This window comes from Myotis yumanensis, unplaced genomic scaffold, assembly GCF_028538775.1.
Source record: "Myotis yumanensis isolate MYYU_CA2020_CCGP unplaced genomic scaffold, mMyoYum1.0.hap1 SCAF_8, whole genome shotgun sequence".
In the NCBI taxonomy this organism is placed as follows: Eukaryota; Metazoa; Chordata; class Mammalia; order Chiroptera; family Vespertilionidae; genus Myotis; species Myotis yumanensis.
Window position 1 is genome coordinate 84047094 of NW_027223759.1, and position 71317 is coordinate 84118410.

The 71317-nt window shown below is 48.3% G+C and overlaps 1 protein-coding gene across 5 annotated transcripts; it reads left to right on the forward strand.

Moving 5' to 3' along the window:
• The first annotated feature begins 7624 nt into the window (after positions 1-7624).
• On the forward strand, positions 7625-58881 carry MARCO (macrophage receptor with collagenous structure). Of its 5 annotated transcripts, none has more exons than XM_070423479.1 (17): positions 7625-7760; positions 16812-16902; positions 35538-35639; positions 36620-36838; positions 38849-38884; positions 43372-43416; positions 44561-44605; positions 44897-44995; positions 48151-48249; positions 48359-48394; positions 48802-48900; positions 48991-49053; positions 54489-54533; positions 55375-55473; positions 55991-56035; positions 56577-56753; positions 58508-58881. In XM_070423479.1, the coding sequence occupies exons 2-17, from the start codon at positions 16863-16865 to the stop codon at positions 58636-58638; spliced, it is 1380 nt and encodes a 459-aa protein (XP_070279580.1). In that variant the 5' UTR covers positions 7625-7760; positions 16812-16862; the 3' UTR covers positions 58639-58881. The 5 variants fall into 5 exon arrangements, with proteins under 5 accessions (XP_070279580.1, XP_070279581.1, XP_070279579.1 ...); XM_070423480.1 differs by having other exon boundaries at positions 16817-16902; XM_070423478.1 differs by lacking the exon at positions 7625-7760 and adding an exon at positions 8043-8073.
• Positions 58882-71317: the final 12436 nt, after the last annotated feature.

Consider the following 71317-nt stretch of genomic DNA (forward strand, 5'->3'; position numbering starts at 1 on the left):
TTATGGTTTTGAGACTAACATTTAAGTCTTTAATCATTTTAAGTTTATCTTGTATGTAATCTAAGAAGGTGGTCTATTTTCATTTTTATACATGTCTGTCCAGTTTTCCCAACACCATTTATTGAATAGACCACCTTCATCCCATTGTATGTTCTTGCCTCCTTTGTCAAATATTAATTGACCATAAAAGTGCAGGTTTATTTCTGGGCTCTCTATTCTGTTCCCTTGACCTATATGCCTGTTTATATACCATGCTGTTTTTATTGCTATGGCCTTGCAGTATAGTTTGATATCAGGCAGCATGATTCTTCCAACTTCGTTTTTTCTTTCTCAAGATTGCTGTGGTTATTTGGGTTCTTTGTGGTTGCATATAAATTTTTGAAATATTTATTCTAGTTCTGTGAAATACACAATTGATATCTTGATAGAAATTACATTGAATCTATAGATTGTTTTGGGTAGAATGAACATTTTAATGATGCTATTTCTTTCTATCCATGAACACAATGTATGTTTCATTTATTTGTATATTCTTCCATTTCTTTCTTTAGTATCTTATAATTTTCTGAGTACAGGTCTTTTTCATCCTTGGTTAAATTTATTCCTAGTTATTTTATTTGTTTTAATGCAAGTATTGATGGAATTGTTTTCATAATTTCCACTTTTGATAGTTCATTATTGATATATAAAAATGCAACTGATTTCTGGATATTTATTTTGTATCCTGCTTCTTTACTGAATTCATTTATCAGTTCTAGTAATTTTTGGTAGAATCTTTAGGGTTTCTATATACAGTATCATGTCATCTGCAAATAATGACAGTTTTACTTCTTCCTTCCCAATTTGGATGCTTTTTATTTCTTCTTGTCTCATTGCTGTGGCTAGAACTTCAAGTACTATGTTAATAAGAGTGATGAAAGTGAACATCCCTGTCTTGTTCCTGATTTTAAGGGAAACACTTGTAGTTTTGACCATTGAGTATGATGTTAACTATGGGTTTGTCATTAAGGCCTTTATTATGTTGAGGTATGTTCCCTCTATTCTCACTTTGCTGAAAGTTTTTTGTTTTTTTTACCATAAATGGGTGCTGAATTTTATCAAATGGTTTTTCTATAGCTATTGATATGATCATGTGGTTTTTAAGTATTCATTTTTTATGTGGTGTATCACATTTATTGAATTGTAACTCTTGTGCTAACTTTGCATCCCAGAATAAAGCCCATTTCATCGTGGTATCTGACCTTTTTAATATTTTGCTGGATTTGGTTGCTAATATTTTTTTAGGATTTTAGTATCTATGTTCATCAGGAATATTGGCCTATAATTTTCTTTCTTGGTAGTGTCTTTATCTGGTTTTGGAATTAGGATAATGCTGCCCTTGTAAAACGACTCGGGAGACTCCTTTCCTCTTGAATTTTTTGGCATAGTTTGAGAAGGTTAGGTGTTAGTTCTTCTTTGAGTGTTCAGTAACATTTACCTGTGAAGTCATCCAGTTCAGGACTTTCGTTTGTTGTAAGTTTTTTTTATTACTGCTTCGATTTCACTAGTTGTAATCTATCTATTTGGATTCTTTTATTTGTCCTGATTCAGTTTTGGAAGATTATATGTTTCTAGGAATTTATCTGCTTCACCCAGACTGTCCAATTTGCTGGCATATAGTTGTTCATAATATTTTCTTATAATCCTTTGCATTTATGTTATGTCAGTTGTTATTTTTCCTTTTTTATTTCTGATTTCATTTATTTGGGTCTTCTCTCTGTTTTTTCTTAATGAGTCTGGTTAAAGATTTGTCAATCATGTTTATTTTTTCAAAGAACCAGCTCTTGGTATCATTGATCTTCTCTCTCTATATATATTTTAGACTCTATTTTGTCTATTTCTGCTGTGATCTTTGTTATTTCCTTCCTTCTACTCACCTTGGGCTTTGTATGTTATTTTTCAAGCTCCTTTAAGAGCACAGTTAGATTGTTTGTTTGAAATGTTTCTTGTTTCTTGAGATAGGTCTGTAATGCTACAAGTTTCTCCCGTAGAACTGCTTTCACTGTGTCCAATAGATTTTGGGTTGTTGTGTTCTAATTTTCATCTGTTTCAAGGGTTTTTTATTTATTTCTATCTTGATTTCATTATTAACTCATTCATTGTTTAGTAACACATAATTTAGCTTCCATGTCTTTTTGTATTTTTCAGTTTTTTTCTTGTGATTGATTTCTACTTTCATACCATTATGGTGAGAGAAGATACTTGATATAATTTCAATATTCTTAAATTTATTGAGAGTTGTTTTGTGTCCTTGTTTTGTTTCTAGGGTCTACCTTAGGAAATCGTCCATGTGCACTTGAAAAGAATGTATATTCTTCTATTTTGGAAGGAAATGCTCTCAAGATATCAATTAAATTAATCTGATCTGGTGTGTCATTAAGGTTGCTGCTTCCTTGTTAATTTTCTGTCTGAAAGATCTAACCACTGATGTCATGCCAAAGTCCCCTACTATGATTGTAATTCTGTCAATCACTCCCTTTATGTCCATCACGATTTGCTTTAAATATTTAGGTGCTCCCAAGTTGGGTGCATAAATGTTTTCAAAGGTTGTATCCTTTTGGTGGATTGCTGCTTTTATCATTATATCATGTTTTTTATTTATCTCTTGTTATGGCCTTTGTTTGGAGTTTATTTTGTCTGATATAAGTATTGCTACCAAAGCTTTTTTTTTTTCATTTGCATGACATATCTTTTTCCATCTCTTTACATTCAGTCTGTGTTTATCTTTCATTCTGAGGTGGTCTCTTGTACTTAGCATATATTTGGGTTGTGTTTTTGTTGTTGTTGTTGTTGTTGTTGTTTTTATCCATTCAGTTATCCTATGTCTTTTGATGGGAGCATTTAAGCCATTTACATTTAAAATAATTATGAATAGGTATGTATTTATTGCTATTTTATTTTTTTAATTATGTTTCTCTGTTTTGCTTTCTTCCTTCTTCGTGAAGAAGGCCCTGTAACCTTTCTTGAAATACTGGTTTGGTGGTAACAACCTGCTTTAGCTTTTTCTTGTCTGAGAAGCACTTTATTTCTCCTTCAATCTACACTAATAAAAGAGAAACATGGTAATTAGCGTACGACCGCTAACCTTCCAATTGGCTAATCAGCATATCCTTATGCAAATTAACTGCCAGCCAAGATGGTGGCCAGCAGCCATGCACTGAAGCGAACAGGGAGACTTGCTTGCTCCAGTGATGGCGGACTCCAACGTTCCCCGCCTGACTTGCCGGCCTCTCAGCTGCAACTCTAAGCAATTATGTTGCAAATATAGAAGGTAAACAAAACCCCAGAAACCTGCGTTAGTCAGCCAGGCTTCAGCCAGCCGGACCGCAACATTGTATCAAATACAGAAGGTAAACAAAGGCCAGCCATGGCCTCAGAGCTAAAGCTGGCCCAGAATAAAAAAAAAGAAAAAAAGAAGCGGTTGGGAGCTTCAGTCACCCGCCAGCCTGAAAACGGCCCTCAGCCCCTCAGCCAGACTGGCCAGGCACCCTCACCCTGATCCAGGACACCCTTCAGGGCAAACCAGCTGGCCCCCACCCATGCACCAGGCCTCTATTCTATATAGTAAAAGGGTAATATGCCTCCCGGCACCAGGATCAGCATGACAGGGGGTAGTGCCCAAACCCCCTGATCACCCTGTGGCTCTGTGTGTGACAGGGGGCGGGGCCACAACCTCCCTATCTGCCCTGCTCTGTTCGTGACAGGGGAAGGCGCCCCAACCCCCTTGATCAGCCCTGCTCTGTGCCTGATAGGGGGGAGCTCCCCAACTCCCTGATCGCCCTGCAGTTCTGTGTGTGACAGGGTGCAGCGCCCCAACCCCCTGATCGGCCCTGCTCTGTGGGTGATAGAGAGCGGCTCCCCAACCCCCCCCCCCATGGGCCCTGTTCTGTGTGTGACAGGGTAGAGCCATAACCTCCCCATTGGCCCTGCTTTGAGTGTGACAGTGGTGGCACCCCAACCCCTTGATCAGCCCTGCTCTGTGTGTGACAGGGTGCAGTGCCCCAACTCCCCCCCCGCCACATGGGCCCTGCTCTGTGTGTGATGGGGTAGAGCCATAACCTCCCCATCGGCCCTGCCCTGAGTGTGACAGTGGCGACACCCCAACCCCCTGATCGGCCCTGCTCTGTGGGTGATAGAGGGCGGCGCCCCAACCCCCTGATCCGCCCTGCTGTGTGTGACAGGGGGCGGTGCCCCAACTCCCCTATCAGCACTACTCTGTGAGTGACAGGGGAGAGCTCCTCAATCCCCTGATCGGCCCTGCTCTGTGTGTGACAGGGGGCGGTGCCCCAACTCCCCTATTGGCCCTACTCTGTGAGTGACGGGGGGAGCTCCTCAACCCCCTGATGGGCCTTGATCTGTGCATGACAGGGGGGAGCTCCCCAACCCCCTGATCCGCCCTGCTCTGTGCATGACAGGGGACAGCGCCCCAACTCCCCAATTGGCCCTGCTCTGAGCTGGACCAAGGGCTGCACCTAGGGATTGGGCCTGCCCTCTGCCACCTGGGAGCAGGCCTAAGCCAGCAGGTCATTATCTCCTGAGGGGTCCCAGACTGTGAGAGGGCACAGTATGGGCTGAGGGACCCCTCCGCCCGAGTGCACAAATTTTTGTGCACCGGGCCTCTAGTTTTAAATGATAGTCTTGGTGGGTAAAGCAATTTTGGTTGTAGGTTCTTGCTTTGCATCACTTTCAAGATCTCATGCCAGTCCTTTCTGGCCTAAAATGTTTCTGTTGAGAAATCAGCTGTCCATCTTATGGGAACTCCCTTATAGGTAACCAATTGTCTTTATTTTGCTGCTTTTTTTTTTTTTTTTTCGCTTAAAGTATTACAAAGGGTATTACATAAGTATCCTTTTCCCCGCCCCCCGCCCTTGACAAACCCCTACCCTCCCTTACCCCCCAGTGTCTTATGTCCATTAGTTATGCTTATATGCATGCATACAAGTCCTTCAGTTGATCTCTTACTCCCCTCCCTCCTGCCCCCCAACTCTCTCTGGCCTTCCCACTGCAGTTTGACAATCAGTTTGAGGCAGCTCTGCCTCTGTATCTATTATTGTTCAAAAGTTTGTAATGGTCTTTATTATCCATGAATGAGTGAGATCATGTGGTATTTTTCCTTCATTGACTGGCTTGTTTCACTTAGCATAATGCTCTCCAGTTCCATCCATGATGTTGCAAATGGTAGGAGTTCCTTCTTTTTAACAGCAGCATAGTATTCCATCGTGTAGATGTACCACAGTTTTCTAATCCATTCATCTACTGATGGGCACTTAGGCTGTTTTATTTTGCTGCTTTTAAGATTCTCTGTTTGTCTTTAAATTTTATCATTTTAATTATGATGTATCTTGGTGTGGGCCTCTCTGAGTTCATCTTGTTTGGAACTCTCTGTGCTTTCCTAGACTTATGTGTGTTTTTCCTTCACTAGGTTAGAAAAGTTTTCAGTCGTTATTTTTGCAAATAGGTTCTCCGTTCCTTGTTCTCTCTTCTCCTCTGGCACTTACATGATTGGATGTACTTACACTTCATGTTGTCCCAAAGCTTTCTTAAAATATTCTTAGTGTTTTAATTTTTTTCTTTTTGATTGGGTGTTTTTTTCTACTTTGTCTTCCAAATCACTGATTTGATCTTCTTCATCCTACCTACTGTTTATTCCTTCCAGCGTATTCTTCATCTCAGATGTTGTATTCCTCATTTCCAACTGGTTCTTTTTTATGGTTTCTATGTCCTTTTTCATGCTGTTGTTGTTGTCACTAAATTCCTTGAGTATCCTTATAACCTGTTTTCTGAACTCTATATTTAATAAGTTGTCCATCTCCATTTCATTTATGATTTTTGGGGGAGATTTTTCCTGCCTGTTTGTTTGTGTGTGTGTGTGTGTGTGTGTGTGTGTGTGTGTGTGTGTTTAAATTTGGGGCATGCTTCTTTGTATTTGTTTCTATGAATTAGGTAGATCTGCTGTAGTTGTCAGGGTGAGGCCAGCAGAGTTTATCAGACCAAAACAGACTAAGAGTTGGCCATATGAAGGGCTCTGCACTGGTTGGGTGTGAGAGGAGAAAAGGCCACCATCCTAAATGCACACAACTCAGTCTGTTTCAGATTCTTCCTCAGAGCCCAATGTTAGTAGTGTGGGGCCACCAGGAGTGGAGAGTGTGGGGCTAGTGAATCTCTTGTGAGGAGGAGGTGTGGATTAGGTTTGGAGAAAGGTGGGGGGAATGGTGCTGCCCCAGAACTACATAATTTAGTCCGTCTCAGATTCTGCCCAGCCATTGTCAGGGTAGAGCCACCATGAGACATGAGCGTGGGGCCATTGGGAGCCTGAAGGGTGGTGTTAGATGATTTCCCATTAGAAGAAAGCACCAGTCATGTTCACAGGAAGGTGGGAAAATAGCCCCTGCCCCAAAGCCATAGAACTCAGTAACTGACACCCCCTGCATCTGCCCTGATCTCTATATCTTGGCCCAGGAAGCTGACTTCTCGGCAGGGCACAAGCTCCACAGAGGGTAAGGCTATTGCATTCCCCCAGGCTGATGCCACAAAAAGGGAGTGCTCCACCCAAGTAAGATGCCATCTGTGGTGTGGGAGTGGACCTCAGCTTAGGGATCCTGGCAGCTGACTTTCCAGCTCTCTTGCCAGAGCCACAAACTTCAGTTTCTCCTCATGTGATTCTAGCCCACTCTGCCTCTCCTTTGAAAGAGCTCAGAGTGAGTGGATGCAAACAAGATTTTGTGCATTGGCCTTTTTTTAAAAAATATATTTTATTGATTTTTTTACAGAGAGGAAGGGAGAGAGATAGAGAGTTAGAAACATCGATGAGAGAGAAACATCGATCAGCTGCCTCCTGCACATCCCCCACTGGGGATGTGCCTGCAACCCAGGTACATGCCCTTGACCAGAATCAAACCTGGGACCTTTCAGTCTGCAGGCCGACGCTCTATCCACTGAGCCAAACCGGTTTGGGGAGAATTGGCCTTTTAAGAGGGCAAATGTCTTGAGCAGATTCCCACATCTCGCTGGCAGACAGAATTCCCCTCTGATTTTCAAAGCCAGATCTTATGTGGGCACTGTAAGGACTCTGGTGCTCTGGGCTGGGGAACCTGGTTTGGGGTTGAGACTCCACACTTCTCAGAGGTAACCCCTGCAGTTGAGATATCCATCTAGAATCTCAGTTATACCCATGGGACTGGGTCCAGTCCTTTTTGAGTCTCTACCCTTCCCACCAATCTCAATGTGGTGTCTTCTGTAAATTTTTTATTATAAGACATCTCTTCAGATAGTCTTCACTTGATTATTAAGGGTAATTCAAATTTGACATTTTAAAACTCAGAAATGTAGGGACTAACCCAAATGTTATTCAAGTTCATGTGATCTAGGATTCATCTTTAATAAATAACAGTACTCACTTCTTTGAAAGACTGCTGCCTCTTAAACTGTAAGTTTCTCTTTGGCTTCTGACCTCTCTTCCTTTGACTGAGGTCAAATGCCTTTATTTGAGACTAGAGGCCTGTTGCACAAAAAGATTCATGCAATAAGCCTGGGTCTCGGGTGCCGGAGGAAAACCGGTGCCTCTCCAGCCGGAGCCTCCTTCACAGCCCTCGCTGCTTCGGCCAGAGCCGCCTTCAGTCTTTGCTCCGCCACTTCGCACCTACGTATGCAAATTAACCGCCATCTTTGTTGGTGGTTAATTTGCATATCTCGCTGATTAGCCAATGGGAGGTGTAGCAAAGGTACGGTCAATTTCAATCTCTGTCTATTATTAGCTAGGATTGGGAGGGGATTGCAGGGGTGAAGTGGAGTGATTGCCCCAGGGATGCTTGTTCCAGTGCCCATGTGCAGCTACTGCCTCAAGAATTTGCCACCACATAAGGGATTTTTTTTTTCCTCAGGAGGGTGTTTCTTTATAGCTCTTAAGCTTGTAAGAGATTCATGGGGGAAAGTGGGGGAGAACAACCTGGATTTGCTACCACATGAAGACTATTCTTTTTTTTCTCATAAGGGGCTTCTTTCATGGCTCTAACACTTGTAAGAAGTGTCCTAGGGGTGAGTAGTTAACTGGGATTTTTTTTCTTGGTGGGTAAGTATTCATTTTTGTTGCATACTGTTTTGTGTTTTTTTTGTCTTCTGTGTCATTCGTCATAAGAAAGAAAATTACTGGCAGTTAAATCAAATGAAGTTTTTCCTTTAGTTTTGAGAGTTTGGATTTTGAGCAATGGGAATACTCTCTTTGGTCCTTGCCTTCTGGATGGTGTCTATATTGTTACCAATTTAGATCATCCAGGCCCTTACTGCAGGGACCCAATCTCCTGGAAGGACCATCTGTCCCCCCAAGGGTTCCTTCTCCTTCAGTGTCACCTAGGCAAAAACAAAGAGTTCAGCAGCACAAGCTATATTCAATGGCCAGAGAACGGAGAAGTAGGAGTTGAACTCACAAGTCAACTTTTCTTTTTAAAGAAGTATGGGGAGCCCTGACTTGTGTGCTCAATGGTTAGAGCACCGGGCCATGCACCAAAGGGTCATGAATTCAATTCCCAGTCAAGGGCACATACTTGGGTTGCAGATTCGATCCTTGGTCTTAGTCAGGACATGTGCGGGAGGCAACCAATCAATGTGTTTCTCTTATATTGATGTTTCTCTCTTTTTCTATCTCCCCTCCCCTTCCCTTCCATTCTCTCTAAAAATCAATGGAAAAAATATCCTTGGGTGAGGATTAAGAAAAAGAAGTCTAGGGAGATTGTTATGGAGATAACATACAAGGGGGAGACATATGCATTAGTTTTTGTGTAATAGGCAGTCTCTTTCTGGAATTGAGGCACTGCTCATTTTCTTTCCTTATATGGTTTGAGTTGGATCTGACATAGCGCCAGAGGGTGTGACAGTCAGCATGCTAATGTATTATAATTACAGTATAATGAGGTTTAGGGTCTCTTCTGGTGGTCAGATTCAGTGCCGTCTTGGTTCAGGGCAGTTTTGGTCAGTTTTTGTTATACTAGCCTCCTTCCTTCTTTTGTGTTTTTCCTATGATTGACATGGAAAGATAAGTACATAAGGTTTCAACAGCTGAAGGCCTACTGCCATGGCGACACAATCAACATGAACTTGGCAGCTAGTTTAACAGATTGGGGATTCCCAGCAACTGGTCAGATGCACAAGAATTTACCTGGGGCTTATACTTGGCATTTCTTTGTCTTTTTATCCCACTATGCCAGCTCTCAGGGCAATTTTTCTTTAACATGAGACCTTCACCTGAAGTCTTTTCCTTGGGAACTCCACCTGGTTACATGTGCAGACACCCTCGTTCCTCCTCTTTTGCCTTTTTAACAACATGGACCAGCTTTCCCCAAACAATTTAAAACCCTAATGGCCATTCTGAGGAGCCTTTGCTTTAGTTAAGTCCACCTTAAGAGTCCCAGTCCCGTCCCATAGAGGATTCTAAGCCTCTCGGAGACAGCAGATTCTTTGATTGGTATGCAGAAGCTTCTAAAACACAAAATGACTTCAAAAACACGGTTAAAAGGATCTTTAAAAATCATTTTGCCATCTGAGCAGGGCTTCAGAATTTCTTACTGTTTGTCCTGCCTATTGACCAGCTACTTAAAAAAATTAATAACTCTATGACCAGAAATTTGGTAGAATTAAAAGCTAAAATTCAAAGTCTGATAGAAATTTTTAGGTCTTTAAAGAAACTCCCAAAGCCCTCCTGCAAATACTAAAAAATGTAAACACAGTCTCCTAAGCCTGAAATCAAAGTAAAATGATGATAAAGAAGAGCGTGTTAGATGGGTACAGAGCTGAGTAGGCTCCCTTGTGTAAATCCAGCTGTTAGCATCGGTAGCTAGTTATCAATAAAAGGAAGGGAGCAGGAGAATCAGACATTAAGAAGCCTAATCAGCTACAGAGCTGAATCAGACAATAAGCCTGATTAAGTATGGAAGTTACAGCTTCAGACACCCCAAGGCATCGCAGCATTTCTCTGCCAAGGAGATTAACACCCCTCCCTCTCCCATGTAGGGAGGAAGGACTGGCTTTTCCAATACCTCCAGGGTACAACTGGTCTACTCCCCAGACTAAGAGGGGGGAGAAGTAAACAATAAAGGAGAAATCACTGTGCTGGGATTTCTGCTCAGTAGAAGCCAAGATTTCTCAGGGGGAGGTCCTACTATCATACACGCACAGTAGGAACTAAGGGTCAGAGCCTAGCTTTGGGAAAGGATTGGATTGGATAAGGGACACAGAACCCCAGAAGGTTAGAGAGAGAACCCAACACCAGCCTGCAAAGGATTGGGAAGTTGATTTGTTAGTTTAAAAGGGTACCTGGTCCTTTCCAAGCCCAAGATAATATAAGTTATAATCTCTCTCTCTCTCTCTCTCTCTCTCTCTCTCTCTCTCTCCCTTTCCCTCTCTTGGACATTTATTCATGAATTCTCCCAGACAGGGACTGAACTAATGGCCCTATTTCTGGGCCTGATGAAGACAAAGCTGGACTTTTTCCACAGTAGGATGGCCAGAGATGAGACACCTGGAACCCAGGAGCAGCCTTCTATTTCTATTCCAATAAATCTTACCACAATACCTCAACCTCCCATGTGTGTGTCTCCCAAAATGCGTTTCTTGCAACTCTGTGAAAAGACTCCATTTCCACTGGCAGCATAGCTATCCCACTCCAAGTGTCTTAAAAATGTATGTCAAGGACAAATACATATTTTAAAAATCTTTTTCACAAGTAGTAAAAGCCTTAGTCATCTGAACAAATAATCTATTTCATTATTTATAAACTAGTGAGTTTTGCATTGTTCTGCCTGTCTCATGGCTAAAATTTTAAAACAAAACTATCTGATCTTTGGTTGCACCTGTTTATATATATGTATGTATTGTGGAACTTGACAAGCTCAGAGGAGGCCTGCATGGCAGCATTGCAAATTTAGAGACCTAAAATAACCACATAGGATGGTCTGAAATTAAAATTTTCTAGTTAAAAGCAAGTCATGGTGGACAGTCATGTCCTAGGCTGGTATCTTTCTTGACAAAGAGCAATCTTTACCTTTACTGAGCCTGTTTATTGTCTTTTGCATCTAGGCTAACATAACCTTTGGAAAGTCAAGGTAATTTTTTTCCTGACTCCTAAAGGCACAATGTTTTACCAGAGCAGAAGCCACAGAACCCTCATTGTTATTGTTAACCGTGTTAATTGTTAACTATCCTATATCCACCTATGAAAAAGAAGTATATGTCTATTTGTTTTACTTTTTATCCAATCCCAGAGATTTCCTTGCTTTGCTTTCTCCCACCTCTCTAATCTATCACCAATTAATTTCATGTAACCCCCTTACACCTTCCCTTGGATTATGATGTATAAAATAAGTGGTAATACCTCCATTTTGGGGAGAATTTTCTTAATCTATTAAGATTTTGCTTCCTGTTGCTGTTAGTTTGGCTCAAATAAGCTCATAAAAATTCTTTCATGTTTGGATGCGTCTTATGTTGACATTTAGTCTACCTCCAGAGTATATTATAAACTTGATTTGCAAAGACCTCTGTGAAACTCAAAATTAAACTGGAATGAGTGGTCCTCTGGGCAAGATGCAAAGGTGGCTTCCTGGGTTCCTGTCCAGGTGGATTTGAAGAATGAACCACGGAGAAAAGATGGAAATGTATTGGGAAACAAGTACAGGCTCCCACGTGGGGAGGGGGAGAGACCCACCAAGTCCTTCTATTCTGAGGTTTATAAAGGCTGCAGTTCTTTGTGTCCTGATATCCCCTCTGATTGGTCACTATAGCAGCTTCAGAGCCCAAACTCCATATGGGGTTCCCCTCTGTATCTCCCCGCTATTCTTCTATTCCACGTGACCTTCCTCTTTATTCTGCGAATGGGTGGCTTCCTCTCCTTTTATTCTGTGAATGTGTACCTTTTGGCAGCTCCCAGCTTTGCAGCCCCGTGGTTCTCCCCCATGGGCCCCCTAATTCCTAAATCTCCCTAAACCTGTCTATTTTTACCCCTAAAAACTCCTTTCATCTGTTTAATTGGCTGAAAGAAATTAAGCACTTATGTAAATTAAGAAAAATCATAAAAATTCACTCAAATGTTTTTCAGGTTATGGGTAAATATTTAGTAATGAAGCTAACTTAAGTTGTTGGTTTAATTAATTTAAAAAGACCTGTCTTTAGATTTATACACATTTTTATGATACTTTTATTTTACCTGAGTTTACTGAACTCAGTTAATGTTTCCTCTCTAGCAAAATTTGTCAACAGAAAAAACAGTTTGGGATAATAATTCTGTCTGATGTCTCATGAAGTTTTCATGGGTAATCTAAACATAATTGTTGAGAACTAATAAATTAAGTAGATGCAAATGGAATAAAATGTGTTTAAGTAAACTTTTTAGCAATAATTATATTTTATATGTACTTAGAAATTGCTTCTTCAATCTCTGGTAAGTTGAAACTTAAAAATTTGCTAGCTACCTTAAATGGTGGTTAGTCACTGAATAGCTAGTTCGTTTCCAAATAAAACACAAAAATATTAATTTCTGAAAATAGATTACTTACCTTTGGCTTCTTACTACAAAGGAGCTAAAAGACAAATTTGGATTTGTTATGTTTTGCACTTTGTTGAGGAAGCATAAGAATTATAAAATATATTTGTCAATAAAAGAGGCTGTGTTTTTAGAGATCATTAAACAACTTAATGGTTTTGCCAATCTGTAGAAGCCTGCTATAACAACTCGTAGTTGCTTACTTTTAGCTTTTTAAATGAGAAGTTAACATTTTTAATGGTTAAGAATTCTAATTCAGGTGGAAGAAATTAATATAACATTGGTTATAATACCAGCATAAGGCTGCTTTCACTGGAATGTCATGTTTGAGAGAGACACACATCACCCCAGACAGCATTAGGCATCCTCCTCAGTTTATGCAGCCCCACGCAATGGACTTGTTCTGCTTGCATCCAGTTTTTTCATCAGTTCCCTTGACCTTGCCTGATGCTTGAGGGTGACAGGTACAGTGAAAATGCCAAGAAGTTTCCAAGGTTGTATGATTTGCTCAGTGAAGTAAGTGCCTCAATCACTAGAGATTGTGAAAGTTAGACCCAAATTGAGAAACAAATTTCCTAAAAGTTTCTTTGCCACTGTAAAGGTATCAGCCTTGCAGCAGGGGAGAGATTCAATCCATCTGGAAAACACACGACGACAACAACAAGAACATATTGATAGGCCACACTAAAGGACAGCTGCATGAAGTCCAGCTTAAATGCACTGTGGTAAATGAAGGAATAACAACAGCTGAAAAGTAAGGTTTGTCAGGGAGCCCTGAAGAATGCGTGGCCATCTTGGGTTTCCCATAGCCCAGACAACTTGTTAATTTATAGCCATTGTTTACCCACATTAGTTTCTCTAACTTAGGAGCAGACTGCTGTCATGCTACAAGGGCGTTAGGACGGTGAAAGTCTAGCAATAGGGGGCCGTTTTTGCAGAAGTAAAATGGATGAAGAGGTGCCTCTTATGAATGAACAATAAAAGTGGTTTCTTGAGACAGAATGTACTCTTGGTAAAGATGGTGTGAAGACTGTTGAAATTACAACCAGGGATTTAGAATATTACATAAGCTTAGTTGATAAAGCAGAGGCAGGCCTTGAGAGGATTGACTGCAATTTTGAAAGAAGTTCTACTGTGGGTAATATGCTATCAAACAGCATCCCATGCTGCAGATAAATCATTCATGAAATGAAGAGTCAATCAATGTGGAAAATTTGACTATTGTCTCATTTTAAAAATTGCTTCAGCCATCATCACCCTAATCAGTCAACAGCCATCAGCATCAAGACAAGAGCCTCCACCAGCAAAAATACTACAACTTGCCAGAGGCTTAGATAATGGTTAGCAATTTTTAGCCGTAGAGTATCTTTAACATCTTTGTAGATATTAAATTCTGGTTCCAGTCATTTTCTTTGAAGCTTTGTTATGTAACTATAAACTGGACTGCATCCTGAGTTTTAGTTTTCTACAACTCACCAAACTAAAGTTTCCAATTTTCTCCCACCCTTCCAATTTTTCCCACCAAGCTCCTGGGAAGGGACAGTCCCAGGTCTTCCTCATGACCTAGATGGCAGCCTGACTTCAGGGGCTTGAATCTCGCAACTGAAGAAGACCCCTCCTGACTCCTGTTCTTGCACACACGCTGGAGACCTTCAAATCAAATCGACTAGGAAGAGAAGTACCTGACACTGATGTAGATTGCTCCTCCCCAAAACGCCAGATCAAGACTTTCTACTTCAACTAAACAGAAAACCTTTCTTCTTTTCTTTCTTTCCTTCACTCTGGCATTAACCTGGAAAGATAATGCCATCAGCTGCATCTCTCAGGCCATCGCTAAGGGGAGTCAGCTCTGGAACGTAGAACATGTTTTTATTTCCAGCTGGGAGAGAGCCTAACTGACCCCTGCTTTGAATGGGCAATTGTGCCCCAACAGGATTAATCTTTGTATGTGGTGGTTATTTTTTCCTTGGGCTCATGAATGCCTAGATGGCTGGTTCACAGCTGGACAATCACTTTTAAATTATTTAACTGCAGCCCTTACCTGTTCTAGAAAGGACCTACCAGAAGGCATCCATGTTTAAGGAATCACTTCCTTCGGCAGGGCCATATTTTCCTGGTTAGAAATAGATACAAATGGGAATATAATCAGAAACTCCTTCTTAACTCTTGGAGACATTGCAGATTATGTTGTTAGGCAGGCTTAAAATATGCAGCAAACCATGCTGTAAGTAGATGTGCTGCCATCCAGGCTTTGTTGTTGCATTTACAGAGCACAGGCAGTAGAGCAAGCATGCTTCCTAGGGTCCTAGCATTTTTGGAATGGTGGATGAGCATTGGCGTCACCAGCTGTATTAGCCCCTAAGAAGGGAGTTAGCTTGTCCTTTGAAGCCAGGCATTGACTTCTCTTTAGCTGTAAAAGTCCCAGACGGCATCTTCTTCCAATATAGAGCTGTTTTGTCTACATTAAAAATCAGTTGCTTGGTGTAGCCACGACATTAGTTACCTTCATTCATCTTCTGTGTAGCTCTCAACAGCTTCCACCTCAGCACTTGCTGCTTCACCTGCTCTACCTATTATGGAGACGGCTTCTTTCCGTGAACCTCACGAGCCAACCTCTACTTGCTTCAAGCTTCTCTTCTGCAGCTTCTTTAGCTCTCTCAACCTTAGTAGAATTTAAGAGTCCAGGCCTTGCTCTGAGTTAGGTTTTGGCTTAACGGAATGTTGTGGCTGGTTTGACCTTTTATCTAGCCCACTGAAACTTTCTCTATTTCAGCAATAAGACCATTTCCATTTATCATTCATGTGTTTCCTGCAGTAGCACTTTTAATTTCCTTTAAGAACTTTTCCTTTGCATCCGCAACTTGCCTGTTTGGTGTGAGAGATGTATCTTTCTTGGTTTTTGACATGCTTTTCTCACTGAGCTTAATCATCTCTTGCTTTTGATTTAAAGCTAGAGACATGTGACTTTTTTTTTTTAACTTGAACACTTCGAGGCCATTGTAAAGTTATTAATTGACCTAATTTCAATATTGTTGCATCTCAGGAGATAGGGAGACCTGAGGAGAGGAAAGATGAGGGAACAGCAGTCAGAACACACACAATATTTATTAAGTTCACCATTTTATGTGGGTACAGTTCATGGAAAACAGTTGCAATAGTAATATTAAAGGTCACTGATCACAGATCACCATAACAAATACAATAATAATGACAAAGTTTAGAATATTGTGAGTATGACCAAAATGTGACATTGAAACATGAAATGAGCAAATGCTGTCGGGAAAGTGGCACCAAATGACTTGCTCAAGGCAGGATTGCCACAAACCTTCAGTTTGTGAAAAAAGGCAATATCTGTGCAGCACAATAAAGCAAAGTGAAATAAAATGAGGTACGCCTTTATATGACATATCTGTAGAAATGTGAGTCTGAAGTTCAAGAGAGAGGTCTGATCTAGAAATGTAAATTTGTGAATCATGACAGAGAGGGGGACTTAGGAAGGGAGAGATAAAATCAGGAGACTACACAGCATCACCAAGGAAGTGAGTATAGATGAAAAGGACAGCAAAAAATAGGACCCTGGGACACTCTAACATTGAAAGATGAAGAAAAAGAGAACACAGCAAAACAGATGAGTGACCAGTGAGGTGAGAAAAGTAGCAAGAGGGTGCTGTGTCTTAAAAGAAAACAGAAGAGATTGTTTCACAGAGGAGAGAGTGAGCAACCCTATGAAGTGCTTCTGATACTAAGACTTGCCTATAGAGTGGCACCATGTAGCGTCCATTGGAGATGTATCAAGTGTAGTTTTGGTTGCAGATGGGGATGAAAGCCCCATTGGAGTGGACTTCAAAGAGCAGGGGAGGGGAGAACTTGCAGACAGTGGGTAGAGACAATTTTGAAGCAGTTTGCTAAAGAGAAGGGCAAAAAATTGGGAAGCTGTTTGTAGAAAGTGGGTCAAGGGTTAGCGATTTAGGAAGGGAGAAATAATAGTATGTCTGTTTAGCAGTTGGGAATAACCCCAAAGAGAGTGTACAGTTGATGTGGTAGAGGACAGAGAACTGCTGTTGGCCAAATGCCCTTGAGTAGGTGAGATGCGAGATGATTTAGTGCACAGGTTAAGGCATTGTCTCTTGATAGGGGCTTGGAAATTTCTATCTGTATCTCAAGAAGGAAGGCAAATCTTCAGTGCAGATGCTGCTGGTGGTGGGAGTTTGAGGAATTTCACTTCTAATTGCTTTACTTTTCTTAGTGAAGGAGAGAGCAAAGTCATCAGCTGAGAGTGAAGACAGGAGATGAAGTGATGATGAGTGAAGACAAGTATGAAAGAACTGTTTGGGAGGGTAAGTTGAACAAAGAACTCTATATGACACTTGCCAGACAGGATTATGGTTAATTTGCAGTTCATGTCTTTAGATCAAAACGAGACCATTAGCCTGGTCACACTGTAAGGTCGTGAATTGGCCTGATTGTCTCAGGGAATAGGGAGGCCTGAGAAGAGGGAGAGAGATGGGGAATGGCTGGTTTCCAACCAAACTGGCTTCCCTCAGTTGCGTTCAGTTGCATGGAGAGTTTGATCTAACCTGCATTGTGGTTTTTGTCAAGTACAATGAAGCAAAAGAGGGGTAAGGTAGGTGAGGATGAGTGCAAGGAGGTGATTAGATTAGAGTTGATTAAGTAGGGGAGAGAGAGGACGTGAAATGGGAAATGCACAGTGGAACAGTGGTGGAACAATAGATCAGAAGTCCTAGAGGCAAAGGTTTGATGAAGGCAGTACATTAAAGGAATGTAGCCTGAGAGTGAAATAGATGAGTGATTATGAAGAAGTTACAATTACTAAAACTAAAGTAGGGCATGACCCTGGGGGCATGTGACTAGGGGGGAGGATAAATAAGAAGCTCATTGGAGAAAATAAGGGTCTTTTTTCTTTTTCTAGAGTTACTGTATTATTTATTTATATTACAACTGTAAACTTACTTTTGCCCACCCTTGTATAGTCAAATTTATGAAAACTAAAGGCGAATACAAAGCTTAAAAGCAGTTCAGGAGAACTGACACATTACCAACAGGATAAAAACAATTTGAACAACATTAGATTTCTTTTTAAATTTAAATTCTTTATTGTTTAAAGTATTACATATGTTTCCTTTTTCCCCCATTGACTTCTCCTCGGCTGCTCCCACCCCACAGCACATGCCCTCAGCCCCCTACTGTCTGTGTCCATGGGTTATGCTTATATGCATGCATACAAGTTCTTTGGTTGATTTCTTACCCCCCCTCCACTGCCTTCCCTCTGAGGTTTGACAGTCTGATCAATGCTTCTATGTCTTTGGATCTATTTTTGTTCAACAGTTTATGTTGTTCATTATATTCTACAAATGAGTGAGATCATGTGATAGTTATTTTTCTCCAACTGGCTTATTTTGCTTAGCGTCATGCTCTACAGTTCCATCCATGCTGTTGCAAATGGTAAGAGTTCTTTCTTTTGTACAGCAGCATAGTATTCCATTGTATAGATGTACCACTGTTTTCTAATCACTCATCTGCTGATGGGCACTCAGGCTGTTTCCAAATCTTAGCTATTGTAAATTATACTGCTATGAACATAGGGGTGCATATATCCTTTCTGATTGGTGTTTCTGATTTCTTGGGATATATTCCTAGAAGTGGGATCATTGGGTCAAATGGGAGTTCCATTTTTAATTTTTTGAGGAAACGCCATACTGTTCTCCACAGTGGCTGCACCAGCAATGCATGAGTGTTCCTTTTTATCCACATGCTCGCCAGCACTTGCTGTTTGTTGATTTGTTGATGGTAGCCATTATGACAGGTGTGAGATGGTACTTCATTGTCATTTTGATTTGTTTCCTTTTCTTACCAGCACAGAGCTTGGGACACAGTAAGCACTCAATGAGCATCTATTGAATGAATGGGATGACTGACAACTACCTTGATGGCAATTTTGATTAAGTTTCTATCTTCCTTGTGCCATCCCATTTGCTCTTAGCCCAGGATTGCTCAGGCAAAACTGTTTGAGATCAATGGGAATTAGCACGGGTGACCATTGGCACCACTGTGCAACCTGCAAAATTCCTAATAGTGGCGCTTGCTTTTCTTTATTATTTTATTTTTTAAATTACAGTTGGCATGCAATATTGTATTCGTTTCAGGTGTACATCATAATGGTTACACATTTATATAACTTGGGAAGTGATTCTTCTGAGAAGCAAAGTACCCACCTGTCCCATACATAGTTATTACAATATTATTGACTATATTCCCTATGCTGTACTTTACATCCTGTGACTATTTTGTAACTACAAATTTGTGCTTTTTAATTCCTTTCCCCTTTTCACCCAGTCCCCCAACCTCACTCCCATCTTTCAACCATCAGTCTGTTTTCTGTATCTATGGGTCTGTTTCTATTTTGTTTGTTCATTTACTTTGTTTTTAGGTTCCACATATAAATGAAATTACATGGTATTGGTATTTCTCCGTCTGACTTACATTACTTAGCATAATACCCTCTAGGTCCATCCAAGCTGTCACAAATGGTAAGATTTCATTCTTTTCTCTGGCCGAGTAATATTCCATGGTGCATTTTCAATACATATTTAACAACTTCTTGTGCAGAGTCTTCCAGGTCCTGGTTGGTCTCACTGTCTCCTGCTCCACCATTTCTCCAAACCCCAAACCTGCTCTGGGACAGGAATAACATTGCTCATTTTTACTTCAGAGTGAATAAGCCACGGAGTCTCTCCTAGGAAAGCACACATTTTAACTGAGGGAATGAAAGGTTTGGCTCCTATGGAAATATTACAGGTCACAGGGGGGCAAAGCATAGTCTGGGGTCAGGAGAACCGCATCCTGAAATCAGACTAGAGAAGCACAGCTGCCTCGTCAGCCTCTGCCCTGAGTGGCCCCTGCATCTCCGGGAAAGTCTCCCCATAGACCCGTTGGCTTCCCTTTTCATTCCACTGTTCTGAGGGCACAGCCTGCAGTCCTGACACATTAACTCCATAATGTGAGGAAGGATGCCAAGACAGGAAGAAAGGGTGTGAGGGGGCCTCCCAGGTGGGGCACCTGGGAAGACAGCCCCCATTTACACCTGTTGTGGGGAGGCTGAAACCACCCCCCCCACACACACCCACCCCCAGTGGCTCTCAAACAGTTAACTCGGTGAGTTAGGGCAAGATCCAGTGATAATGATTCTGTATTCTTTTTCATTTCTGTTTTATTTAACTTTGTTGAAGTATAACTTATACACTGTGTTCAATTATCTTTATTTAAATGTAATGTGCAAACTATATACACTACATGCACATTTCAAGTTAACACTCCAATCAAGACCTAGAATGTTGCTGTCACCCCAGAAGTCTCCCTGTACTCGCCTGCAGTCAATTCTCCCCCACTGCCACCGCAAGAAACCATGGCTCTATTTTCTGACACTGTAGATGAGTGTCGATTGTTCTGGAACCTTACATAAATGAAACCGTGCAATCTGTCCTCTTTGGGGTCCAGCTTCTTTTATTTAACACAATGGTTTTTGAGATTTATTCATGTTGTTGCTTATTTCTTTCTATGCTGATTAGTGTCCTGATGAATAGATGTACCACAATTTATCAGTCTCTGTCTACTCACCTGTTGAAGGCCATTGTGTTGTTGGGTCTTTAAATTTTTCAAATGGATCAGCAGTTAAGCTTCACTTAGTACCAGGCGGTGACGGAAGCTGGGAACACTGACCACCACTGTCAGCTCCAGTGACAGGAACAGTGAAGTCAATGGGCAGAATTGTTAACGTTTGTCTCCTCGGCTTTTTCTTTAGCGCAGGTTCCTCTTCCCTGGGCTCTGCTAGCGAGCTGGGGCAGGCGGCAGGCTCAGGCAGTGGCAGGGCAAGTGGCCAGACAGCTAGTGAGGTATGAGGGGACTCAAGGTGGTGCAGAGATTTGACTGGCTTGCTTGCTGTGGGGTCGTGTCTTTTTTGACCATTAGTGGTTTTTATATAGTGCGGTAACCTGGTGTCCCCAATTTCAAGCTGGAATGGGGTTACTCAGGAGTTCTAAGTAATCTTCCAGGTGGCCCACCAACTAGGCTAGTTTAGGACCCACTAGTTCATAGAGTGTCCAGTCTGTAGAAGCCACCAGGAGTGGGCTGCCTTTGCCTGGGATTCCAGCCCCACTCCCCTGTCTACTAAAGCACTTGAATCACAAGGAGATCACTTTGGAGAACAGCAGAACCAGATATAACTACAGCAGAGCCGCTCTGAACACACATGTAGATTCTCCAATCCAGTCATAGGCACTCTGCTAGAAAAATAGAGCTAGCCCTGTATTTCTTGAGCAACATGGTCCCTAAATGCAAGTCAACCACTTCATCTGGTGCTGGGGGGAAGTAGGGAAGTAGCAGCCAGATCCGTGCTCTCGAAGATAAAGGTGTTTGACCACACAATTTCCCCAGATTGTGTGCTTGTACTTTATGGAAGATCTAGGGGACATTTAAGGGTAACCTGGACAACGCAGGAGTTTCACATTAGGACGTGCGGCTTGATAGTAGATGCTGTTCTGAGAGCCTTTCATTCACAAATGTGCTTACATTTCTATCTAGTTTCATCCTCACACCCACGCTCTGGGCAGACAGGGTGACTACTGGTCCCTGCTTTGCAAGTGGGGATGCTGGTGTGCAGAGTAGTGCGTGGGGCTGGGACCCGGGAGAGCGAGAGCCCCATCACTGCAAGTGCAACATGGGATCCTGTCTTTATTTAAAACAACCATGTTTGCCCCAGATGGTTTGGCTCAATGGACAGAGCATGGCCTGCGGACTGAAGGGTCCCAGGTTCGATTCCAGCCAAGGGCACATGCCTGGGCTGTGGGCTCAATCCCCAGTAGGGGGCGTGCAGGGGGCAGCCGACCAATGATTCTCTCTCATCATTGATGTTTCTATCTCTCTCTCCCTCCCCCTTCCTCTCTAAGATCGATAAAATATATTTTAAAAAAAACAACAACAACCATGTTTTGTTCATGATGGGCTTTTTCCATTAACTTTCACTTTTAAAATATTGTGTTCAAATATTATTTACCTTGATTACTGAATCTTTTGCACCCCAGGCGAGTGCCTCAGTTGCCTCCCTCTAGTCTTGGCCCTGCAGGCTGGATGTATTAGCCTAAATGCCTATGAAGTGGCATTTATCACATGTCAAGAGGGATGGATAGCAGTAATTTCGTATGGTTCAACCTAATGGATCCTCCCAGGATGGAGTCGTGAGGGCCCACTCGGGTCTGCGTGCTGCATGTGACCACTTCATTGTTCCATGCAGGGTCCTCAGCTTGGCTGCACCTAGAACCCAGCAGGGGCTGTTAAAGCCGGAGCCCCCGGCTGGGGGTGGGGACTGGCATGTGTGTTTTCAAAAAGCTCCTCTGGGCAAACCTCTGGCTTCCAGCTCCTGGATCAAACTGGGCTTCTGGGTTTGAATTCTGGTGTGGACACATTGTAGCCACAAGATCTGAGGCAAGCCCCGAGTTGTGAGTGTTGAGTAATGTGGGTAAAGTCCAGCACAGTGCCTGGCTCCCAATAAATCCTGGGTAGCCATTACCGAGTGCTGAGGTTCAGAGAAGTTAAGTAAGTCAGTGAGGTCACACAGCAAGTTAAAGAAAAAGTTGGATTTGGATCCCAGGTCTGTCTGGCCCCGTAGCCAGAGCCAAAACATCTATACTTGACACCCTCTGAGTGCTCCCTCCAACGCTGGTAGAACCCGGTAATGGGCCCACAGGGTTTTCCAATGAACCTGTTCCACACGGCCACCCAGGAGGACGCCCTTGGCCGGAGCTGAGCTGGCCAGGCAGAGAGAGGAGGTGCTGCGGCCTAAGCGAGGGGCTCCTTATCTGGGGGATTTCCCTCCCTCAGGGGAAGCCCCCTGAGCCTCTCTATTAGCTTGTGCGGTTCACCCCAAACTTTTGCCTGAGCTACCAGCTGCCTTCCCAGCTTCACTTACTGGAATCTCCTTTTAACATTTCTGTTCTGGCTTCCGTTCCTAGCCCTCAGCCCAGACCAGAGACTTCCTGAATGTTGAAACTGTGGGCACCACTGAGACCTCTGCCTGGTGGGACATTTTCCCCTTTTCCTTTCGGCCAGGCCTCAGGGCAAAGAAAGTGAGTGAGCCGGCCAGGCTCATCTCCCGCCACCTCCCCTCCTCACCTTCCATCCCAGATGGCCCAGACGCTGGGGTTCCCGCCCATGTGAGGCGAGCTTGCCATTCCTCCTGCCAGGGGCGGGGGGGGGGGGGGGGGGGGGGGGGGGGCTGTCTTGCCTTGCTCTCTAGGCAAACCTGTGGTCATCCGCTAAACCCGGATCTGATTGGAAGCTCCTCGTGGTATTCCCACCCCTGCCTCCCCCTCGGGCCACGCCCGTCCCCTCCAGCTCTTCCATTGCCACCACACTTAACAGAAATCTTCTGGAATTCAGTTGTACCCACCTCCATCCTGCAGACTAGAGCGCACCTTAGGGCAAAGGCTGTTCCCTTCATCTCCCTGGCACCCTGCACGGTCAGTGTCTCCGGCGCTAACGGGCAGCAGCACCTCAGTGCTCATTGCCCACCAGGCACCTCTTAGCCACCAGGCCTGATTTCATTCATTTAACGTGCATAATAATTATTGCAATCTTTCCTATTTTACAAATGAGGAACGTCAGGCACCTAAAGCTAACGTGGCTTGCCCACAGTCACATGGCTGCTATGTGGTGGAGGTGAAATTTGAACCCAGGCGTTTCAGCTCTTAGGGTCTGTGCCTTAATCACTGCCCCACACAACCTCCCCTCAAGCATCTCAGCTCTTACTGGGGCCAGAGCAAGCACATATGTGCACACATGGGACATGAGAACACTGTAAGGGGAAATGTAGCTTCATGCTGAATGGTGTGGCATAGAGCAGTGCTCTGCAATGCTAATGTGGACATACATCAGCTGGGGATCTCTTAAAGCGCACGTCTACATCGGGCCTGAGACTTCATTTCTAACAAGTTTCCAGGCGCAGCCAATGCTGCCAGTCTGTGGCCCACACTCTGAGTAGCAAGGATGAACTCCAAGAGTAGCAGGAGACAGGGGAGGGAGAGTTCAGTGTGGGCTGGGTCTGGGCTCAGGTAGGAAAGGGGAGGTAGAGAACAGCCTTCCGGGGTCATCAGCGATCCACTCTCAGGAGGCTGGGAGCAAGGACTTGTGCCGAAAGCTGCCTGGACCCTCCCCCCCCCCCCCCTTGACAAGCAGCTACACGAAGCAGGAGCTGCACACGTGAATGGACTGTTTCTGGGAAATGCTCCGGTCCTGATCACGGCAGGAAACATTTTGCAAATTCAGAAGTCAGAGCCAAAGGGAAGTGCTGTGTGATCTACAACCAGGCAAATGGGAACAATCTTCCCCGAGTGGTTCCCCAGGAGGGACGCGTTTCTGCTGGCTTCAGGACTTTGACCCTCTATAAAGCTTAGCGATGGAACAAAAGGAAATTCTCAAGGAGGAAGAGTGCCCAGCTAGCACGGGAGAAGCAGCTGCTCTGGACCAAACCATGTTCTCTACGATGGAGTCCTTCGAAATCAATGGTAAAGTACTACTCCCCAGTGACACACTTGCGTGGTGAGGTAGGCTTTCTGTTGGTGATGAAGACTGGAGATGCCATAGAAAGTGTGGGATAGCATCACAGACTCCCACTAATACATTTCCAGAACGTTTCAATAGAGAATTTGTGTAACGCTAATGAAGGATGCTGTATTTTTAGCATATAGTAGGGTTTTTCAAGCTTCACAATTTCTTTCAATTGCATTTCTATAAGATTAATGCTAATGCTCATTATGCACCCCTTCTTTTTATTAGTGTCTTAGTCTCACACACAGGTTGTGTGATGAAATGGCAATGCAAGAGGAATGAGAAGCTTCCACAGAATGGGAGCCAAGTGCCTCATATTTATTTCATGCATTCCTTTGAAACGCTTTAAGGTGACTGCTGTTCTAGCTGTTGTGTTGACTGGGGAGTGCTTTCTCTAGCTTCATATTTAGTTTGTTTAGGCTAAACTCAGATTTTAAAAATTCAGTCAACTCTGTTGTCTTTATTTATTTATATTGCTCGGTGTTACGTGGCTGTTGCATCGTTTAAATCTTCTAGAATTTGTAGCATTTAAAGTCACAGGTGAGTGCTTGCCACAGGGGAGCGCTGGTCTGCCATTCTAGAGTATCCTCTGCAAATCATCTTCCAAGTCGATCAGCTTTCCCACTCCCAATCTTCTCTGGAACGACTGCAGCTCTGTCCGCTGGCCTCGGTGTCCCTCTCAGCCCGCATCTGTATGTGCAGCTTGCTGGGTGGATTTTCGGGGGGACAAAGATGAAGGGTCTGAGGTGCAGCAGTGCAGGAACCATGCTTCTGAATGACTTTAATAACTGCTGGCTGTTCAGAACTTTGGGGAATGCAGCATTCTGGTTATATGACCTCTAAGATACTGAGGTGTTCAAACAAAGTCAGCCGGTCAAACATTCAGCACCTGCTACCTGCTGGGCATTGCACCCAGCACGGAGGAAACAGACACCAATAAACACAGTGTCTGGCCTTAGGGAGCCCACAGTCCTGTCAGTGGTGGCAGGAGACTGGCAGGGCGAGCCCACCGTAAACTATTTCTATACAGTTCACCCCCAGCTAGAACTGATACTGGCACAGGACATTACAGAGGAGCCTGGTGTGGGCCCTGGAGGTCAGAGCTCAGATTAATGGGCAAAGGGGATTAGTTAGGAAATGGTGTGGTGGCTGGGGTGGGGAGGAAACCATATGTGCAAGAGATATTCGCGAGGAGTATTCAGAAACATGAAAACAGCTCAATGTTGTTGGACCAAAATTAAGTGGGGAAAGCTCAGTGGGGATTGAGACTAGGGCCAATTTGAAAGGGTAGAAGCTGGGCTAAGAGGTACTGGTGTGCATTTAAGATTACTCACCATCATAGACAACAAGCTGGTAAGAGTAATGCCGAGGACAGAGGAGCGTGGCAGCGACAGATGAGGCAGTTGTGAAGAAGGAAAGGGAGAGTGGTCTGGGCAATGTTAGGAGTCAAATCAGAGGGACAGTAATGGCAGGACCGGCAAGTGAGGGAGACGCAATCCCAGATTACTGACTTGGGTTGTGGATGCCACTTCCTAAACAGCTAACCAAGAAACAAAAGCACTTCTGTTTGGATGGAAGGACTATTTTCCTAAGTGCATTTGTGACCGCCTGTCTTCTTGTACAGAGATCCTGGAACAAATGGAACTTTCTAGATGAGTGCCATTATAGACAGTAATCTCTATGGGGCTCTGTAACATAGCGACCCCTCAGGTCTGTCACATCACATGATTATCAGTTCTTCTAGTGTTGAGAGCAATTAAGACCTACTCTCTCAGCAAGTTTGATCTTTATAAAGGAGTTCTGTTGTCTATAATCAGTGTACTGTGTATTGGGTCTCCAGGACCTACTTATCTATTCATTGTAAGTATGTTCCTTGTCTTCCAGCCCCTCCACTTCAGTCCCTGGTAATTTATATTTATCTGCATCTATCTTTTCCTCATCTTTGAAGAACATTCTTCTTGACAGAGAAAACCCAAAAAAATATAGGTAGGAAAGTTATAATTTTGCTTTTTTTTCTTTAAATCTTCACCTGATTATATTATTTTATTGATTTTTTTTTTAGAGAAAGAGGAAAGGAGAGAGAGAAACATCAATGTGAGAGAGAAACATTGATTGGCTGTCTCTCATATGGGTCCTGACTGGGGATTGAACCCACAACCTAGGTATGTGTCCTGAATGGAATTGAACCCGTAACTTCCAGTGTATGGGATGATGCTCTAATGAACTGAGCCACCTGGCAGGGCTGGTATTCGTTTTAATTAACATTAGGCATTGTCTACAGATCATTTAAAAAATTTCCCAACACCTTAACTCTGGAGTCCATTCAGGGTCAGCCCTGCTGATGTGACTACTATTTGTTCATTGTTCTGACTTTTTCTTTGTTGTGTCACTATTTCTCAGCATCTTTTAAACATCTGGCTTTACTCCAGAATTTTTTTAACTTTATTTAGAAATAATTATAGATTCATGAAATGTTGCACAAAAATGTACAGGGAAGTCTCTGTGACCACCCCAAGTTTGCTCCTGTAATGACATCTTGGATCGCTGTGGCACAATATCACAGCCTGGAAATTGGTATTGTGCAACCCACAGAGCTTATTTAGAGTTCATTAGCTTTACATGCACTCATTTCTGTGTGAGAATATAGTTCTTTCCAATTTAATCACATGTGCTTATCTGTGTAACTGCCACCCAAAGGTACAGAGTGTGTGTTCAATCACCACCAAAATCTCTCATGCTCCTCCTTCGTAGCCACACACACTTCTCACTCCCCCACCAGCAATCATCTCCCACAGCCACTACTCAGAGTTCCGATCCTATAATGTTGTTATTTAAAGACTGTTATATAAATGGAATTGCACAGTTTGTAACTGTTTTAGGATTGGCTTTTTCCCACATAGCATAATCCCTTAAGATTCATCCAAGGTGATGCATGTATCAATAGATGGTTTTTGTCATTAATGAACATTCCTTGATGTGAATGTATCACAGTTGAACAGTTCCTCCATTGAAAGACACATGGGTTTGGGCTATGACAGAGAAAGCTGCCATGACTATTTAGTAAACGTTCTTGTGTGAGCATGAGTTTTTATTTCTGTGGGATAAATGCCCAAAAGTGCAATTGCTGGATTCTAAGTGCTTGGTTTGCAACAAGCAACTGATTTTTTTCCAGTGTGGATGTAACGTTTTACATTCTCACCAGCAATGTACAGCTGATCCCATTTCTTTGCATCCTTGCCAGCAATTGGTATTATTACTATTTTTTCTTGAAACACTCTGATAGATGTATGATAGTGATACCTCATTGTAATTTTAATTTGCATTTTCCTAGTGGCTCATGATGTTGAATATCTTTCTGTGTGTTTATTTACCATTTATGCACTCTTTTTGGTGACATATCTCTTCCTGTTTTTGCCAATGTTCTAATTAGATTGGGATTTTTTGTTGTTTACAACTCCTTTGCTGGATACGTGGCATTCAAATATTCTCTCTCAGTATGTAATTTGTCTTTTCATTCTCTTAAACAGAGTATTTTGAAAAGCAAACATTTCATTCTATTGAGGTCCAATTTGTCAATTTTTCTTTTTTTGAATGTGCTTTTGGTGTCAAGTCAAAGAATTCTTCATCTGAGGGTCTTCTCCTATGCTTAATCCTAAAAGGTGTAGAGTCTCACATTTTAAAGTTAAGCCTATGGCTTACTGTGAGTTGACTTTTCCATAAAATGTGAAGTTTAGGTCCAGGTTTTTTGTTTTGCTTTGTTTTGTGGTGTGTGTTTTGTTGTGGGGGTTTTGCCTATTGATGCCCAATTGCTCCAACACCTTTTACTGAAAAAGCTAACCTTCCATTAAATTACTTTTGCCACTTTGTCAAAAATCACTTGGGTATATGTGTGTAGGTCTATTTCTGTCTTGATTACTGTAAATTTATTATAAGCCTTAATTTCAAGATTATTTTAGCTATTCTATGGCTTTGCCTTTCTATTAAATTTTATTATAAGTGTATCTATACCTATAAAAAACCTTGCTGGAATCATATAGGAATTGAATCACACCTACAGATATATTTGAGGAGAATTGACATATTTACTATGTTCAATATTATAATCCATGAACATGGCATGTCGCTACATTTATTTAAGTCTTTTACTTTATTTTTTAAATCAAGATTTTGTAATTTTCAGCATATACTCTACACACTTTGTTAAATTATATCTAAACTAGGGGCCCAGTGCATGAATTCATGCACCTTGAAAGGAACTGTGGGCCGCGAGGCTATGGTGGGCATAGAGGCAGGTCTCAGCCCAACCTCCACACCTCCACCTGGCCCCTCCTGCCACAGCCCCCAGTCCCCTGTCCGTTGGCAGCTCCACTCCCATTGCTGCCACTCCCACATGCTGATAGCATGGAGTGATTTGGGCCGGCGCCAGCAGTGGGTGCAAGCGGTGGGCAGGACCACAGCGCAGGGGAGCAAAGAATTTTCACTAACCACTAGAGGCTCGCCCTGATGACAGTGACTGGCACCCCGCTGACTTCTGGCACCCCCGCTCACCTGCTCTACCATCCCTCCACAGCCAATGCCCGCCATGTTCCACACACGCCCCCTGGTGGTCAGTGCACATCATAGCGACCAGTTGTTTGGTTGTTCCACTGTTCAGTCTATTTGCATATTAGGATTTTATATATATACTAGAGGCCCAGTGCATGAATTCGTGCATGGGTGGGGCCCGGCTAGCCCGACCTCAATTAGGGCAGATCGGGGCCGGGCCTGTTGGGAGGAGGAGACAGCGGGAGATTGGCTGGCCAGCCTGCCTCACTTGGGGCCCTATCAGGGCTGGGTCAGCTGTGGGGAGGAGCTGTGGGCAATTGGCCGGCGGGCCTCACACCCGATTGGGGTGGGGGTGGGGTTGGGGGGGGCTGGCTATGGGGAAGGGCTGTGGGCAGTGGGCCAGCCAGCCCCACCCCCAAATGGGGTGGGGGGGGCTGATCGTGAGTCAGCAGCTGGGGGAGGGGCCATGGGAGGTTGGCTGGCCAGCCCCACCCCTGATTGGTGTGGGGGGCCAATCGGGGGTGGAGTTGGCTGAGAGGAGGGGCTGTGGACCAATTGGAGTGGTGAGGGCTAATTGGGGGTGGGCCAGTAATGGGGAGAGGCTGTGGGCAGTGGGCCAGCCGGCCCCACCCCCAAATAGTGTGGGGGGCTGATCGGGCACCAGTGGCCTAGGGAAGGGGCCATGGGTGGTTGGCTGGCTGGGCCTTCCCCTGATCAGAGTGGAGGGGCCAATCGGGTACAGAGCTGACTGGAGGGAGGGGCTGTGGGCCAATCGGGATGGTGGGGGCCCATTGGGGGCAGGGCTGGCTGTGGGGAGGGGCTTCAAGAGGTTGGCCTGCCAGGCCCACCCCCTATTGGGATGGGGGTGGAGATCAGGGGTGGGGCCGACTGGGGGAAGGAGCCAAGAGAGGTCACCACGGTGAGGTCACCAGCCCCACACCCTGATACTGGCCTCAGTGGGCATGATAGCAACCGATCGTTCTGGTTGTTATGGTGTTCCAGTCGCTGGCTTTTTATATATAGAGACTAGAGGCCTGGTGTTCCTTATCCTGGCCTGCACCCTCTTGCAATCCGGGATGACTGGCTCCTAGCCACTTGCCTGCCTGCCTGCCTGCCTGATTGCCCCTAACCCCTCTGCCTGCCTGCCTGATCACCCCTAACCACTTGCCTGCCTGCCTGATCACCCCTAACCACTTGCCTGCCTGCCTGATTGCCCCTAACCACTCTGCCTGCTTAACTAGCATATTAAACTTTTGTTATTATAGATAGACATTCTGTTTTCTTTGGAGTGATTGTAAATGCCATCGTGTTTTAATTTTGATTTCCACATGTTTTCTAGTAGTTTGTAGATATGTGATTGAGTAAGAGAGTGAGAACAGACATCCTCATCTTGTTCCAAACTTAGAAGGAAAGTGTCTGTCTCACCATTATTTATCATATTAGCTTTCTGTTAGAAAAAGCTCTTAATTGATGTTGTGGGAATAAAACAGTCACTTGAAAATGCATCAATAAAGCACTTTACTTCTGCAGAAGGATGCTCCAACCAGCAACAAAAATGGGAAGCACAAGCAAGAAAGTCCGCTTCCCTTTTATCCGTGATGGTTACTGCACCGAACCTGGATTGACTTAAGGGCTTAGTTTCACAATCTGGTTGAATGTCTAACCCAGTGGTTCCCAGCCTTTTCTTGGCCATGCCCCACATAAGCATCTCTAAAATCCTGATGACCCTCCCCCCGTGACATAAAATTCTTATTATTCAAAAAGTGAACTATTCATGTGGAGGAAGCTTAAAAGGCCATTAACTTGGTCTAAACAAGCTTCCAAGGAACATGGCATCCATGAAAGAGAAAAATCATAGAACAAAAGGACAGTTGAAGTATTGAGGAAGAAATCACTAAGAAATTGTTAAAAAAATAATAATATGAAATGATATGAAAAAGTAGCAAATAAAGTTTCAAAATATAATAGAGAACTGAAATGCATAAATATGTCACAATATATATTTATATACTATATATGAGGCCCCTAGAACCATAAGAAATGCAAAAAATTCTCTGTTAATAACTCATTCTCGAATTGCCCCCCTTAAAAATCAAACTGTCCCCCTGTGGGGCGTGTGCCCCAAGTTGGGATCCCCTGGTCAAACCTGAGGAGGGCGGTGCAGCAGGGATGGGGGCTGTTTCAAATTCCTGCAGGGAAGTGGTGCAAAACTATGTCTTTGTCTCCCACAGGAATGTTTGCGGGGTTAACTACCTGTTAGGCTTTAACTGCTGCCAGAAAATGGGAAGCATAGGCCTTTGTCTTTTCCAGGAGGGGAGGCCCGAATTGATTTGAGTACAAAACGGAGGGGAGGTTACAAAAGGGAAATGTAGTTATTATCTAAACTATAAATTTTGATAGAAAAGACTTCCTAATCCTTACATTTAGATATTTTGTAAATGCTCCTTTTTTTAAAGTTGAGGAAGCTCTCTATTTCTAGTTTTCTAAGAGATTTTATTATGAATTTATTATTATGAGAGTTGAGATTATAAATTATAATTATGAGAGTTTTATTATAATTGTATTTTGTCAGCTGCTTTTTCTGCATCAATTAGATGGTTATGTAATTTTTCTGCTTTAGTCTGTTGATTTGGTGAATCATATTGATTGATTTTTGTATGTTGAACCAGCCTTGCATATCTGGAAATCCCATTTAGCTTTGATATATAAATTCTTTTTATACATTGCTTGACATGGTTTACTAATATTTTATTGAGAATTTTTTGTGTCAAATTTCATAAGAGACATTGATTTTTTTTTCTGTTCTTGTCTGTTCTTTGTCTCATTTCCATGTCAGAGTATTCCTGACCTAAAAAAAAAAATGAGTTAGGAAGTACTCTCTACTCTTCTATTATCTATAGGAGATTGTGTAAAACTGATGCTTCTTCTTTATTAAAGGTTTGTCAAGATACTCCAATAAAATCATAGGGGCCTGGTTATTTCTTTTTCATAATTTTTAAATTAAAATTATTTAATAATATTAGGTATTCATATTATCTATTTCATATTGACTGAGTTTTGATAGCTTATGTTTTTGAGCAATTGACCCTATTTCTTCTAAGTTGTAAATATAGAGTTAGTAATTTTCTTATTAATGGCTGCAGGATCTGTGGTAATATCCTCTGTTTTATCCCTGATACTATGAATTGTATCTTTTTAATAAAATCTTTGTCAGTCTTGCCAGAGCTTTATCAATGTTATTGATTTTATTCAAAGAACCAGCATTTTGTTTTGTTACTTTATTTTTTGTATTTCTATTTTAAATCTAATTGATTGCTGCTTTGATCTTTTATTTTTTTCTAATCCTTGACCAAGGATAGGTTTATTGACAAGAGAGGAAGAGAGAGAGAGAGAGAGAGAGAGAGATCTTTCAGGTGGCTATCTCCTGTATGTGCCCTGATTGGAGATGGGACTGTTATATTGTAAATCAGCAAGCTAAACAGAGGACACCTTAATCAATCAGTAAGCCGAATTTTGGAGTCTTTATTACACTAGTGGTCTCAGAGGAGTTGTCTCTCAAAGTCTGAGCAAAGCAATATGGAGGCAGCTTTCCCTTTATACTTTCCCAGTTTCTTTGTCCCCCAAATATGGGGTCTCCAGACCGTTTGCAGGCTTTACAAAGAGCCCTATGTATTGGGAGATATTTTGCAGGAAGCTTGTAGCCTTTAACATAGCACAATTCAGTAACCTTGAGTACAACACAATTCAGATAACTAAAAGACACCTGGCATAGGAGCAATCAGGGACAGCAGCAGAGCAGCTTGCAAGGCTAGATAATTGAGCTTATTTTTCCCTAATATTCGAGCAAGTGTGCTTACAGAAGCCAAGAATAGCAGTTAATTCACAGACCAAAGGACCATCTATGTTTAGTGGAAAATTTCAAACAGCAGTTTTTCCCAGCATAGAGGTACGGGGACAAGATGGAGTGCCTATACTTCAGAACCCATAACCTCGGTATGTGCCCTGACTAGGAATCAAACCTTCACCTTTTGGTGTATGGGATGATACTCCAACCAACTGAGCCACCAGCCAGAGCTATTATTTCCTTTTTCCTGGTTGCTTGGGGTTTACTTTGCTCTTCTTTTCTAGTGTCTTGAGGTTGGAATTTAGTTTATTGATTTGAGACCTTTTCTCATTTGTAATGTAAGCATTTAGTCCTATAAATTTCCTCTTGGTGCTGCTTTAGCTATATCCTATAGTTTGATATGTTGTTTTCTCATTTTCATTCAGTTCTTTTTTGTGTTTTTTTATTTGTCTAATTTTCTTTGAGACTTTCTCTATGACCTTTCTATATTTAAATGTGTTTTGTTGTTTGTTTGTTTTTTTAACTAAAACAAAATAGAAACAGACTCATAGATAGAGAACAAACTGGCAGCTCTCAGAGAGGAGGGGGATTGGGTGAAAAAGGAGAAGGGATTAGGTTAAAAAAACACACCAACTCATAGATACAAACAAGAGTATGGTGATTACCGGAGGGAAAGGGGGTTGGGGGAGGTAGAAGAGAGTGGGGGGGAGGAGATACATGGTGGTGCAAAGAGACTTGACTTGGGATGGTGAATACACAATACAATATACAGATGATGTATTATAGAATCATGTACCTGAAACCTATATAATTTTATTAACCAATGTCACCCTAATAAATTCCATAAAAAAGTAAAATAAAATAAATGAAAGTTTTAAAAAATTTTTCAAGTGTTTTGGGGATTTTTTCTATTGTCTGTATGGTATGTTACTGGTTTCTATTTTCATTCCACTGGCAGAGAACATACTCTATATGACTTTGTTTATTGTACATCTTGTTGAGGTTTGGTTTATGACCCAGGATATGGAGTGTCTTGGTGCATGGGAAGAATGTGTATACTGCTGCTGTTGTGTGGGGTAGTCTATCAATGTTGATTAGATCCTGTTGCCTTGTGGTGTTCAATTCTTCTACGCTTGTGCTGATTTTTTCCACCAACTGCTGAGAGTGAGTTGTTAAAGTCCCCAATTATAATTGTGGTTTTATCTATTTCTCCTTTCACTTATATCTATTTTCACCTCATGTGAATGGAAGTTTTTGGGGTTTTTTTTTTGGTTTCTTGTAAATAGTACTAGTATGTAGTTGGATCATGCTTTTTAAAACACTTTGCCAATTTCTGCTAGCTATAACTTCTCTTAGTTTTTGTTCATCTGAGAATCTTTTTATTTCCTATTCATTCTTAAAAGGTATTTTCATTGGATATAAAATTCATGGTTGATAATTTTTTTTCTTTCAGCACAGGGGAAAAAAATGTCACACTCCCATTTGATCTCCATGGTTTCAGATGAGAAATCTGCTATCATTCAAGTTGGTATGCCGTTATAGGCAATGTGCCATTTTTCTCCTGGCTGCTTTTAAGAGTTTTCCTTTTCTTTAGATTTTTAATTTTATTTTTATCTAGACTGTTTGTTGTTGTGTTTTTTAGGTGTTTTTTTTTTAATTTTGCTTGTGATGTATCTTAGTATTGATTTTTTTTGCATCTGTCATGATTAGGTTTCCTTAATTTCTTGAATTTGTAGGTTTATGTCTTTCACTAAATTTGAGAAATTTTCAGCTAGCATTATTTCTTTGAATATTTTTTCAACCTCACATTCTTTCTGGGACTTAAATGGTGTCAATATTATGTGTTTTGTTATTGATTCACAGGTCTCTAAGGATGGGTTTGTGTATGAGAGAGGATTGTCTGTTTTTCAGGTTGGACAATTTTAATTATTTTATTATTTAGTTTATTGATCCTTTTTGTGTCATGTGTATTACACAATTGAGGAATGTCCGTGGAAAACCATTCATTGCAGAAATCAAGGTGCTATATTATATGTAATATGATATCATTTATGTAAAATTAAAAGAAAAACAACTGGACTTAGGAATATATGGGTATTAAGTTTCTGAGAGCAAGGGGAATGGGAGGAAGGGCACACCTGAGAATGCTAACCAAGTCCACCTCCTCAGTTAGGCACTCAGGGGGTTGAGAGAAAATCATTAACTCTTGTAATGCTCTCTATATTGTTTAATTATATTAAGAATGTTTTTTTTTTTATATTTTTTATTGAGTTCAGACAGGAAGGGAAAGGGAAAGAGAGATAGAAACATCAATGATGAGAGAGAATCACTGATCAGCTGCCTCCTGCACGCCCCACGCTGGGGATTGAGCCTGCAACCCAGGCATGTGCCCTGACCAGGAATCGAGTCGTGACCTCCCAGTTCATAGGTCAACGCTCAACCACTGAGCCACTCCAGCCGGGTATATTAAGAATGTTTTACTGTTATAATTTCAAAAGCTAAAGACAAAGAAAACAATGGCCTGGACATGAATTCCAGGTCTGCATCTTAAAACCTAATAGGCTTTTCAACTTCTCCAAAACTTTCTCCTTGTTTATAAAGTGGGAACGATGCTCCTCCTCTCTGGGTTTTAAACAGACACATCGATGTACTAATTCATCTGATAAACATCTTCTGAGAGCCCCGTGTGGCCAGGCGCTGTGCCACCAGTGTAAGGACCATCCTCTTCCAGCTCTGATACGTGGCACGGGGGGTTGTTCACTTGGCCACAGAAATGAATGAGCTACAATGGCACTTCCTGTGCTGGGGCAAGAGGGAGGGTTTGAGGGTAGTAGGCCTTTGGTGTCCTCTCCACTCAACTTTACCGGGAGCCCTCTGCTCGCTCACACAGAGGGGATTCCGGCCGCCGTGGGGCCCCTGCTCCCCACCCTTGACAGTAACCACCTTCCCCCTGGGTTGTTTCAGATCCAAAGCCCAACAAGAGAAACGGGGTGAAGTGCTTCATGGTCGCGGTTGTCACCTGCCTGATTTTGCTCTTCGTGGGCACCGGGCTGCTGGTGATGAAAGGTAAAGTAGGCTTGGTCCCATCTGGTCCCTCTGGGAGTGACTGAACACGGCCCTGACCCACAGAGCTGCAGCTGAGTGCAGAGCCCTGGGGCCGCTGCTGCCCCTCCTGGAGGTGGAAGGGGGAAGTGTGTGTTGTGTTGCACATGTGGGTGTGGGTGTGTGTGTGTGTGTGAGAGAGAGAGAACGCACACGGGAGCCTGTGTGTGTCCAAAGCAGTGAAAGGTGCAATGCTCTCACACGGTGTGCCGTGAGCACCTTGCATCTAGCAGCCTCTGAGGGGGAAGGGGCTTTGGTGATCAGTGTGCGTTTCAATGTGACTTGACTTTCAAAGTGTTCCAGTCCCAATGTGAAGTTCATGAAGCAACTCCACCAGCAGACACTGAAGTCACGCAGGAACAGCGTGTGCCCAGATGTCATGAACACATGTCACATGCACATTCAGGTCACACATGAATAAGTCAGACCAGCACAGTAGTTGTCATGCATTCACGCCCAGAGCAGGCACGTGACACTGTGGGTATGTGAGTGTGAACATGTAATGTCATGCCTGAGTGGAGCACACACATACAAGGTATAGCTAAAGCTCTGTGGCCACACGGTCCCCACAGCATAGGACATGTGTTTGTCTTCACAGGAGTTATGCACCTGCATGTGTATTGAGAGAAAATCATTAACTCTTGTAATGCTCTCTATATTGTTTAATTATATTAAGAATGTTTTTTATATTTTTTTATTGATTTCAGACAGGAAGGGAAAGGGAGAGAGAGATAGAAACATCAACGATGAGAGAGAATCACTGATAAGCTGCCTCCTGCACACCCCACACTGGGGATTGAGCGTGCAAGTAATTCACATGACACAAGGGCCCACAGGAGTTATGCACCTGCAACAGAAGCCTGTCAGGAGTGGGATCAAATGCCTAAATGCCTCGGGCTTTAATGAGGTCATAAAAGAATGCTGTGGGGCGGGTGGGTGTCTAGTTCTGAATCTACAGGAGCAGCTCAGGGCCCTGGAGATTCCCTTTGACAACGAAACGCTGGCCACTGAGGACAGCCCGTCCTTCGGCTCACTCTGGTCGCACAGCCCTTCACCGCCTGCAGGTGCTCTGAGGCTGCAGGTGCTGCAGGCCCAGCTCATCCAGGTCCGCGCCCAGCAGGAGCACCTGCTGCAGCAGGTGGACAACTTCACTCGGAGCCCAGGTTTGCCCCTCCCCTCTGGATTGGGACTCCTCAGAGGAGGACGAGAGTAGGAGCTTCTAGTTCATGGGCTTTTCCCAAGGGGGTCTTTGGGCCTGAATTTTCTTCCCTGGCAAGGGGTCTTCCCAACCCCTGGCCTGGTATGGAACCCTGGGGTTAGAGACATGGGTGAGAGCCATATGAGAGGGACATGAAGCCGCAGGTCCCATGGACTGCAGGCAGGGTGGTGGGGGAGTGGGGCCAGCAACATAGGAGCCACAAACCTGCCCAAGCAGAGTGTGACCTTAGGAGCCAGCGCCTGGAGCAACCAGCCACAGGCCGAGTCTGAGTCACAAAGCCTTCAGCCTGATCCAGAATGTTTATGAGGTCGGGTAAGACACAGAAGCTTGGGTACCTCCCGGGAACCCATCCATCCATACAAGGAATATTGGCCCATGGCTGGCAGGAAGTCCTGGTGAACACCAGGCCAGTGCAGGCGGTGGGGGGACCATGGAGGGGCAAGGACAGCTGGGTCTGCAGGGAAGACAGGCCAGCTTAGCAGGGAGGGCTACAGGCAGGAGGAAATGGAGCCAAAGGGGTTCCCTTTCCCCTGGCCCCCTTCTCTCAGGCTGTCCTAGAGTGGGAAGGGCTAATCCAGGCACATCCAGCTTCTAGGTGCGACCTGGCTGCCTCAGGGCTGGCACTGTTACCTGGAGCCGGGGCCTTGCTCTGACCTGTGTCTGGGTGTGCTGGGGTCTAGGAGGTGAGCCTCTGCCAGGGGCTGTGCCCACGGACCACGTGCCGGACACAGGACCCAGGAGGGCAGGACCGTGAGAGGCTGCTGCCTCTCCAGTGAGCAGAGATGAGAGCCCAATGGAGACGTGAGAGGAGGGGACAGTGGGGCAGATGGAGCCCTGGGGATGCTAGGGGAGGGGACTGTGGGGTAGATGGAGCCCAGTGAGGACACGAGGGGAGGGGACAGTGGGGCAGATGGAGCCCAGTGAGGACACGAGGGGAGGGGACTGTGGGGCAGACGGAGCCCAGTGAGGACACGAGGGGAGGGGACAGTGGGGCAGATGGAGCCCAGTGAGGACACGAGGGGAGGGGACTGTGGGGCAGACGGAGCCCAGTGAGGACACGAGGGGAGGGAACTGTGGGGCAGATGGAGCCCAGTGAGGACACGAGGGGAGGGGACAATGGGGCAGACGGAGCCCAGTGAGGACACGAGGGGAGGGGACAATGGGGCAGACGGAGCCCAGTGAGGACACGAGGGGAGGGGACAGTGGGGCAGACGGAGCCCAGTGAGGACACGAGGGGAGGGGACAATGGGGCAGATGGAGCCCTGGGGATGCTAGGGGAGGGGACTGTGGGGCAGACAGAGCCCAGTGAGGACACGAGGGGAGGGGACTGTGGGGCAGACGGAGCCCAGTGAGGACACGAGGGGAGGGGACAGTGGGGCAGACGGAGCCCAGTGAGGACACGAGGGGAGGGGACAGTGGGGCAGACGGAGCCCAGTGAGGACACGAGGGGAGGGGACAATGGGGCAGACGGAGCCCAGTGAGGACACGAGGGGAGGGGACTGTGGGGCAGACGGAGCCCAGTGAGGACACGAGGGGAGGGGACAATGGGGCAGATGGAGCCCTGGGGACTCAAGGGGGGGACAGTGGCAGAGGAGCAGAGCCCAGGCTCTGGCACTCAGACACAAGAGGGTCCCTCTGCCCCTTGGGAGGTGAAGGACTAGTTCTGATCGTACGAGGGCCCTTCCTTTAACCTGAGGCACTTGCCCGGCTGGTTTGGCTTCATGGTCTTCTGATGATGTGGGGTGCTCTTCAGGGTCCCGCACTTTGGGGCTCCCAGGAACCTCAGGCTCTCCTGTGTAGACCAACGAGACACCCGGCCCTTCGTAGGGACTCTTCCTAAAGGATGCCGGGCTCGGCTCCTGTGGCCCAGTGCCCGCCCCACAGTGCTGCGTGCCCAGAGGGCTCTCTGGCTGCACCACAGCTCTGGCTGCAACCCTCTCTCCTTCCCTCGCAGAGCTCTTCAGGACCAAAGGTGAACGCGGCGCTCCAGGTGGGTTCATTTCCACTCGACCCCCACTGCCCTCCCACAACCTTCTCCCCCGGCCCCGTGGCCGGTGCCTTTCTGGGCCTCTGCACCTGACCCCAACTTACCTTCCCTGGGTCCCCACCACCTCTCCACAAACCCCTGGTTCAATGGGAAATGGGTCCCCGCCAAGCATCACTCCAAATCCAGCCTCGTCTAAGACAGCCCCGTGCAACCCTCAGCGGGCCTCTCCCCCAGGACCCCAGCTCCAGCAGGTCACCTCCTTCCTCTCCCATCGCTGCTCTTTCCAGGCCCTATCACCTGGCCCTTAGCACTCAGCGCGCCTCAGGCTGTGGCCACCGTGATGACGGGAGGCAGCCTGTGGGTCAGGCTGGCCTGCCTGGGCCCTAGGTCTACTACCTGCACGACCTGAAGCCAGTTACTAGTTTTTCTGGACCCTTGGCTGCTCTCCAGGGTAGAAAATAATGGAGATAAATGTGCTCCCTCGCAGGGTTGCTGTAAGATTCAAGGGAGGTGGCGTGGAAAATGCCTGACAGTAACGGTGCTCTCTGAGGACGAAGCCTGGGCTTAGCTGCCTGTGCTTCCTACCTCAGCACACACAGTCACACACACACACAGTTACACACACATACACACACAGTCACACACACACAGTTACACACACACACAGTCACACACACAGTTACACACACATACATACACACAGTTACACGCACATATACACACACATACACACAAACACACACAGTTACATGCACATACATACACACAGTTACACACACACATACACACACTTACACACACAGACATACACACAGTTACACACACACACATACACACAGCTACACACACAGTTACACACACATATACACACAAACACACACAGTTACATGCACATACATACACACAGTTACACACACATACACAGTTACACACACAGACATACACACAGTTACACACACAGTTACACACACATATACACACAAACACACACAGTTACATGCACATACATACACACAGTTACACACACATACACAGTTACACACACAGACATACACACAGTTACACACACAGTTACACACACATATACACACAAACACACACAGTTACATGCACATACATACACACAGTTACACACACATATACACACACTTACACACACAGACATACACACACAGTTACACACACATACATACACACAGTTACACACACAGTTACACACACATATACACACAAACACACACAGTTACATGCACATACATACACACAGTTACACACACAGTTACACACACATATACACACATACATACACACAGTTGCACGCACATGCATACACACAGTTACACACATATACACACATACACACAAACACACAGTTACATGCACATACATACACACAGTTACACACACATACACACAGTTACACACACAGACATACACACAGTTACACACAGAGACATACATACACACAGTTACACACATACACACAGTTACACACATACACACAGTTACACACGTGCGTACACACACAAACACACATACACATAGTTACACACACACACACACAGAGTCCAGTGGCTGACAGAACTCTTTGTGGCCCCGATCCCACCGCTGACCGGGGCAGGAGGGGGGGCGGAGTGCTGAGTCAGCCTTGCAAGTGGCAGCAGCCTGGGCTTGGACGACGGGCCTCTCAGGAGCTGGGTGGCCTTGAACGTGTCGTGCCGCTGCCCGCTCTGAGCTCTGCGTCCCTCCCTGGAGATGGGATAAGGACGGGGCCTCTGGACTGGCGGCAGGTACAGGATGAATGGAACAGTGCTCAGCCCGGTGCCCAGCTCCGAGTAAGCACTCACTGGTGTTGTTGTTACATTTGCTTCATTGTTGCTGCTGTTGAGAGGGTTCAATGCGCTCACGCTCAGACGCCCCAGCCGGATGAATGGGGCTCCTCTGCTCTAGGGAGAGGCTATTCCAAACTCCAGTCACTTTGCTGACAGAATCGATGCTTAAACTTCTTCAACCCAGTGGGTTTGGTCGGCCCTTTAAAATCTGCTCCATCACCGGCCCCAGGCATGGAGCCCACCTTCCCCACAGCAGGGTGCGAGGGTGCAAACAGGCTCCCTCTGGCCCCCCCCTCTCTGAATATATATGTTGATGATCTCCACTGCTATGTCTCGGTGTCTCTCAGTCTCTGACAACTCCCATCTCTGTCTTTCTCTCTCTCTTCCCACTCTCTCTTTGGAGGCAGAAACCAGAGGCAGGAAACAGCAATTGCAGCAGCAGGAGCTGCAGGTCTGGGCCCCCTCTGACCCCCACCTGCCTTCTCAGGTCCTCCACCCCCTTGACTCCCCCCAACCCCCGGGAGGCTGTGGCCTCTCCCCTCCCCCATGGCCTAAGCAGGGCTCCCCCAAGGTATCCTGCTAGAAAGCCCTATGGAGACCAACAGGCTGGCCAGAGAGGACGGGGATGGGGGGTGGGAGGGGTGCTGTGCTCAGAAGTTGGGGCTTGCCGCCCCCTGCCTCCCAGGTGGCCTGTTTATGAAGCTGCACACTGGCCCAGGCTTCTGAAAACACGGCCTGGGAAGGTGGGGGAGGGGCAACTGCACCTAAGTCAGGCTCTGGGGAAGGCAGTGAGGAACCCAGCTGTGCCTCAGTTTCCCTCCTTTGTGTGTCCCGGATGTTATCTTTCTTCCTAACAAGTCATTACTGAAAGCCCCTAAGGCCCAGGCTCCGCCCTGCAGTGGGAGCCTGGACATAAGAAGATGACAGGGCCCTGTCCGCAGGGACCTTCCCAGTCAGGCAGAGGTCAACTTGGAACCTGTTCTGGCAGCAGCCCTGGCTCCTGCCCTGAAAGGAGGACGGTGCCCTGGGTGCAAAGAGCAGGGAGGGGACTCACCTCCCCAGCGCCAGGCCAGGCTCCCGAGCTGCCTCTCAGCTGAGACGAGGGTGAGGGAAGGCGGCAGGGAAGCAGGGCCCAGGCAGAAGGAATCCAAGTGCAAGGCCCTGCGGTGGAAGGGCGTTTGGTAGGTCAGGAATGCAAGTGCCTGCAGTGCAAGAGCAGGAGAAATATGGGCGAGAGGGGTGGGGAGCGGGTGGGTGGGCCCCTGGTGAAATGAAGGCACATTTTGTCTGTGCTTTGCTGATCCTCACATTAACCCCGAGAGGCTGTTGCTGTCGTCTCCACGTCACAGAAGAGGGCAGTGAGGCTCAGAGGTATGATAAGAATTCTAGACATGAATTAAGGTACACAGAAGGATGCGTGCAGGTTATATGCAAATACTTCGCCACTTCATAGAAGGGACTTGAGCATCCATGGGTGTTAGTACCCACGGGGGGCATGGAACCAGTCCCCCTCGGATGCCAAGTTCCCCACCGTGGCGCCCTGGCCTGGGCACAGGCGTTGCATTAGGAGATCCCAAATCTGCTGGCCTCTTTCCAAATGTGTCACCTCAGGCAACCCCCGTGCCTCTCGGAAAGTCATTTTTCCCTGTGGGGATGTGGGGCTGTGCCATGGCCTGAATGTCGTGCCCCCCGCCCCCAAATGCATATATTGAAAGTCTAATTCCCAAGGTGTTGGTATTAGGAGGTGAGGCCTGTGGAAGGGGATTGGGGCACAAGAATGGAGCCCGGATGAGTGGGACTAGTGCTCTTATGAAAGGAACAAGCACCCTAGTTCCTCCCACCACGGGGGACACAGCGAGGTCAGCTGCCTGCAGCCTGCAGGGCCTCACCGGGCCTGGCCGTGCCGGCACCCAGGTCTTGCCCTTCAGAGCCCAGAACTTTGAGAAATGGGTCTGTTGTTTCTGAGCTGCCAGTCTGTATGCTTTGTTACAGCAGCCAGAACGGACTGAGGCAGGACAGGAGCCCTGCCCGTCCTGCCCACGAGCCATGGTGGGACTGGAGCCGCGTAGCAGGGTGGCCGTCGGAGAGAGAGCCGCATGCGAGTGCAGCAGTGATGGGGGCCCCCGTACCCCGGCCTGCCGCGTGTTCCCTGTGGCCGCCATGTGACCACCGTGGGGCAGCCCTGTGGAGCTGGTATATCAACACCAATTTACTGACCAGGAAGGGGAGGTTCGAAACCACGGGTGCCTGGCCGAGGTCCCCCTGCTGCTGCGGGGCCCCGGTGTCCGGCTCAGAGCCCGAGGGATGCCCCCTGTGCGCTGCGCCTTGCCCGCCAGGCCATGGGCCCCTTGCGGGAAGGAGCGCTGTGATGTTTGCTTCCTTCCACACCGTTGGGTGGTCCCGGGCGCTCAGTGAGTGTGTTCAATGAACAATGGCACTGAGTGGCACTGGACACCCACCTTGTCGGCTGGCTCATTGGTGTCTCTGCTCCTTTTCCTCAGGTCTTCCAGGTGCCAAGGGCCTGGCATTCACGGCTGAGAAGGGGCCAGGGGGCCAGGGATACAGTGGAGCCACTGATACCCGCCCCTTGTCTCCTGGCCCGTGGTCCTCTTTCTCCTCCTCGTCCCGGTGACACGCTGAATGCCTTTTCCTTTCCAGGCCCCCCAGGACCCCGAGGCCTGCCAGGAATCAAAGGAGAGGCGGGTAAGGAGGGGCCCGTGTGTGTGCCGGCACCCACAGCAGGCTCCCAGGCCAACACTCGGCAGGCCCTGCATGTGCCGGAGGCCAGTGCCGCGGGACACCCTGGGTGGACCGGGAGTGCTGAGAAGCGCCCTGTGTTGTGGGGGTGAAGGGGGAGTGGGGGGCGCTAGATGAGGCTGGAGCTGGTGGACGCTCCAACCTCCTCCTCAGGGCTCAGGCGTCCAAGCCTCAGCATCACTGGGGAGTCAAGCTCAGTGGCATAGCAGGGACTCCAGGGCCAGACACATCTGCCTGCAACATGCACTATCTGTGGTGCTGGGAACATTCTCTTACCTTTCTGAACCTCAGTTTCTTTGTCCGTAAAATGGGGATGCATGTGCTTCAGAGAGTCACTGGGGGATTAGCAGTAATGATGAAAAGCCCACAATTGTTTCTTTCTTGTAGGCTATAGCCTAAACCTGCCCAGCACCTCACAGATGACCATGGCATGGCTGAGGCAGAGAATGTGGGGAGCTCGGCTGCACCCCTCCCAGGGAAGGGGGCAGACTGAAATGTCAGAGCCCATGACCCTTACAGCCCAGTCCGCTCTCCACTCAGACTCTCCAACCTCCTGATCCCTGGAGGAGCTGAGGCTGCTGGGATGTAAAGAGGATAAGACGTTATTAGAGAAGGGGCTGAGAGGGAGGGTTGCCTGCACGGGCAAGTTCACAAGCCAACAGTCACTGGGCCTCTGGGCCACTGAGGCAGGAAGAAACACCAGCAGTTGTGGAGGGAAATTTGTTTGCAAATAAAACCTTTTTGGAGGAACTAACTTGAGAGAGGAATTTAATAGGATCCCAAAGAGTCTCCCGTTCTGCGTCTGCAGCAGGGGTTTTCCAGGGAGGGTTTCAGAGGGGAGGGTGGGCAAACAGCAGGAGGAACTGAGGTGCAGAGAGGAACCTGAGCAGGCGCCGGCACACCACGTGCCCACACAGGCAAGCACATGTGCTCACACAGGCATGCACGTGTGCCTCTGTGTGTGCATGTGAAGAGGAGACAGAGAGAGAAAGAGCCTCCTGTGGGCGTCTGGCCCAAGGCAAGGCCCGAATGCCTGCTGACTAAAGACCCTAGGCCACAGAATGACTGAACGCTTCCTCCTCTCTCCCAGGCCTCCAAGGACCGCAGGGTGCTCCAGGGAAGCCGGGAGCTGCTGGTAACGTGCGCTTCCTCTGCTTGGAATCAGTGATGCCTGGGCCTAGGCACCTGTCCCTTGTCCCCCTCCCCTCGGCTCCTCCCCAGCCCCAGAGCATTGGCGCCCTCCCATTGCCCTCTTTTCCTGAGTCCTGCTGGGCCACCGTGAGATAACCCACGAGATGAGCTAACACACCCAGACTTCCTCTGGGGACGCCCTTCTCTTCTCCCCAGCATGCCTCCTGCCCACCGCCCAGGAGCCCATGCCCAGGAGGATGCTGGGAGCCCACCTCACTGGCCGTTCCCCCCGCAGGCACCCCAGGACAGAAGGGCAGCAAAGGCGATGGGGGTCTCATTGGCCCAAAAGGGGACACTGGTGCGAGGGGAGACAAAGGAGACCCTGGCCTCCCAGGTAAGGGTCTTGCTGGGTGTGGGTGCCTGCAGGGCTGGGCCCCACTCTATGCAACCATGTCTGCTCAGCGCCTACTGAGGGTGGGGCTGTGCCCTGCCTCCTGGCATCCTGGGATCGGAGATGTGGTAGCTGCCATCCAGATGAGCCAAGGGCAGGAATGTGACATGAGAGCAATGTGAAGGGGCAACATGTCGCACCGGGTGGCACCTGGGGACAGGGCAGCTAGGAAGTCACAGGAAGAGAAATTGAGGCACCAAAGTTGGTCCTGAAGTGGGCGTAGGGGAGGCGGGAGCCTGGGGGCAGTGGGCAAGGGCTGCCTCCTTGCCCCATGCCGGCAGATGCTCTCTGGAGCAGTGCTCTCAGGGCCATGGGGAAGAACTATCCTGGGGGCTTGTTCAAAACGCAGGCCGGCCCAGCCACCTGCCGTAGGGACCCTGGAGGTCGAGGGGCCGGGGCTGGGAGCACTGCCTGGGGCTCTGGCCGTGACTGAGCCCCTTGGTGCTCCTTGTCACTTGGCCTCTTTTGTGGCCCCTCGGGTGGCTCTGGAGTGCAGCAGGGGAGCAAGGGCTGCAGGGCTAGCGGCCTGGCTGCCGCCACTGCTCTGGCCTGTCCATCTGTGTGACGAGGCACCTGCCTCACCTGCTGAGATATGATTTCTTCATTTCAGAAAAAAAGACAGTCATGCCATTAAAGTAATCATAATTAAATTACACACACCTTGCAGGATAGTTATAGGGGTTAAAGGTCATGTGTTCAGACTGCCACATGGTTGACGCTAAAAGGGTGACAAGGGTTATTAATAGTAGTGTTAGTGATCCTGTAAGATGGGAAGGGAAGACTCTGTTCCAAGATCAGACAGATCTAGTTCCAATGTGGCTCACTAGCTGTGTGACTTTGGACAAATGACCTAACCTCTCTGAGCCTCAATTTACTCACCTAACCAAGGAGGAGAACAACAGTAGCCTTTAATGAGGATTGATTACAGCAGGAACATAAGACATAGAAGAGGTGTGGTTCTGTCACCGCAAACTGAAGTTACTTACAGGATAAGAAACGAGGTACACTGCCTTGGGGAAGAGAGCCCTTGGCAGGGCCACCAGCCACCCTCAGGTCTTCGGAAGGCACTTGTGGAAGAGAAAAGAGACTCGCTCTAGTGGTGCCCAGCAGAACAAGGACCAATGGGCAAAGGTTTCAGGAGAAGCAATTGTGCTGGGTGAGGGAGAAAGAGGCAGGTACGGCTTGAGGCTGCCCCCTGGTGAACTGAACAGACGAAGGCTTAGGGAACAGCCACTGCTGGGACGGGAAAAGGAGGTGCAGAATTCTCCCAGGTGGGACTGCAGCGGGTCCTTGAACCAGGTGGGTGATGGACAGTTGACCTCTAAGGTTGGTTCCCAAGGTGGCACTCTGAGTTCTCTTTGCAATAGGAAAGGGAGGCCCAAACTGTTCTCAAGGTTGGCGCTGCCGGACCCAGAGAGGGGGCAGCAGCCAGGCCTGTGTGCTCCAGGCCTTTCCCAAGGAGTCTGAGCATCCGGTTTCCCACCCCACTCACCACTGCCCCACAGGAGGACATCGTGTCCACACCCCGGCGCCGCCTGGGAACACTGTGGTTAGCGAGGGGAAACGCGGCAGTTTCAGTTCTTCAGAAACCAGACTCCAGCCTGCCCCTCCTCTGCCCCGATCTCCCAGGACCACAAGCCCTCCTTCCCACTGCTGGCCCCACCCGGGGGACAGGGCTAGCCCGCCACGTGTGACCTGCCCTGGTGGTACTGAGCTTTGTCCCAGCAGACGGTAGTGAAGTTCCAGGGCACACACTTCATCCTTAGCTGTGACTGGGAAGGTCTGGGGTCAGGCCCAGCTGTTAATTGCTCAGTTGGCGCCTGGTCTTTTCCCCGACGCTGCTCTGCTTCTAGGGTTGTCCCCTCTGATGGAGACACGTAAGTCATCCACCACAGGCCCAGGCCCAGGCCACGCACAGAAACCCCATGCAGCCCACTGCCGTCACAGCATGGTGGTCCTGGCTGGCCCAGAGCCATGAGGCCCTAACCAGTTTCTCCAGGGAAATCATTTCTAGTCTCTCCTAACGAGTGCCATTTGGCCCTTGTGCCCGGTGAGCACTCTGAACAACCAAGAGCTGCCTTCTTGCTGGTTGCATCAAGGCTGCTATAAAGACGTCAGCTCTCACCAAGCTCTTCACGTTCATTTTGTCTTCCATGGAGAAATAATCTTTCTTTAAGTACCCAGAGCATCTCCAAGAATCTGTTTTTCCGGCCTTGTCCCTAGCATCACTCAAAGCTTATCCGAGATGGGTTGGTACAAGCTGCGTCTCTCCTCCTCTTCAGGAGGGAGAAAGCCTCTGCCTCCTGGGCCCCCTCTGGCTCTGCTATCATAATGAATGGTATGGGGGCTTTTCACCGATTCCACCCCACAGGCCAGCCCCAGGGCCTGAGGGAGTTGCTCGGCTGGGTCTTTGCTGATGGTGGGACTTCAGCAGCAACACCCGCCAGCCCGTGGGTTCCTGATGAGCCGGCCCACGTGGTGCACTGGCAAGGGCCATGCAGCCCGCTCCCGAACCTGACTCGCCGTGTGGGGAGGGGGTTGATGGATCCTGCCCTGTGAGGAGCTGCCCTCCATTGATATGCACCAAGCACTGGCAGGAAAGAGGAGGGAGCCAAGGAGGATCGAGGAGTGGACCAGTTGGGACAAGCCTTGAATGCTGATGACAAGTGGAAAATTTGAAACCTTGGGCACAAGGAAAGCGGTGGCGGAAGCGCTGGCAGGAAAACAAGCTGCTGCAATGTTTTCCTCTCCATCGATGCTTCACAGTTTTGAAGCTCAGCATTTGGGGCTTGCCTTCTGGAATATTCAGATTTCAGTTTGGGAGGCTTGAAAAAACAATTCCGCACGTGAGCCCGGCAGCATGAGTTGAGCCTGGGCCGTGGTCCCACCCAAGGGGATCTGAGCGCTGATCTGGGCCCATAGAGCCAGACCTTCCACTGCCCATCAGCCAGGCCAGGTCGTCTCGTCCATTTCTGATGAGTTTATGGCTGTCTCTGGGGCGCCCGCCATGTCTTTGAGGGGGACAAGATGTGTCAGTGGGACCTGGTGCCCAGGCTCGCCCTCCTCCCAGGCCTGACGCTGACTCTTTGGTTTTTCAGGAAGCAAGGGGAGCATGGGCGTGAAAGGAGACATGGGGGTCATGGGGCCCCCCGGAGCCCAGGGCGGAAAAGGGGATGCTGGGAAGCCAGGCCCTCCAGGTAAGATTCTGCATGGTCAGGTCCACTGGCTTCTACATATTACTTTTTTTTTTTTTTCCTGGAAGGCTGAGCGACAAGAAAAGAAATCTCTAAAAATTCTTAATTGTAGGTGTGGCTGGAATTCCTGGAATCAAAGGAGATCAAGGTAAGAACTGTAGGAATGTGGGCACCATGCCAGCTCCCACTGTCCCTGGGCCAAGTCAAGTGCAGGGCCTGCCTCCAGTACCTTATTCCATTGTGGTATTAATGCAGAGCATCTGCTTCTAAAACCGGCCCCGCCCCAGAGAGCAAGGCAGCCGCTTCACTGATGCTCCTCTTTAGGCCTCACCCTCCGCCACCAGGGCGGGGCTGGACCTTCACGGCCCAGCTTCCTAGTAAGTCCCCAAGCTGAGACTCCAATCCCCCACTGTGAGGGCTGCCTCTTGGCTTCCAGGGAACATATTGGGTGTTAGGACATCCACGTGTCACTGCTGAGAACAGAGGTGTGTGGAGGGGACGGCAACCAGGCCCTCTGCCGGCCACCCAGCCGTGCAATCATGACTTAACTTTCAGGACCACCTGGAGCAGAGGGTCCTCGAGGCCCTCCTGGTGCGGCAGGATCCCCAGGTGCCAAGGGTCAGCCTGGCAGTGCTGGCGCCACTGGGCTAACAGGTGAGGTCTCTTCCGGTGGTGGGCGTGGGGAGTGATGGCTGAAGGTCCATCTACCCAGGTCTTACGCTCACCGTGACGTCTATTGTCCAGGACCACCAGGGAGACCAGGGAGTCCAGGACCTGGCGGCATGAAAGGAAGCAAGGGAGACACAGGTGACAGAGGGTGTGGGTAGGTGGGCAGGCGGGGGTGGATGGGACCGAGGACTGGCTCCCTGTGGGCCTACCAGCAGGAGGCAGAGCTCCTCCTGTACACTGCCCCATGAAGGTCCTAGGGCTGTTCTTCCTCTGCCCAGGGTTCCTTAAAGGCCTTGAATGCCACGACCAAACCTCTAATGTCCCCCTGTTCTGCCTTCCAAAGGTGGGCATGGTTTCCACTCTCTCCTGCTGACCTGATTGGGGCCCCAAGGGTCAGGGATCGAGCATGGGAGTGTCAAGAAACCCCTCCTTGCATATTCTCCCAGGGTTCTCAGGCCAGGAAGGCAGCCCACAGCAACTGAACTCACAGGGGCTACTTTCTAAGCCACTGTGCCACCTTAGCTACGTTATAGACTGTCATGTCGATTTAGTCTGTGTTATAAACATCGTGCCAACTTGATCTAGCTTACAAATCACCACAGCAATGCGGCCTAGTTTATACACCACTAAACCAGTTTTACCTCATCACTACCCAAGTCTGGACACCTGCAATGGTCTAGAAAGTTGGGGCCACCGTGTTGGGTGCTGGGTCCCCATAGAACTAAGACCTGGCTTCTGCCCTCAGACATACGGGTTAATACAGACTTGCTATACTGTCTCAGGCACACTTTGAAGTGGACATTTGCATGGAAAATAGTCACATGCCATTTAGAAAGCTGGGTGCAGGCCAGGAGGTGCGGTAGCATGTGGGGCTGTGAGAAAGGGCTGCGTGTCTGCCAAGGATGTCTGTAAGCAGCCTGCTGCAGTCCCCTCCTCTGCCAGGTTCTGCTGGTGTTGGCAAACCTAGATGCCCTCACCCCAGAGCCACGCTAGGCACCCACACCAGAGGCAGGACCTCTCGGTTTTCATTGAGCAAGTGGTTGACTGGTTAACTCCTTAAACAAATGTGACTTAACTCTGTTAAATGCTTCAGGCTAGCGGTGGCTGGGGTCTGGTGGGGGTGGTGAATGGCAGTCCAGTGCAGGGGCGATGTGAGAGCATGAGCTGAGTCTTGGAGGATGAGTGGTGCTCAGACATGTGCAGGAGGGGAAGGGAAGCCTAGCAAGAGGACACGGAGCTGGTGAGTCATGGAGGAGGGAGGGCTCTGCAGGGTGTATCCCTGGCACCTGGTTGGTGTCTTGGGTTGGGATGGGGAGCTCTGGTCCAAGGGACAGGTGAGGCCAGCTCCTGGTCAGCTTTGGACTTTGGGCCTTTGACATCTGGGGCTTCTACTGGAGGTTGTTGGGAGCCATGGCGCAGGCAGCTCCTACACCCACCCTTCTCAAAGCCTTGGAGCTGCTTTCTTTCTCATGGACTGTGTGTCGGTACAGGAGGGGCTCTGCTATCTGAGGCCACCTGAGGCCACCAGCAAGGTCTCACCACCCAGAAAGACTCCGTCTGGGTGCAGCTCCCCTTTCTGATCCTAAACCTCACCTTTTCCTGAAGGTTTTAGGGTGTCTGACTTTGGCACCTGAAGCTGTCTTCCCTCTAAGTTTTCTGCTTGGCTTCATGGGGATGATGGCTTTCCTCCTTCAGTTATAAACAGAGAGCATCCCTTCACCTCCATCCCCCCCTTGCCTTGCTAGACTAAGCAAGAATATTTGTGCTAAAACATGATTTTACCCAAAGGGGTGCTGTGCCCACTGTCTGAGAGCAGGAACCTTGCCCTGCACCCTGTGTCCTGGAACATTTACCATGAGCACGCTCAGGACAGCCCAATGAGCTAAGCACTCTCGTGAGGGCTGTTTCACAGTAAGAGAGGCAGCCTGCCTGCCCCAAAGCTGGGGCTTTATCCATTATACTTTGTCATACCATCTCCCTCCCCAGGCAGCCAAATGTGCCCCTCATCCCCATCAGCGCACTCTGATGAGTGACACTTACCCTCCATCCCAGTCCAAAGGGATGAGAGCAAAAGCTGCAGCAGCCTCTTCCACTCTTAGAAGGAAACCTAAAACTCTCAGGCCCTGTTTTGGCTCTTTCTCATTCACCCACAACCCCATCCCCCTTTAGCACAGTCTGGGACCATTTTCACTTCATCGTCAAGTCCTTGTCTATTCATTGGGCACCCTTCCAGGGACCTCCGTCCATCAGACTTAGTGGTAAATACCAACCAGGCAAATTCCAGCTGCCCAAGTAAACATGGTGAATGACAGTTTCATTTTGAGACATGTGGTAATTACAGCTTATGTAAACTTGCATAGATTTCCCACACAAATCCCAATGATTGCCTTGAACAAGTAGCTGATTGTCCACATGGACATCTCAGAAGGGAATTCCACGGATAGGACCGTATCTGGCCCATCAGAGCCAGGTCTAGAGATCACCCTAAAGGGAAAGGTTAATGGGCTTTGGGAGAGGTTAGCTTTCTGAAGCGGGAGAAGGAAGGATGGGTGGAGAGTGGTGGCCAGATCTCATCATGGAAGATAATGCAGACTTTTCAATGTCAGGACATCGGTATTCCCCAAATAAGAGGTCCTACGGTGTTTGTCCAGTTTTGATTCCATCAAGTCCGTTTTTCAAACTGATGTGTTTTTCCCATTTTGTAAATAAAATCATTAATCTCTCAAGAGGATATCTGGCTGCATTGGATGAAAACAGAAATTACAGTGCCTTGGCTTGACCTGGGTAATAGCTAGCTTTCAATATCATACGTTAATAATAAAAACAAGCGGTCTGTTCCTTGTCAGCAATGCCTCTGGGCCAGACACTGTGCTTGGGACTTGATTCCCATGGTGTTAGTTCATTTACCCCCACACCTGAGTTTCATCATCCTTCTACCTTACAGCCAGGGAAGCAAAGGCTGACAGTGGGCAAACGCTCTCCCCAAGGAGCTGAATCCGGGACTCAATCTCAAAGTCTGATTCCAAGTCGGTTCTTTTCCAGACTTTGTTGTGTAGAATAACACAGAGATTAGGACTCAAAATTAACAGAATTGCCCATACCTCCCAACCCACCGTAGGGGTAAATCCTGGCTCAGTCACCAAATCTCCCTGCTGTCACGAACAGTCACTAACCACACGCCAGCCCATTCTGGTGAAATGTTTCCTCTGCTCACACCTCTGGAGAAAGAGGAGCCACCTGAGAGGAAGGATGGTGGAGAGGACCCCTTTCAGCTGTGGGAAGGCAAACTGCATAGCTAGTAAGCAGGCATCACCGCCCAGCAGAGCTTCTCCAATGGGAGTTCCCGTTACCATTCGCAAAGCAGGGTCAATCCAACCCCCAAACTTAGTTTTTCTAACTTTTGTCTTTTAAACAATTGAAAACTCATTTAACTAATCATATTTTTTTGCAAAAACAAACAGACAAACAAACAACCTCCCCTAAATGAATTTTAGCTCAACATTCCATACAGTTTGTTTGGAAATGGGGAGGACTCACTTCAATTCGTCATCATGGCACTTCTCTTTCTATTTCCATCTCATGGGCTAATGTTAGAAGCAACCAAACCTTTAGGCTCCAAAACACGGATGGAGTTTTGGAGGAAGGAGTGGCCTTCTTTGAGGGATGAGGGGGCAATAAATGGAGGTCACAGTGCCTGGCATCTCGGAGACTTGCTTCTATGGACAGGGTCTTAAGGTAGCGATGTCTGCAATGTGATGTGCCCTAGGATGCAGACAGAGAGAGCCAAGGGTCTACAAATGGACCATTATTTCACTTAGTCACAAGAAAAGACGTGTTTCCTACTGTGTCTTCACCTCCCTAATCTTGACACGTGATTCAGATGCAGATGAGCAAAGAGAAGATATCTCTCCCCTTCTGCCGTGACCTCGGGTCAACAGCAAGTGGGGGCTGGCTGGGCAGCAGGCCCAGAGGAGGGAAGGGAGGCTCAGGGAGGGACACCTGCTCAACGTCATAGGTGGACACAGCCCAGGGCACCTGACTTTGGCCACTTTGCTGCCTTGGGAGGAAGTGCGGCATCCGTGGGCAAGGCCAGAGAGGGCTTTATAGTCAGTAATATCTGACATTTTAGCAGGTTTTACAGGATTGATAGGAGTTCTCCGGGGCACCGAAGGGGTGAGGCATTCTAGACAGAGGGACTAGAGAACGAACAAGTGGCCTGGGTGAGCTGGGGCCTGCCTGCCAGCATCAGGCCTCTAAGGTTCCCCCTACCCCGACTCCTAGAAGCAGCTCTGAGCCTCAGTCCTGTCTCCACGCCGACGAGGGGCTGGAGCAGCTGTCCTCTCGGGACCTTCCAGTGCATCCTGCTTCTTGGTGCCAGGCATGTAGAGGCAGCTCGTGGCTCCTTGGCCCTCTGACCCTCCTCCCTAGGCAGCGCCTGGCCTCAGGCAAAGTATCTGAAAGGCTACCAGGAGCCAGGACTTCCTTGGCCCGTTATTCCTAGGTGTCCCAACAGACCTGCCAGGCCTCCAGCTTGCCCTCCATTGACCAGCACACAGTAGTTGCTCAAGAAAGTCAGGCACTGGGAGGTAGGAACTTCCCCATGTAGGAATTTCCCCCAGGCAATTGGCAATGAGGGGAACTGTGGTTCCTGTTGGACATCAAAGGGCAGGCCTTTGGTTGAGGCTGGGCTTGCGCCATGGGAGGGACACGGTCAAGGGCATGGCGATGAGCACAGCCGCTGTCTGCACTCCTATGTTATCCTCTAGTAACTGTTACTTCACGTCAATATAAAGTTTCATTTTCCCAAGTTTGTGTAACTGATTTGGAGAGTCCTGTTTCTTTGAAATAACACTGATATTGGCCCTTATAATCAAGAGGCCATGATGTGGCTAAACCAATAAATTATTATCCCACAGTGACCCAACCTGGTGCTGGGAACAGTGGACCTTTCCTGGAAGTTAGTGAATGAGCGGATGAGTAGGAGGGAGGGAGGGTGGGAGGACTTTTCGCATTTGAACTACAAATAGGACAGTCATCAGTAATTGCAGTGATTATTTTTCCATTTTCTGGACATGAGACCCTTTAGCTGCACAAACCTTTAGCCACACTGGGGCTCACATTGAAGTACACCAACCAAACTATTGAACCTCTACGTGGGTGAGGGCCCGCAGAGCTCCGACTCTGAGTACCCTCCACAGTCTTTTGGAAATAACGATAATTTTATTTTCAAAATATCTCTCAATTCTTTTCCAATAAAGGCAACAGGAAGCAATGGACTTAGATTTAGACACCAAGTCAGGCTACCACCAGCAAGGAAGGCCAGCCAGTAAGTTCAGGGTCTGTCTGTCCAACTCAGATGTCTACTCAGAACATTTCTACCTCACCCCAACGCACGGTCCCATTTATGTGGGTCTGTCTCCTTGTGCTCTGTGGAACAGGCTTTAAACAATTGTGAAGAACCAGCGTGTCGTTCCATCTGCATTAATCAGACAAAGGTAGAGGTTGTCTAAGATTAAAAGTGTCTAATATCCAAGTTTTATTATCTTCTCCCCTTCTTTGTATTTTGATCTTAGGACTTCAAGGACAGAAAGGAACAAAAGGAGAATCAGGAATTCCAGGTAAAGGGCCGACTCTATTTTAATTTCCTCGCAATGATGACTGGAAAGGGTGAGGCTCGCTTGCTGACTTGGAACGCACAGCTGGCTGTGACCTTCCTCCAGGGTGACCGGGGCCGAGACCATTTGAGGCGAAGACTGCAGGGCTCTGTTACGCAAGCCTCAGATGTTCTCCCTGGGAAACCTGGGGAGTGACAGGAACGCAGTGAAGTGAGGGGATAGGGAGATGGTGGAGGAGGTTGGTGAAGGGTGAAAAGTGCCAGCAGAGCGGGTGGTCAGGTAGTAGCTCAGGCTGTGCAGCCACCATGGCGCCTCCAGCGCCCCCCTCATTCTTCTCACTGGACTTTCACACCCTCCTCGCTCTCAAGCCCTTGCTGGGAGTTGGTTGTTGTGCTCGGCCCTCAGTTCAGCATCTCTGTCTTCTCAGTGCCCGACCCCAGGGAGCGCCACAGCAGGGCTTCTCAGACACAGCGCGTGGGCAGTCTTCCTTCCTCCAAAACTGGACACTCTATTCCTATTCTAACTTACTACGGAGAAAACAAGGCCTAGCAACATTCTAGCAACTTCTCCCGGAATGGCTAGAACTTCCACACGATGACGTAATCCACTGAGGACCAACCACTCTGGACTCCCTCAGCAATCTCTCAACCAGCATTTACATGGGAGCCGGGAGATTAGAGCAGCACCCCTCCCCACAGTTAGAACAAAGACACCCCTGAATTTCCCAACAGTCAGTTCAGAGGGGCAACCTGCTGGTTAAGGGCCACTCGCTCATTAGGCACCAAGGCTCAGGGCCCCTTGTAAAGCAGGGCAGTGCCTCTGACAGATGGTCTTTCTCCTCCAGGCCCCGCAGGCATGAAGGGAGAAAGGGGAAGCCCAGGCCTGGTGGGCCCCAAGGGTGCAACTGGACCAGTTGGCCAAAAGGGAGACCCAGGAATGAAAGGTGAGGAGGCCATGTTTCTCCTTTGTGGTTTTGAAGGAGAGGCCCTGATGTAGGGACGTGGAGTTTTCAAAAGCAGAAGGTCAAGGTCTGTGGGTTCAGAGGGTGAGTTCTGAGCTGGGGTTGGCCTCAGCACTGAGCCTGCAGGCTCGCGAACGTGCACCCCCTCCACGCCCAGCCATGCCCGGCCACCCACACAGCCTGGCCTGACCGCAGCTTCCCGCGAAGGAGATGCATCCCCTCGCTGTCTCTTACCCGTCAAGTGTCCCTCACTAATCTAGCCTAAATCCCTCCTGCTGTGGCTTAGGTCCGTTTCTTCATGCTTAACCGTCGAAGCCCATGGAACCTCCTGTCCGCTTAATGCCAGGTCACGGGCAAAGCTGGGACAAGAACCTGACCTCCTCCACACGCTTCCTTCTCCCCTCTCCCCCCCGCCACCCTCCACCCACCGCTGGCAGAGGAGGGCGAGGGAGTCCTGGCCTGTTTCCTTCAAATCCTGTCGTTTTTCTCATCGTAACAGGATCTTCTGGGCTGCAAGGAATAAAGGGAGAAAAAGGTCAGAAAGGTAATTGCTGTTTTTATTCTCTTTAATTTGTGCTTCAGAGTCAGTTCTGTACTTGAACGTTTATGTGGTGGGGGGAGAGGCCTTGACTCGGAGAGAGATGCCTCATTCTGGGGCAGGTTAATGGGCTTTCCCTTCAATGGCCTGCTCATAGCACAGCCTCAGCGCAGCAGCTCCCCCTCCCGCCCTGCCTCCTCCCTCTCTTCCTCTCCTCCCATCTCCCCTCCTGTCTTTTCTCTCTCCCTCTCTTCTTTTCTGTCTTCCTTTTCTTCTCTACTTTTCTTTTTTTCTCGCCACAACACAGGCCAGATGTGGTCGCCTGGATTTGGGCGACCACACAGGACCCGACCCTGTGGCCTCCTTGCTGCGGGCCCAGGGCACGGAGGCTGCTAGCCAGGCCATGTTGGTGCCATTGGGGGTCTTCCTGGCCAAGCAGGGCTTTTCCCTCTAACTATAGACCGTCCTTCATTGGAGAGGTGGAGCCTACACTCACACAAAGCCCCAGGGGGTGTCCTCACCTCTCACACCTGTGTTTCTCACTCAGGTGAATCCCTGGCAGCTGTCAGGATCATCGGCTCTTTGAATCGAGGCCGGGCTGAAGTTTTCTATAACGGCGTCTGGGGGACAATTTGCGATGATGGCTGGGACAATTCGGATGCCACCGTCTTTTGCCGCATGCTGGGTTACTCTGTGGGGAAGGCCCTTTTCAGTATGGTCCCTGGTAAGTGGTCCTCCACCGCTGCCTCTTACCTGGAGGAGCTGGCATGGGCTTTCTCTCCCTTTGGTTGCAAATGACTCCATGTGATTTGTGTTAAAAGAAAAAGATTGGTTCAAGCAACTGAAAAGGTCTACAGCTCAGGGCCCTGGGCTTCCATCCTTGTGGCCTGGCAGACCTATGACCTTCCTTCCCCTGGCAGACCTGTGACCTTCCTTCCCCTTGAAGGCCTGTGACCTTCCTCCCCCTGGCAGACCTGTGACCTTCCTCCCCCTGGCAGACCTGTGACCTTCCTTCCCCTTGAAGGCCTGTGACCTTCCTCCCCCTGGCAGACCTGTGACTTTCCTCCCCCTGGCAGACCTATGACCTTCCTCCACTGGCAGACCTGTGACCTTCCTCCCCCTGGCAGACCTGTGACCTTCCTTCCCCTTGAAGGCCTGTGACCTTCCTCCCCCTGGCAGACCTGTGACTTTCCTCCCCCTGGCAGACCTATGACCTTCCTCCACTGGCAGACCTGTGACCTTCCTCCCCTGGCACCTGTGACCTTCCTCCCCTGGCAGACCTGTGACCTTCCTCCCCTGGCACCTGTGACCTTCCTCCCCCTGGCAGACCTGTGACCTTCCTCCCTCTGGCAGACCTGTGACCTTCCTTCCCCTGGCAGACCTATGACCTTTCTTCTCCGAGAGTGACAGCAAAGAGTTGGGTCAATGTCTGTCTGCCCTTGAGCGGGAACACGCAAGGCTGCAGTGTCTGTGAAGGGCCTTTGAGATGCTGGGGCTTCAGAAGTGGAAAGCATGCCAGGGAGGATGGGCCCAGGCCTCCCTTCCAGTTCCCTGGAGGCGAGAGGTCTGGACTGCCCACACTGTGATCACGTTTAAGGAAAAGGTGGAAAGCAAGAGCAAATCAGAGCAGGGACTTCCTAAAATCAGTTTGGGGTGTTAGAGACTCAGCCTGTGTCTTTCAGCAAACAGTTCAAACTTTGAATGAAAGAGTAAAACTGAGGCTGACACCGTTTCTTCAGCCGTAAGGGCTGAGCTGGCAGGGGCTCGAGGCCCCTTTCTCCTGCTCCCGCCCCCAGTGCTCTCTGCCCTTACCCCACCCCAAAGTGCATGCCTGTGTTTTATTCTGAGTCCAGTTGGTTTGTAAGCCATTTCCCTCATATAGATTGCCACATTGTGGTGTAAATTCCTGCAAGCAAACATCCAACTGGTTTCCTCTGAGCTCTGGGTCTGAAATCAGCTGTGTCAGAGAAAGGGGTTTGAGGAAGGTGAAGGCTTGGCAGAAACATGGATGCGCTGTAGCAAGTTCTTGGGAAGAGAGGAATGCTGGGAGCCTCCAGGAGGAGATTTCAAATAGTTCATGGATTAGGATTAATACTTGGATGAGACTTTTGTCAAAAAGGCTAGAAAACAGAACAGAGGCAGAGTCCTTAGAAGAGAATAGCCCATGGTGGGGGGCGGGGCAGGATGGGAGAGGTCAGTGGGGGGGAGAGGGGGGAGGGGATGTATGTAATACTTTCAATAACATATTTAAACAAACAAGCAAGTAAATAGATACAATTTTAAAAAATGGCATATTTAAGGAATAGCAAGAGAGAGAGAGAGAGAGAGAGAGTGAGAATAGTCCAGTGTCACCACCTTGGGCCTGAGTGGGTGTGTGAGAAACTGCAGTCTACCCAAACTGGGACCCCCAGCCACCAGCGGGCCACTCGGCTTCGAGCCTCATCCCACGCTGCTCTCCCTCCTTTTCTCTGTGTCTAGGCACTGGGGCCATCTGGCTGGACGACGTTGCCTGTCGCGGGACAGAGACAAGCCTGTGGAACTGCAACAAGAGTAACTGGGGCTCTCACAACTGCAACCACAACGAGGACGCCGGGGTGGAGTGCAGCTGACCTGCAGGCCACATCTGCTCTGCCCCACGGTGGCTGCGGGCATAGACACACACCTGCCCTGCAGGGCCGCAGGCTGCTCTGCCCCACGGTGGCTGTGGGCATAGACACACACCTGCCCTGCAGGGCCGCAGGCTGCTCTGCCCTACGGTGCCTGCGGGCATAGACAAGCACCTGGGAAGGGTGGCACTCTCTGAGGCTCCCTGAGAGCAGGATCATTAATAAAATGCAAAGTGCTACCTGGCACTTCATTGGCCTTGGCTGAAATCACTAGTGTGTACCTCCCACCCCTTCTTGACGTGCCACTCAGTGCACACAGCATTTCATCGAGTTCTGACGTGCCCCTGTGCACAGGGACCTGGGAGTTTCAGCGTACAGCCAGGGGAGAGTGGGGCACCAGAGGATCTAAGCGCGATGCAGTCACTATTAGTCGTGGCCATCCCTTCAGTCACTCAGATGTGCTATCTCTCCTAGCGAGTGAGTGCTCCCTCCAGCACTGGAACTATTCTCCAGCAAATGAAGAGGTTGGCATGTAATTGGCATCATGCTGCATGATCAATAGGAACTGTACTTTTAAGCATGAAAATCATCTCTCATTAGGATGTGAACTCCAGCAATGCAGGGACTTTTGTCTGCTGTAGCCATTCCCTAGGGGCTCAGTAAATATTTGCTCAATGAACAACTGAATTAAACCAAGAAGGTAGAGCAATTCACCCTCTATGAGAAATTTGGCTCCTGACTCCCTTTTCATTCTTCCTCTGGGATATATATATATACTCTCTCTGAGTGCAATCACATTCCCTTCCTACCCGCCTCCTCTCTTTCTCTCTCTCACACATTTTCAGAGGGACAAAAGCAGTTTATAAGCACAGAACAGTCAAAATCCTTGCATGGCATGAACTGTCCGTGCCACATGGCAGGGCTGTGGCTCAGCCATGCCCAACACTTCCCTTCCAGGGCATTGGTTTTTATCTCTGAGCTGCTGATGAGGTGCAGATCTGTCTCCTGAGCTCCAGTCATATATATCTGTCTAGCGACTGCCTCTACACAGGACCTCGCAGGCCAGGAATTTGGATGCTGACTCATCATCTGCGCCTCCTCTGTTCCCATCTCAGCCAGTGGCTCCCTCCATCCAGAACCCAGGAAAAACACTGTCAAAAGCCATGCCTGCCCTCTGTTACCCACTCATCCACCAGGCATCAAGTCCCCCTAACTCTACCTCCCAAATACCTCTCCAGCCCACCCACTTCTCCCAGCTTTGCCATCACAATGGTCTTGGAGATACTTGCAGCATCTTCTAACTAGACTCTCCCCTCTCGCACCCTCCAACAACCACCCATTCTTCCCCACACAGCAGCCTGAGAGACCTTCAGAAATGGCAAAGCTAACCATGCCAGTCCCTGCCTGAAGCCTTCAATGGCTCCCAGTCCCTTGGGCAGTGGGCCAGATGCGTGACTATGGCTTACGAGGAAGTGACCCTGTGATCTCACACAGTCCCCCGGCAACCTTAATGTTTCATCCTCTCTATTCCAGCTGGCCCTGTGTCCATGCAGCTTCTCCGACTCCACGTCCTTTGCTTGTTACTCCAGCTGACCCCTGAGCAAAGCTCTTGCCCTTGAATCCTCACTCTCTCAGCTCCCTGCCTGCGAGGTTCAGCCCGCTCCCTTGTCACTTCCTTTGTATGCTTCTTCTTGGCCCGCAGACCCTGTCTCTCTAGGACCTGGGAGTGTAGTCACCTTTGTTCCCCGCACCTCTCCTGTGCCCACTCTTGTGGCCGCACCGGACTGACCATCCCCCAAAGAACACAGAGCACTAGAGCATCACGTGATACAAGTGAATCATCGCTTCTTTAAATTAGCAAACTGCAGCACAGAGAGGGTAAGCAATGTGGTCTGTTGGCTTCAATTCACACCCTCTGTCCACTTACCCTGTGACTTTGCAGCTCTTCTCATCAGGAGCCAGGTCTGTTGCTCCTTCACTCTCTCTCTTGGAATTCCTGCTGCATTATAGCAACAAGCCAGGTCCGCCTCCGGAGGATGCGTGGGCACGTAGAGCAGGGGAGGTGCACCCCCGAGGCCATGCTCCATCAGCTGAGATGGCTCAAGCCAGGCCCGTCTCAGAAGGACCACTGGCCAACCAACCCATCAATTCATGAGCAATCGCACATGGTTGTGGCTTAAAGCCACTAGGCTTTGGGATGGTCTGTCACATAGTAATAACCACCGGATAGGGTTAACCTGAAGACACCAGCTGGCAAGAGCAGAGGGGGATTCGAGCCCAAGTCTGTCTGACACAAGTAAGATTAAGAGATAAAGGAGAGTTGCTGCCACCTGCCCCTCTGTCAGGCAGTTCCTCTGAGCAGCTCCTAGGCTGAGAGAAGCTGAGGAAGCTCCCCTTGCACACACAGGGGCCGCAGCGCCTGGCAGCAATGTGGGCACGCTGGCTCTGGGCTGATGTGGGCTGAAGAGGAACTGGGTGAAATTAGCACGACAGCATCCTCAGCTGCTAGAGAGCAGTGCCTCTAACTGCAGGGCATGGCCTCCTGACCTCTGCGTGACACTTGGCTGTGATGTCTACTTGAAATAATTCTCCTTTCTCCTTTCCCCTCCTGGGAGAGTATGACCTGGCTGAAGCCTGTGGACAGATACTAGCACCGAACAAACCAGCTGGGCAGGACAGGGATGGCCCCTAAAGGACCCTCTGTGCACAAGCCCCAGCCTGCCCCCTCCCCCTGCCCAGAGAGTTTGCCCGCATCCAGCTGTAGAGACACAGCTGAGAATGACGGTTCTGGGCTAGGATCCCGGTGCTATCACCTAACAGGTCTTTACCTGGACAACCAAGTTACTGAACCTCTCTGAGCCCAGTCTTCCAGTCTTAACATAAAAATAACAGTTCTCTCCTCTCAGAGTTCTTGTGAGGAGTAATTAAAATGAGAAGCAAGAGGGAGCATTTGAAATGGTGCCTGGCACATAGTAAAGACTCAGTGTTAGTTACTATGATCCTTCAAGATCCTTCACAGTCCACCCCTCACCCCAGCACTGCCCCCTAAGCCCTCTGAACTGAGTAGACAAGTCTCAGGGCTCTCCCTTTGGGTCTAGGACTGCGGTGGGATGATGAGGATGGTGAGTCTGTGGGTCCTCCAGAGGCTGGCACACAGGGAGTTGGGAGCAGGAGAGGTTTGTTGGGGGCAACGTCTGTGAAAATGTGGAGGGACAGGAGTGGGCAGAACAGCCTTAGAGCAACATGCAAACATGACCCAGTCTCAGCCAACTCTGCAGGGAGTTCTGGAGCAGAGAGGAATAGCCAGGCCCTCGTGTAACCCTGCTCAGTCCCTGCCGGGAGTGGGGGCTGCCCCGGAAGTGCATGGCCTTGACCAGAAGTGGAGGTGGCCTCTGAAGGTGTGCAAGGAGGCAGGCAGCTCCCCCTTCTGTGGCTGAACTGCAGTTCCCTCTGGAATCCAGAGGCTCAGAAGTACCCCATGGCTGCGAGAGATGGTTTGCTGAAAAGAGGGTGGTGACCAAGTCTGTGGCTTTAGGGAAGTCACATAACCTCTCTAGTTTCTGCTTCCCCGTTGTACAGCGGAAATAGCAATGATGATAAAAATAAAATGTTCTTTATGTGAATAACTGCTGTGCTCTTGGCACCCACTGGGGACTGGAGAGCAGTCACATTCATTAGAGCAGCTGTGACTCCAAGCCTTGGCCTAAGCCTCGTCCACAAACCCAGAATATCTTCCCTTTTCTATCCATCACTCCCAAACTGCTCCTCTCCCTCAGAGAAATCTTCCCTTTCTCTCCACCCTGTAGCTCTTCCATGTAAGGAAGGAAACATCACTGCAAATCTGTTTGGGGGGCCTACTGTGCAGGATGCCCATGCTGCATGCATGATATTTTTGTGCTGGTTGTCCATCATCTCATTTATTCTTCACAGCAACATTGACAGAAAGGCTCCATTATTATCTCCATTTTACAGCTGAGACACTGAGGGTGGGAGAAACAAAACGAGTTTCCTTGGGTCATTATAACTCATCTCCAGGTTTTCTAGTTCTGAATACTTTTTCGTTTGCACCCTGATGGACTCAGGAAGCATTCAGAAAACATGTCTTGTTGCAACATAGGAATCTGCATTATTAAAATAGTACACAAACAGGGTTGTTTTAAGTCTGTGGGGCCGAGGAGGGGATCAGAACTCAAGGAGTGCGTTCATTCAAACCCTTTCAGTTCCCCTCTGTGGCAGGGTAATCAGAGGTGAATAAGGTCAAGTGCCAGGAATATAAACCACCAGTTCACAGAAGAGAAACCATGGGCCAGTAAATATATTTAAAGATGTTCTTCCTCACTTATAACAACAGAATTGCAAAAACCCTAGATCATTTATTTGCATGTCACATTGGCAATTTAAAACAATCCTTGGTGTTGGACAGATGGGGGAAACAAACTGTTACCCACTGTGAATAGAAATATAGATGGATTTCCTGGGGGCAAGAGGGATTTGGCGAGATGTGATCTACGCTTTTTGAAATAGAAAAAGTAACTATAGTTGACCCTTGAATGACATGAATTTGAAGTGCACGGGGCCACTTATATGTAAATTTTTTTCAAAAGTACAGGGTGTCCCACCAAAATCTCTACACACTTTAACAGCTGATAGCTCAATTTTGAAAATGAAATGTATTTTAATAAACACTGCCTTTATAATTACTCAAAGTATGTGTATACATTTTTGAGACACTCTATATTTTCTCTTTCTTATGATTTTCTTGATAGCATTTTATTTTTCCTAGCTTACTGTATTGTAAGAATACAGTATATAATACACATAACATACCAAATAGGGTTATTCAACTGTTTATGTTAGCAGTAAGGCTTCCAGTCAACAATAGGCTATTAGTAAAGTTTTTGAGGGAGTCCAAAGTTACACTTGGATTGTTGGTGGAGGATCAACTATAATCAGAAATGCATACTGTATTGATTAGTTACTGCTATGTAACAAATCACACCAAGACTTGGTAGGCTGCAGTTATTTGTGCTCATTTGTGTATCTGCCAGTCGGCTAGAGATGGGCTGCTCTGGGCTGGGCTCAACCAGGAGGTCCAGCTGGGTTAGGCTCTTCCTGCAGGTCAGGCTCAGGCTGGTCCACCTGTGTTCCCTCCAGAACCTGCCTCCTGGCGAAGGCAGCAGCACGAAAGGGTAAGTGAGAACACATGATGCCTCTTAAGGCCTATGCTCAGAGGTGGTGCACGGTCACCTCTGCCCACCCTGCATTGGCCAAAGCAAGTCACGTGACTGGGCCCAAAGTCCCAGGGCAGGGAAGTTCCCTCCAGCTCTAATGGGAGGACCGAGAAGGGGCAAAGGGCTGTGCGGGAGGGGTGCAGACTGAGGCCAGTGAGGCAGCTGCCAACCCACAGAAGTGCATTGAAGTTCTTAGGAGGATTGGGTGGAGCAGTGTGGAGTCACAGAGATGTACCTTTAACTTAATTCAACTACCTGTGTTCAGAAAATTTAAAAGAAAAATGGCTATTAAATAGTGGTCTTAGGTCATGTTTTGCACATAGCTTCTTTATCAGATGCTGTATATTATGTATTTACACATACACCTTGCTAAACACGGCAGAACAACAAAGACTGTGTACATCATGGGTGACTTAAGGGGGTTTTGAAGGTATTTTGACTGTATGTGATTTCCCCCTTATGAGCTGAGGTTTGCTTCTCTTGTAAAAAATTAAAAAAAGGAATAGCCAATAGTGGACAGTAGAGTTTGGGCTAACTGACAGTACATGAAGTGCAACCACAGACTATTTGAACATTATAAACCACATGAGAGGGGATATTTAGGAATATGGGGAAGTGTTCATGCTGCATTTACTTTAAGAGAAAAGAGTTATAAAACAGCATTATAGAAGGACCACAATTTAATAAAAAGTTTCCTCCTTCTCCTCACCACCCGGACCCCAGGTTCACTTGAAAACATGTGAGTCCTCCCTCAGACGCCTCTCTGGTGAGCCCTCTCTCTGCACCTGCCGCGCACCTGCACCAGGCCCAAGTCACATGCCAATGGCCTAGATGACTGCAACAGCCCCATAGCTGGTCCCTCTCCCTTCAGACTCCCCTCTTCCTAGCCATTCACCCAAACAGCTGGAGTGGCCTTAGCTCCTGTCCCCCTCCTTGTTTCAAACCCTTCCAAGACCCACTGCCATTACCAGGAAGTGCCCACTCCCAGCCATGGTCATCTGGCCCCTGCTGGCATCTCAGCCTTGACTTGCCACTGGCCACCAGCCCACATTTACTCTCCAGCCTGAGGGATTTCATCATCATCTCCCCTTCCTCTGTCTTTCCTCCCACCTGCTTCCTGACCTCACACGCCTGGATTCAGCCAGCATGACCCCACTATATATATATATATATATATATATATATATATATATATATATATTACTATATATATTACTAAATGTCATATGCATTATATATTATATATATCTTTAATAAATTATTTTTTAAAGTATATGATTAGAGAAAAATTGGAAAAAAAACACACCAAAATGTCTCTCATTGGCAATAGAATTATGATTAATTTTTATTTTATTTTTTACATTTTCCATAATTTGGGGGTTGGCTACCATGAGTATATATTTATAAGCAGAAAAGAAATTATTTAAAGTAAACAATAAAAGTACAATATGCATCATCAAAGAGCCCTGAACCTCCCTCCTGAGCTCAGACTTCCAGCCCTGTGAGGCACTGTGAGGTGAGTGGCGCTGGTGGAGGACCAGGAGTGGGGGGTGGGGGTGTTGGGGGAGTGACAAAGTCTGAGAACATCTCTGCTGTGTGGGCCGTGAGGAGAAATGGGGCTGCAGCTGGAGGGAGACAGGTGGAGTACAGGGAAGGACTTTATATTTTATAACAAGATATAATAAGTCCTGTTTGCATGCTGATGGCAACGACCCAGTAGGGAGGGAGAATTTAATAATTCGGAGTGAGGGCATAATTTCAGGAGCCTAGTCCTTACAATGACTAGAGGGCAAGGGATTCTGAGCAATTGGTGAGAACAGCAATAGTTCTCCAGGAGAGCAGGAAGGAAGGAGAGAATATGAATACAGATGCAGAAGCTGTGGATTTGGTGGTGAGGAGATAGGGACGGGGAGTTCTCATCTCATTGCTTCTACTTCCTCCAAGGGCATGAGCCAAGGTCAGCAGCTGAGTGGAGGTGGTGGGGGGTTGGGGGGCACGGGGGCGGTGTCGAGGGTGAAGGATCCAGCTTTGGGGTGTGGACATGTCATGCAGCCATCCACTGAGGGCTCACCCTGTGCCAGGCTCACATGCGCTCATTTAATCTTCACAACAGCCTGCAGGGTGGGATCCTGGACCACTTACAGAAGAGGAGCTGTGTGTTCAAGATCACAGAGCTGGTAAGAGGCAGGGGCCGATGTGAAGCCAGGGGTGCCTGAGGGCAGAAAGGAGTGGCCTTTCGCTACTGCGCTCAGGCCCCCTCGCCTTCACCTTCGCCCTCGTGGAGCCTCTGGTCCTGCCTCCTATTCTGCCCAGCGGGGCACCACCTCATGCCGGGACTCGCCTCCTGGGCAATTTCTGTGTCCTGAGGGCCAGCAAATCTGGGGACTCTACCAATGGGCAGCTGCCAAAAGCTTAGTGTCCTACCAGGAGAGGGTAGGGCCCCTCACTTACCTCGACCTTACTGTGTTGCCTCGGTTTTCCTTTCTACCTGTCACAACCTGTCCAGCCTCACCATCTCACCCTGAGATTTTGCCTGGTTTGGTAGCCATTTACCGGTGCCTCTATGAGCAAGACTCTATGTTGGGCGTTGCTGACACAAAGACTAAAGACCCAGTGCCTAGCCGAAACCGGTTTGGCTCAGTGGATAGAGCGTTGGCCTGCAGACTGAAAGGTCCCAGGTTCGATTCCGGTCAAGGGCATGTATCTGGGTTGCGGGCACATCCCCAGTGGGAGATGTGCAGGAGGCAGCTGATCGATGTTTCTCTCTCATCGATGTTTCTAGCTCTCTATCTCTCTCCTTTCCTCTCTGTAAAAAATCAATAAAATATATATTTTTTTTAAAAAAGACCCAGTGCCTGTTCCCTGAGCTGAGGGGCCACGGGGCAGCCACAAGTGAACACAGGCTCAGTACAGAGTGCTGGGCTGGGCTGGCCTGTGGGGTCTCTGCTCCGAACCCCCACCAGGCTCAGGGCCAGATTCATTCCTTTCCTCTGTGCACTTCTCAAATCCATGGAGTAAAATCTCAATGAAGACATACAAAACAGCTTTGTGGTGTCTCCTCGTTAACCACACTCAATCATACAAAAGATAAACAGGAAATGTGCATGTTTGTTAAAATGCATGTTGAAACAGCATTTTTCTGAATTTTCTGGTTGCAGCCCTCCGGTAGGCTGCGGGGAGCTCTTTTCTGGTCCTCTGCCCCATGGTGGGGGCTGGGAAGAACACAGTAGGTACACCACAGAGCATAGTGGGTGCTGGTTACATGCGGGCTCCTGGCTTCCAGGGAGAGTTGGTAAACACGGGGCGATGACTGACCATTGCAGGGTGGCAGGGCTGAGACTGAGGAGCAGTCGGGGAAGGGGGGCTTCAGGCATAACCAACACAACGGGCTGCCTCCCTCCAGGCCTGCGGCTGGGCCTGCTTTCCCTCAGGGCACCAGGCCTGGGGCTTCCTTCACCTGCAGACACTGGCGTGCTTTGGGAGGTCACCTTCTATCTCTGGGCACACGAGGGCGCTGCAGGCCTGCTTAGCCCACCAGGCGCAGGCCTTTCTCTCTTCCCAGCTCCACTGGTCTGGACCTGGAACAAAAGGCAGGGGTCTGGTCCCCAAAAGACTCCAGGGCAGGTGCCACTGGGACCCAGCCCACCCGCCTCATAAGAAATACACCCCCTTCATTGTGCCCAGTCCAGGTCTCCACAAAACTCCTTCCTCCTCCCCTCCTTCTAATCCCCAGTAATAGCCCATGTGCTCCTGCCCCGGACAGAACGCATTCTAAAGGGCATGTTCAGGGAACCAGCTCCCTTAGAAAGTAGGGAAACTTCCATTAATTAAGCACGGACTGTGAACCCGTACTGTGTGAGGTTCTTTCTATACATCAATCCCATGAGCTTATAGCTTTGCTCAGAGAGGTTAGGTCAGTGGTCGGCAAACCACAGCTCGCGAGCCACATGCGGTTCTTTGGCCCCTTGAGTGTGGTTCTTCCACAAAATACCACGTGCAGGCGCTCACGTACAGTGCGATTGAATCTTCGTGGCCCATGTGCAGAAGTCGGTTTTCGGAAAGGAGATAGACGAAACAAGTATACAAGACGAGTGTGGATGGGAGAGTTGGAAGGGTTCGACTTCAGCGAACATACCTCAATCAGATTGAGGACTTTTTTAGCAAAGGCCAGCTTAGGAGTACCCTCATTAAGTTAATAACAATGTACCTACCTATATAGTTTAAGTTTAAAAAATTTGGCTCTCAAAAGAAATTTCAATCGTTGTACTGTTGATATTTGGCTCTGTTGACTAATGAGTTTGCCGACCACTGGGTTAGGTTATTTGCCTAGTGCCACACAGCAAGCTGGAATGCAGCAGAGCTAATGGTCCAAGCCCACGACTGACCCAGGAGCCCATGTTCTTCCCTTATACCTGCCATCTGCTTCCCACATCCACATCCCAGGGTAGAGTTTGAGCAGCAGGATGTGGCCACTCGGGAAGGCTTGCTGGAGGGAGATCTGAAGAGCTTGGGAGAGGCTGAGGGTTCTACAGTGCAAAATACCAACGTAGTCAGGGGCCCTGAGTTCTAGTCCTCAGTCAAATACTGGCTTGGACCTTGGCCTCCAGCACTGATTTCGTGTTTGAACCAGGAGGGATGGGACTAGGTCATTCCAAGCCCCCCACCCACCAGCATCTCCAACAGTGTGCACACGGAGGACTCCCTGACGAGGGGCTTCCTCTGGCAGCTGGCCAGGAGGAAGAAGGGCGCCGAAGGGGCTTTCATGCAAAGGGTTTCAGGGCTGTGACGAGGGTGTGGGGCACAAGAGGACCAGAGCCTCTGAAAAGTGCCCCCATCCCAGGCCTCCTGAGGGGTGGCCGGTGGTCTGAGAAGGCAGGCAGCAAGGCAGCAAATGTGTTCCCAGCAGGTGCTCACCATGGCCTCGGAGGGCTCCCTGATTCGGTCTCACCTTCCCTGCACCAGGAGGTGCCCCAGCATCCGACAGCCTACCCTTCCCTTCTTGGAAGCGTCTCTCTCCTCAGGCTCTTCCCCCTGTGAGTACTTGGGGTTTAATTCCAGTCCAGCAAACCCTGCCAGGTCCCAGTCTACATGCCAGGACCCGTAACAGGTGCTGGGCATGGAGAGGAGCTCAGGAGCTCCTGGTCCTGCTGGGGAGAGACTCATCCACAGACACTGCCGATCTACTGCAGGGTCCAGGGACACAGGGGGCAGCGAACCCGCTGGAGGTTATGGAGGTCAGGGGCAGCTTCCTGGGGTGTCCCACCTCAGCTGGGAGGATGAGTAAAGTGAGCTAGGGAGTGAGGGCAGAGGGAAGATGCTCTCGGAAGAGGGAGCTGGATGAGTGGGGCCTGGGAGCCGGACATTCGAAGGGACAGGACCAGTGCAGGTAAGAGAGGATGAGGCTGCAACAGGGCAAGGGGCAGGGGATGGGCCCTCGCTGCCCAGAGCGTAGGGTGGACTCCAGGCTGACTCCTGGCTGAGGTGCCCAGGAGTGCAGTTGCACTGCTCACAAAAACGAAGAATCTAGAGGAGGGCAAATTGGGGTAAAGAGAAGCGTGGGTGTGACTTATGAGACCCCCGGAGGAGCTATCTGATGGGCTGTCTGGGCCTGTGAGGAAGCCCCCCAGGCACCCGGAGTGTGGAGTTCTCAAAGACAAGGTGATTCTGCGGTGCTGATTGTGGCCCCTGCTGTCACTGTTGAAGAGGCTGTGATTAATCAAAAGGAGCCTCCTCCGCCGGTGAGCAGCGCTGAGAGACGCCGCCCTGCAGCACCCAATGGCTCCTTATCCCCTTGCCTCTCCCAGCCTCTCCCATCTGAAGATTGACTCCCCACGGCGCGCAGGCCGAGGGGCCACTGCTGACATCACTTTGCCCAGAGAGCCCTCTCTGCCCCCATCCATGAGGGAGCCCTCCTGGGTTTGCTCAATCGGACAGAGACGTGTGGGCCAGACGGCAGCTTGAGGGAGAGGCAAAACTACCCTCCAAAGCCTGCAGGCCTCTCGGGCCTACCCGTGGGTACACATGCTTGACAAAGGCGTATCAAGCAGCTTCTCTGTGCAGGGCATCATGCCAGGTACTGGGGATCAAGGATGAAAGTCACAATCCAGGACCCCAAGGAGTCCATAGTCTATTCAAGGAGACAGAGAACTCAATGGACCATTGAGTAGTGTGTGACGCAAGTGATGAAACTTCCTGGAGAAGCCCCGAGGAGGGGAGGGGCAGGCATTCTGTGTTCTTCTACCATTGCTTTCTGGTACAATTATAAGAATTTCCCCAAGGGCATCTGCCTCCTAGGCTCAGATTCTGCATCCCAGGGTGCCATCTACTCTAGCCCCCCATAGGCTCAGCCCTAATGAGACTCCATGGGTAAAGTAGAGAAATGGAAGAATATACAACCATAGCTTGAGTTGGGATCTAGAAAATTTGTAGAAAACCCAGAATGTCCGGCCTATGAGGCTCATCAGAGGTCCTGATGTGAATTGAAGTCCTTCACTTCAGAGACAGTAATGCAATGCAGCTGGCCCCAGCCCCAGCTGTGGAGTGCTGAGCTGGATTAGAATCCAGGCCTCCTGACCCTGATTCAGGGCTTCTCCCCTCATTAAGCTGTGCCACTCACCTTGGGAGACACACACACACACACACACACACACACTTGCCCAAATTAGTGATTCATTCTCTTTTTTTTTCTATTTTATTTATTTTTTATTTTTTTACTAGAGGCCCGGTGCATAAAATTCATGCATGGGAGGGGGGTCCCTCAGCCTGGCCTGCACCCTCTCCAATCCAGGACTACTCAGGGGATGTCCGACTGCTGGTTTAGGCCCAATCCCAGGGCCTAAACCGGCAGTCGGACATGCCTCTCACAATCCGGGACTGCTGGCTCCTAACTGCTTGCCTGCCTGTCTGCCTACCTGCCTGATCGCCCCTAAACCCTCTGCCTCAGCCCTGTATCCAGGACCCAGGATTCCCTCTTCCGGCCAGCCACAGGTATCTGGGACCCGGGCTTCCTTCCCTCTGGCCAGCTGCAGGCACCTGGGACTCAGGCTAGCTTAGCCCAGGCCAGCTGTAGCTGCAGGGGACCATGGGTGGGCAGCTTCACCTGGGCTGCAGCTGCAGGCACCTGGGACCATGGGGTGGGCTGCAGGTGCAGGCATTGGTACCCGGGACTTCGGGGTGGGGCTTTTCTCCCTCCCCTGGGCCACAGCCGCTGCAGGCGTGGCTTCGCCAGGCCTGGCTTAGTCAGGATGGACGTCTGGAAAGTCTTCTGGAAGATATCCACTCTAATTAGCATATTACCCTTTTATTAGTATAGATTTTTTAAAATTTTATTTTATTGTTTAAAGTATTACAAATAGTAGTTCATATGTCTCCTTTTTTTTCCCCATTGACCTTCCCCTGGCCTCCCCTACTACCCGGCACATGCCCTCACCTCCCCCCGCCCCCCGCCCCCC

Coding starts and splice junctions, on each gene's coding strand:
- MARCO (XM_070423476.1), top strand. CDS start 24,033: ATGGAACAAAAGGAAATTCTCAAGGAGGAAGAGTGCCCAGCTAGCACG. Junction 38,885..43,371: donor AGGTGAACGCGGCGCTCCAG/GTGGGTTCATTT, acceptor TTTCCTTTCCAG/GCCCCCCAGGACCCCGAGGC. Junction 48,901..48,990: donor TGGCGCCACTGGGCTAACAG/GTGAGGTCTCTT, acceptor TCTATTGTCCAG/GACCACCAGGGAGACCAGGG.